This window comes from Quercus lobata, chromosome 2 (genome assembly GCF_001633185.2).
Source record: "Quercus lobata isolate SW786 chromosome 2, ValleyOak3.0 Primary Assembly, whole genome shotgun sequence".
NCBI classification, from domain to species: domain Eukaryota; kingdom Viridiplantae; phylum Streptophyta; class Magnoliopsida; order Fagales; family Fagaceae; genus Quercus; species Quercus lobata.
In genome coordinates, this window is record NC_044905.1 from 78,470,065 (window position 1) to 78,542,153 (window position 72,089).

The window sequence follows — 72,089 nt, forward strand, 5'->3', positions numbered from 1 at the left end:
AGCGGCTCTGACTTGACCATCCTCGTCATTTACAAAAACTATCGCTTGAAGAACAGTCTCCAAGTCCACCCGGTTAACTAGGTGAAAGTGTCGGTGAAAGTGTCGGTGAAAGGCGTTTGGATCTGCAAGAAAAAGACATGCACATGGTTAGTAACCGAACCACATCAAATTAAAATGGCGCAAAGGATCGGCACCCTTCCACACTTTATACTCCACCTGGTTCTCCCTCCACCATTGGGCATGGAATGCTACCATGCCATTCACCGGATACGATAAGGAAGTCCTTATTTAACCCCTTGTTGGAATCGGGGAGGCATTGGATTAGTCAAACCCTCTCGTCTCTCGTTTTCATGTAATAGGATTTTCCCTTCAAATTTTGGAGACTATAGCACCAATTCACATCATGGTGGGTCAATCTTAGCCCCATCTTTTCTTTTAAGGCATCCACACAACCCAAAATCCTAAACATGTTAGCGGCGCGCTGGGTGGGGGCTAATCAGAAATGCCTAAGGTAACCCTTCATTATCGGCCCCATGGGGATTCTCATACCCCCCTCTACGAAGGCGAGAATAGGAATTACCACCTTGCCCGTCCTTCTCAGAAGGTGCCACTCCCCCATCTTACAGTGCCTCAAACTCACGTTGGGGGGAATCCTATAATCGGCGATGAACTTTTCCATTGCCTCTTCAGTATCAACCAATTTTCTCAGTCTCAATTTAACCATCTCTAAGAGTTACTAAACAAACTCAACCAATGACTGGAGAAGGAGAGGAACAAGAGAAAAATAAACCCGGAAAAGAAAAAGCACAAGTTAGTGAAGGCAGAAAACTTACAGAAAAGAGGAAAGGTGCCTCGGACAGGCTTTTTATGCTGGAGATAAACTTGAGTTTGGATGAGAGTTTGGAGGAACCCAGGGTATATGCGCTAGAACTCTTAAGTGCAAAAGTGAAGAGACAAATCAGTTCCAAATATCATTTATACCTCCCATCGAAAGTAACTGTACGACTTTTCCCGCCAATAAAGGCAAGGAGATCTCCACCGTTAGATCACCATTGAGCCGTTGAACGTGGGAAGCACAAAGCCGCCCGCATTTAATGAGGACACGTTTCGCCTCCCAAAGGTTCCAGGAACGCGTCTCGGGCAGACGAAGAGTCTCGAGAACCGATAGGTGACAAGGATTGACAAGCTTTAACAAAGGCCTGATGTCATCAAAACCCTCCTATCTGGCCGAGGATCCGGAAAGTAGGATTTTGAGGGGCTATTGTGGGGCTAGAGAACTTATGATCCGGCCCACTTTCCACTAGGGCGTAGGGCCCGTGCCGAGGAGAGTAGTTGCCGAGGACAAGTGGTGAAAGACCAAATAGCCTAGAGACGCAACCGAGGATGACCCTGTCCTTGGCATCTCAAGACTTCAAAAGGAAGAGCGACATTTCATCAAAGGTTGTCTCCAAAATGCCCCTAGAAGAAGAGGCGAGTAGAATGGGACCCATATGGGGGTACGGAGTGGGGGGGTGGTTCAAGGTAAATACGTCACCTTCGCATTGAATGCGCCCACAAACGTCCTAGCCATATTGATGAGAAAAGACGCCTGAACAGTGTGGCTTCGGTTAGCGCAACTAACAAAAAGTAAGGGGAAGCGGCTGATGGGACAGGTATTTGAATAGGTACCTGCTTGATAAACAGGTGGAGGGTCAGGATCAACCGAGAATGGCTATATAATGTGAAGACTTATGCGCCAAAAAAGGGAGGGCTCCCAGACCATGAAGTCTTAAGAAAGGGAGAATAATAAGGACATGAAACTCCTTGGACGAGGTCTAAGGACCGGAGCCACTCATAACGTACCAGAATAGATTATTATTAAACACGTCAGGTTCATCCTTGTGCAAATCGCTATGGAAACCCTGATTAACTACTATCTAGTGATCAAGGCCTAGCCTTTCAAGCCCACGCTCTACAAATTATATTGTTTGGGCCCTTAATATACGAACCCAATATTATTTTGGGGCCGTTACGAATTGAGTCCTTACAGCTAATATTACCAAATACAGAAAAATGTAAAAAAAAAAAAAAAAAGTATATATATATATATATATATATATCTTCACATAAAGTTCCCATCGAAACAAGCCAGTATAATATTTTATAATAATAAAAAAATACTAGATTGCATTTTATATATCATCTACTTCTCAATTATTATTATTATTATTATTATTATTATTATTACTAAATTGATATTATAATATTGATAAATTTTACTATGTAATCCTTACAAACTGTATGCCAATTTTTATATATAAAACAAAATTTTAGTAATTCATTTGTTATATTGTTAATGTGAGACGACTTATATTCATTATCAGTTTATAAGTATTTTGTAGTAAAATTAGTATTGACTTTAGTATTTTTAAGAAATTTAAAATATTAAATTGTTGACAAATTTTACTATATAATTCTTACAAACTGATGTGTCTATTTTTAAATATAAAACACAAATTTAAAAATTTATTTATTCTGTTATTAACATGTACAAGTTATATTTATCGTCAATTTGCAAGTAGTTTATAGTATAGTTGTTTTAACTTCAGGATTTTCCAAAAATTTAAAATAATAATTAAATAATAAATGTTTGAAATTTTAAAATTTCTATATTAAAGTTGTTCTTGAAATTTAAGACATCTTGTTTCTTGTTGATAATAGATATGGTCTAGTTTGTTTAGAGAGGTAGATAGTTGGGAGGGAAATGTGGTTCAAATTATAAAGAATATCATTACCTTATGAGCGATCACTTGAAGTTAAACCCCTCCAATATTATTAAAGACTTGATAAAATATTTAGTTAATATAACTTTCATTAATTAAGTTATTTGACTTAAAAAATAAATTGGACCACCTCCTTTTTGGCTTTTTCCCCTCTCCCATTATTTTCCTATCGAAATAAATAAATAATAGATTCATTATTTTCTCCCTATAGGATTAGGGTTTAGAAAGAACTTGGTGGTCTCCACTACACTGAACTGCAGTTAGTAAAACGGAAAGCAACTAGAGAAGGGACACTGGTCCTTGTTTTGAGGGTCACACAACTCGCACTTGCTCCAATTCACCGGCATGGGTAGTGGCAATTCTAGGAATTTTTTTAGGGTGTTTCTCAACAAGCATAAATTACACAATCTAATAAAAAGAAAATTTTGTATATTGACAACAACAACAATTAAAAAAAAACACGTAAATACATAAAGTTTACAATTGCCTTCTATGTGGTTTTCTTATCAAATATTTGTCCATAATTCTAGCAAAAGAATAAACAATAAACTATAAGTTCATTTGAAATATTAATAAAATTATTAATTATTGTTGTTTAGTTGTTTCATTAATATGTTTGTCTTTTATAAATTATAATTTGTTATATTATTGTTTCATTAATTATAAAATTATTAATTGTTGTTTAGCCTAACATAATTTAATTTGTTTGTCTTTTATAATGTATTTGTTAATTAAATTATTAATTATTTTTTATTAGTTGCTTCCTCCAATTAAAATTATTAATTATTGTTTAGCCTAACATAGTAACATAATTTAACAAATGATTGTTTATTAATTAAATAATTGTCTTTTAGTGTTGCAGTACTGCACTAGCACACAGCCACTGGGCCACACACCCCATCCCCATGTGCATTTACCCCAGCCCCATGCCTCCATCCACCCCCCAATTCAACAAACAAGCCCCAATGCCACATGGCTCCCAATCACAAGACTAGAGCCAATCAGATAAAGCCAATTAATTGTATCTCACCAAAAAAACACCAACACCAACACTAAAAGACAATTAATTTATCTCACCAACACCAACACCAACGGATAACTCCTAAAACAAGGCAAATATTAATAAAAATTTATAAAGCTAAGCAAAAACAAAAGGCAAAAATAGACAATCACAGCAAAAGGCAAAAATTTCACTTTCATTCTTCACTCTTCAGATAAAGAGCAGAGAGACTGAGACTGAGATGAAAATGAAATACCTTGAGGTTGAGGGAGGGCAGCATGTCGAGGCTGAGGGGCGGTGCCATCTGCCGGTCCCGTTCTAGAGCTCGAGTAATTCGATCTGGCAATCTCCTTCTCCATCGAGTCGAGTCGAGTTTGAGGCCCGATCTGTCGATCTCCTTCTCCTTCTATTGGTTGTTGTCGTCCATTCAGTGGCGGCAATCTCCTTCTTCGTCCGTTGGGTTAGGTTTCTTTCTTTAGGTTAGGTTTCTTTCTTTCTTTAACATCTATTAGTGTTTGGCCATTTGTTGGTTTCTGATTTCAGTATATTGGGTTTTTTTTTTTTTTTTTTTTTTTTTTTTTTTTTTTTTTGAGAATATGTGGGTTTGCTACCTCTGTAATCTGTTGGGCTTGTCGTCCATTGTTTTTTTTTTTTTTTAGAATTTGTGGGCTTGCCACTTGGTCTGTTACAATTTTTTTTTTTTTTTTTTTTTTTTTTTTTTTTTTTTCAGATTTTAGTTCAAAAATTTTTTTTGGGTTTTTTTTTTTAATTGGAGGGTGTTCCTAATTTTTTTTTAAGGGTAAACAAATAAAAAAAATTTAATTATTATATATATATATATATATATTTTTTTTTTTAAGGCCAGGGTGTTCCTGGGAACACCCTGAGCCTAATGTGGCGTTGCCACTGAGTATGGGTTTCCTTTGCACTTATTTGTTGGTATAGTATCAGTCATCACTTTAATCAGCAGTTCTCCTGTGACTATCTTTTCGTGTTCACGTGTACCTTCTTCAAGTTTGTACCATAATTGCCTCATGGGATAAGAACAAAATAGGAAAATGTATAGCATGTGTCAAAAAAAAAAAAAAAAAAAAAAAGGAAAAATGTATTGCACCGTGCGGTGCAGTGATCCTAAAGCTTATAAAGCTGACAAAATACTAACATAAAATTGAGAGGTTTAGATCCTCTAGGCTTTTTATAGTACTCTAATAGTAGATTTCTTTAAATCTGAACCATTCTTTTATGATTTAAAGGTCTAGATTTTTGTCATGTCAGCATTCCACTAACGGTTATTATTAGTAGAATGATGACATGGCAAAATCCAGACCATTAAATCATTAAATAATGGTTAAGATTGAAAATTTATTTGATAGAGTACCCTAGGAAATCTAGAAGATCTAAATCCAAAATTGAGGGGCTTATAAAAATTCTGACATAAAGTTAGGTGTTAACGGGCATCTTACGGTGCTCTTGTGTTTGTGTTATGGTAGGTCGTAAAATGGACACCATTGATTGAAATTATATTGTTAGATTCATATTTTTATGTAATTGGCATATCCTATGACAAAATGCACTTTGTTTGTTTATTATCTATCATTGTTTTCCACATAGTGCGCATAACATGTTTGTTAAGTGCTTTCAAAAAAGACAGGTATGAAGCCAACCAAAACAGTCAATCCTAGTTTGTGCTATGGTTTCTCAGGACTAGTTGTTTTTAGATAGGCTAGTTTATTTGAGTATGGGTTCATTCATTGTATTCGACTTATTAATGATTGAACTTACTCTTGTACTTGAGGTTTTGTCATTGACTAACAAAGAGGGAGATTGTTAGGGTCATGTGTTTTGGTATTATCAAACCATGCCAAATTATGTGTCTTTTATTGAGTTTTGATGTGTCTTAAAGTTGTAATTGAAGACCAAGTTGAAGAAACAAAATTTGCTTAAGAAAATGTCAAGAAAAACACATTTTTGGCATTTTTTCAGCATATACTTTGATAGCATCTCAATAGAAGCTCAATACCTCTCAATAGAAGCTTGAAACTTATTGTCTCATTGATAGAAGTCTCGACACAAGCTCAATCAATCATGTGTCGTGGGTCAGCAAAATTTAACAATGTGAAAAAGTCCAAAACTTATTCGTTTAAAAATCGAATTGAGATCCATTTGAAACGGTATTTAAAGGATATTATAAGCCATCTATTAGGAGGCTTTTTAGAGAGAGAAACATTGTAACCAAGTTTCTCTATTTCACCAAACCAAAGAGTTTCAAAGTAGATCTGAAAATTCCATTGGTGAAGAAGCTGAAGTCATAGCAACCACCATAAACTTACTACTGTGAGGAAAACCTGCAAGAGATTCTTGAAATCAGTTGGAGGTTTCCAATTGTGATTGTGGGTGAAGCGTTCATATATTGAAGAGTTTAGAGGTTCTGAAGCGGTAGAAGGTTTCTACTGTAAGTTCATCTACTGAGATTAAATCTGAAACTTTTCTTTATTATAGTGGATTACTTTTTTGGGAAGGTTTCCCCCCCCCCCCCAGGTTTTTTATTATGAAACTAGCTTATTTCATTGGTTTTCTTAGGTCATCATATCTCATCTTATTTATTATTCCTCTGTGCATGATATTAACATGATATTGATGTTGTATCAAAAAATAATTCATTGGTTTTTTCACATCCTCTCTAGTGTTTATGCTATAGTGGGTCTAATAGAAACTTTTTTTTTTTAGAGAGTTTTAATCTATTGCATCTGTTCCTGATGATAGCTCTTTTTATTATCAAACTAAGACACTAATCGGTTTTTGGTGTAGGTGGGAATTGAACCCTAAATCTCTTATTTAACTATCAAAAAATTTATCAATTGAGCTAACTGGAACTCATGGATCTAATAGAAACCTTTTCAGATGAAGGTGCGTAAGATGTGAAAAAGTTGGTAAAAAAATTTGAAACCCTTGAAAAACAGAAAATGAAAATGCTAAGAGCATTCAAAATGGGCCTAGGATATGGCAAATGTAAGGAAAATTTAGCATGTGAGGCCCAAAGTAGCTCAACAGCCAGACATGGAAACATGTAAAAATGCAAATTTTTTTGCCATAGTGCTACAGTACCATCCTAAAGGTAGGACGACACTGTAGCATAATGGTAATGCAAAATATTGTTTTTTAATGTTTGGTTCTTCTCTCCCCTCTCTCATTATTTCATTATCTTTCTCTCTCTTCATTTTCTCTATTTCTTTTTACTCTCTCTTCTTCTTGCTCTCTCTTCTTCAAACTCAAAAACTCTGTCTTCCTTTCTCTGAGATCGGCATGGAGGCAACAACATTGGAGGCTCGATCAGCTTTTGTGGTGGAGGCGTGGAGGTTGTGAGTCATGGTAGAGTCGTGGTGGAACTGTGGAGATTGTGGCTAGGTAACTGAGGTGGTGGTGTTGGGTTCTAATGATGGGTAACGGTGGCCACCACCAACACAGGCCGCCGCCGCATGCAAGCCTTTCTCTCATCCTCTCTCTCTCCATAGCTCATCTCAGACCAAGCCTTTCTCTTCCTTCTCTCTCATGTTGCTCTCTCTTCTCTTCAAACCCATGGCTGGACCCACTAAGTAGTGTTTATGTTTGGATTGATGGTAGTGGTAGTGATTATTTTTGGGTGGTTTGGTGGATTTGCTGCTTTGTTCTTGGCTGGGTTTTTTCTTTTTTTATTTATTTTTTCTTTTCTTTTGAGAAAAATCTTGGCTGGGTTGTTGGTGGTTAAATAATGGGTTTTGGTGTGGTGGTGTCTGTTGTTGGTGGCAGTGTGGCTGAAAGAGAGAAAGGCATTGAGGAAAAGTGATAGAAATTAGGGATAAAGGAAAGAGGGAGATAATTTTATATAATTTATTTATTGTATAATTTATATTATTTTAATGTGTAATATGGTAAAATAAAAGTTGGGATGTTGGGAGTATTGTAAAATGGTATGGTATAATTGATAAAGTAGCTTTTTGAGATGGTAAAATAGAATAGGATAGCATTTTCCATTGTGAATGCTCTAACCCCATCATTTTATAGAACCATTGTATAAAATGATGCTTCTCTAACTAGTGTCGCTAAAAAACTAAAGAGTTCTCTTTTATGACGACAACTTAGGCCTTGTTTGGATGGAAAAATATCATCACTCATTACTCAAATATCATCACTCATCACCCTATTACTCATTTCCTATCACTTAAACATCCCCAAATATCACCTAAACCTGATTTGGCACCTAAACCTGGTTATGTTTTCAAATCCAAAAACTCAAAAATGTGTGACCCACACTCTAACCTAGGCTACCAGTGCTCTCAGAACCCCTACCCGCCCCCTCCTCACCCCACTTACCCCAAAACCCAACTTTACCAAACCTTCCTTCTCACTTCCCTTCTGTGCCTCAACACAAACTGTCCTTTACTCAATCCTCACCCAACTGCGCCGATGCCATTGATGATGGATGGGCTTTCTTCCTCCCTCATTGTCCCTGAAACTGAACCCACAACCTATGTTTGTACCTCCTTCCTCTGTCCTCAGTGTCGAAACCAAACCCAACATTAACCCAGACAAGGTGGGATTTATGTGAAGATGGAGCTGTGCTGAGGAAGTGAAGAAAGATGGGAGTGTAGTGATGTGGTTGTGCAGATGGGGTTGTAGTTATGGAAGCAAATGCTCATTAGAGCCATTGGTAGGGAGTACGAAAAGGAGCTACAAATTTGACTCTGCTTTGACCGTAGGGCCCAATGATGTGAGGGTATTTATGAAATTGCTACCCGTTACTTTGTTTTTGTAACTCAAAAACACCTAAAACTTGTTTTTGTTTTCAGTAACTCATTATCCGATTTGGTGAGAATTGAGTGATGGAAACAAAACCCCCAAACCCATCCAAACAAGCACCTTCTCCATGGGAACCACTTATTTTAGGTGATGAGTAATGAAAATAGGGTGATGAGTGATGGAAACCCACAAATCTAAACAACCCCTCATTGTCTTTTATTATGTTATCAGATGATAAGTTGACACCGAATTGAAAGATATGTCAACAGTAAACACAACTGTCTCAACTTATGGCACGTTTCACATTGAATAAAATGCACAAACTATTTGGAGAGTATCTAGTGAAAGCTACAAATATCCAGTGAAACTACTAAATTAATTTTTAATATCTCAAAATGTATATGTTTATTTACTCTAATTTAGTTTACTTTTTTTTTTTTATAATATATGTACAACATTATCCAAAACCATCTTCCATAAAATATCTAAATGCATATATTAATTATCTATAGTTGTGTATTAATTATATATATTAAATGAATTTATATGATTATTTTTTATAAACTTTATATAATAGATAATTATTAGTTGGAATAATAATAATAAATTTAGAATATGACATTCTTATCATGTTTAGTTGCTAATCCTTTAAACTTCCTAACTCCTTTCACACACACACACACACACATATATATATATATATATATATATAAGTGTGTTTGTAATAGAATAAATATTTATTTTGTTATAGCATAATGAAATTTTAATACTCCCTCTCTCCTAATTTGTTTGTCCTATTTGAAAAGTCAAATTTTTTGAGGGAATATTATTTATTTTCTTGTGTTTCCAAAACTATCCTTAAATAAATTTATTAGTTTTTTTTAAAGAGTTATTCTTAAGGAGGCAAGTAAAAAGGTGTCCCATTAGATTGATTTTTTAAATATTTGTTAGTTTTCTTTTCAAATAATATTGAAAATAAAGTAGGGGTATAATAGGAACTTTAGTACATTAACGACTTTTATTTTTAGAAATTGGACAATATTTTGGGACATCTTAAAATAGAATAGAGGACAAACAAACTGAGATGAAGGAAGTATCATTTTTTCTTAGAATCATATGAGAAACATTTTTTTTTTTTTTTTTAATATGAGTAACAATTGAAACACTGTATTATGCAACAATTGATGCAATGCCCAACAAAATGGGAGAAAATTAGTAACACACAATCAAGAATGTTACAAAAAAAAAAAAGTATATATGCATTTTTTTTATTAGGCATGAATCATGCTTATCTATATTAACCATTATATCTTGCAATTTTCAATTAGTGAACACATATATATAGTGTGATCAAATCACTACACTACTCTTAGTGTCTTTCTATTTTGTCTATAAAATAACTAAAGATTATAATTTTTACAAGGAAATTTATTGAAATTTTTTTTTACACATCAATAGTTGAGGGATCTAAATTATAAATGTCTCTATTGGAAATTGAGTGCCAACCAGTTAAGTTACAATATTCTTTATAAAAATTATTGAAATATTGGAAAAAACTAATAATAAGTTGTACCGCACAACGTGCGGGAATTCAGCTAGTCTCATTTAAATGATGAGTATCAATGTGTAAGTCCTCTTAACTTCTTTTAGAAATATCTTGTATTAGAATCCATATCATATGTTAATTAATGTTGTAATATTTCATTTTTATTTCAATGACTTTTTGCATTTATGTTTATATATATATATATATATATGTACAAAATAGAAATTCTACTCTATTTTAAAACAAAATATTACAATATTGATGTAACACCCCAAATAAAAAAAAGGGTTTTGGCAATAGAATTTTAGGTGAGGGTAATTCTGTAAATCTGTTCCTAACAAAACCTCCACACGTTATCTCACCCTCCCTTTCTCAGCCCCTGTCTCTCTCTTTCTATTGGTTGGCCAAACTACCTCCCTCTCTCTCTCTCATCTCTCATTACTCATAGATACCTATTGCCCATTACTTCCATTGTGCTTTCATTTTTCATTTTGTGGTGGAAGCTTTTGGGTTAAGGATTTTGGTAAGAAACTTATTCACTGTTCTACTTATTACTCCTCCTAAGATTTAGTCTTCCATTGTACAAGTCTAAGTAAGAGGGAATTTAGTTCGTTTGTTTTTGGTTGTGCTAAGTTACACCGGTAATTCTTAATCTATCTATATGACAATCCTTTGAGTGGCATATAATAAAATTTAAACTTATAAGAACCTAGATTATGTGAATGTCTCATTAGATGTATTCAATACTCACTGTGCCTTGAGCTTGCATTGTGTTTGCATACCATGTTTTTGATAAAATGCACCAATGAACATATTGTTGTTCTTTGAAAATTGTGGCATGAACCCTTCACTAAAATTGTCTCCTTTCATAAGGAAAGCTTTACTCCAAAATCTAGATCATTCTTAGTCATGTTAAGGTTTTAAGGTTTTAAATTCCATTTTGAATGTCTTGTCTTTGTATAGACACCTTTGTTATACAAGCTTGTTATGAACTAGTTTGCACATCTTTTGGAATTCTAGATAGTTGCTTTGTCTCGCTTGGGTTTTGTTGTTTAGTATCAAATGAAATACATATGCCTTGCTACCTCTATATTAAAGAGATGTGTTTTATGTTATGCTATAAATCTACATTGTTTACAGCAGGCAATTAAAATTGTTTTGAGGTTTTATTTTGGTCAAATGGATTTCTTGTGTGCTTGTTTGGTTCCTGTTAGGGAAGGGGTACTTGTCTTAGGATGGTTAAGTAAGGTTTTGGTACCCTTGGTTCAATTTTAGGGGATCCTTTTCGATCTTGGAGACAAGTGTGACGGTAAACTTTGTGATAGGCCTTGTTATTGATAGGCTTGATCCTAATGTTTATAGGTTCCGATATTCTTGGTTATGGGCCTAGTGATTGGGTTGCTTGATTTGGTGGTGCTTGGTTGAGGTAAAATTGGTTGGCCTTTTGAGGTAAGTGGCTTCTTAATGGGATTTTTGAAAAAAGAATCATTATTGCAATCAATTATTTTATGGTTAAACCCATTTCGGAACATTATTCATGATTTTCCTAAAATGTACTATGTGTATTATTGTTAGCTATCATTTATGGAAAATGCATGAAGAATTGAAAGTGCATCATATTTGTCAATGCATTTGTTAGCATGGAAAAGATAGGCGTCTTTGATTTAATTCTTAGGAATGGATTATATGGATTTATTGCATTATTTGCAAATTCTAAAGATGCTTTATCTTGACTTGTGATATTTGAAAAATTGATAGAAAAATCTTATTGACAATGAATGATTTCAAAATTTACTATTAGCTAACTTATTCATGAGAATTTTGTACAAAAAAGATGTTTGTTTGTCATAGCGTTTATTTATCTTATTTAATTGACTTTCTTGAATATATGAACTTCTTATTGTAATTTTTTGAGAGATTTATTGTAAGCTTATCATGTCTCTTTTTACTATTATGATTTCTTTTATTGAAATTAAAATGTTCTATTATTGATTTTGTATGTAAGTTTGAATATATATTTGAATTTTTTTACAGAAAACCCTTGAGGAGGTGGAGGAGGACCTAAATACGTTTTTCCCAAACATGCTCCTTGATCTTATGCATTTTTTATGGATAAGGGGATCAACGTTTATCATAAAGAAAAGTAAGTGGAAATTAATGAAATATTCTTTAGTAGAAAACATTTATTGTTTGTGCTTACTAATTGAGAATTTTATTTAAAAATATTAGTGAGAAATATGGAGAAGACGTCCTTAGCCGTTTGCACTCTATCCTAAAGCGTAGCATGCTCAAAAATGGCAATTGGGATACAAAGTATTTATGTGAGATTTGTCGATCGATTCTCTCCTTAATTGGAAAAATTCACCTCTTTATCATAGTGTGTAATTGTCATAATTTCATTCTTCTAAGTGAGAAATATGCTTAAGCAAATCATTACTAACTATTGTTTCATAAACATATTCTATCAAATGTTAAAGATTTACCTAAACATTGTTGAAAATTATGAATTATGATGGCTGTAATTCTTTTCAATTGCTAGTATAGATAGAAAACTGTTAAAAATACTAACCCTGTTTTTCCCAAATAGCCCCCTAGAATTGGGAAAAATGTAAAATTAGGATGAGCAAAGAAATATAAGGTTTTTAGAAAACAAATTTGACTAAACTTGTTATGATTTGTTTGAGTAATCTCCACCTTACTGGTAGTTTGAAATTATTCGATGGATAGTAGAAGGAAAAGTAGACTCTATTAATATCCATAATTTTTTTTTTTTCATATTAATTCTTTGGATACTGGTTAAAAGATTTGCATGGTATATGATGCTAGAGATCTGTTCTTATATGATACCTGAAGCTTCTAAGAGTCAAGGCCTATCAAGCGTTCTAACCAATTTTAAAGAAAAAATTCAAGTTTGTTCATCCCATTTAACTACAGAAAGTCTAAAACTCAAATGTAGGTCTTGATTTGAGCCAAAATCAATAATGTGATGTTATACCATTTGAACTTAGTTGAGTGTTTCTAAAAAAAAAAAAAAACTTAGTTGAGTGTTAATTTTCTTCTTCTCTATTGCAGGGCTTGGAATCACATTTTCTAAAAAAATCAATTTAGATTTCGAAACTTGAGGTTGATGAGCCAAGATCCAACGGTGGTTAATAGCAAAGCATTATTCTCTTTTTTCCAAAGATAACTATGATTGATTATGAACTTGTTGCTTATATACATTGATATATAATTAACAATATTTTGTAAATATTTCAGTTATATAGCGTTCATAAGAGACTTTATAGAGGAATATGTCTGTAATCCTGAAGTTGATGTAAGCAAATTGGTTGGAGCAATCATTGATGTAGATGTATGCTTCCATCTATCTCGAGACTTTTTCTTTGTTGATGTAGATGTCTAGCATTTATCCTACTTATAATTTGTTGGCTTGGCAGTATCTATTTAAATATGTTCCCAGTAGCTACCAGCTCAAGGAACTGCTAGCAAATCCTAAAGATATCAGGTGTGGATCAAGTATAGCAGGTTTCTTATTTCAATTGGCAAGTCATTTAGGTCAATTAGCGGTAAGTTTGTTTTTATGCTTTAGAAACATTTTTTGTGTAATGTCTTGTGCTTCCTAAATAGATGCCAATTTATTCTTTTGTTCATAAAATGAAAATTAGTTGGACGCTTTAACATTGAGTTGTAATGTTTTACTTTTGCTATAAATAAACTTGGGACAGAAAGTAAGAGACTCCTAAATCTAAGCCAAACAAACATATTATGGCATACTATGAATTACCAATTGAAAAATACAAATGAAAAATAGAAAAGAGCAATTAGGTGTGGATCAAGAGCTCTGGGCTCCTCTTAGTGAAATATATCATATTGTACAAATTTTTATCCAAGTTGTTAAAAGAGTAATACAAGTCCTAAAACCCTTAGCAAAAATTAAATAATTCACAAATTTTATGGGGTATAGTTTGATACCCGGAGATTTTTTGGTCGCTGCCTTAATTATATACACTGAAAATGATGTTCTTACCTATTTTCTTTTCATTATATATAGCAATAGTTTGGCCAATCACTACTGGTATAATGGTAGACTTTCGGGTTCTTTCATTTTTTTTTAAAAAATTTTATTTACCTTGCATATATCTAAGATCATTTAATTTCAAGAAAAGGGTTACTCATCCATAACTGTTTGAGGAATCTTTTATTAGTAGTTATGAATGATCAATTTTCCTCAATCTTAAGATTGAGAAATACAACCGCCAAATTTGATTCATTCTTGATAGCCATTAGATCATCATAGGGTAATCCGTTTGTTTATAGATGCTCTATTACACTCATAGTCTTTAAAGGGTGCAAACCAACTATGTTGGATCTATGTTGACATATCTAGTATTGCGCATGTCATTAGTATGCCAGGAACCATATTTAAACTAGTGACATGAGGATTTCAGTCCTTTGCTCTACTAGCTGAGTTATCCTGACCATTACAGTGCATCATCCTTACTTTTGATGCATACCATTGTTAATCATTCAAATTTGAAGTGCATCTATGCCTTACTATATGAACAAGTTCAATAATACATTGTGATTATTACAGAGTAATTTCTTAGGCCTCTATTGGTACGGTACAAGAAGAGAAATGAGTTGATAAAGTTATGAAATGCTATTTATGTAGTATTTGGATCAAGTTATGAGAAAGACCTAAGTTAAAAGGCACTAGTCTCCGAAGAGAAATCTTTTGAAGAAACAAAAAAAAAAAAAAAAATTTGTGGTGTATGACAATCTTTCACACAATAAAATTTTTGGTGTATATATTTTTTGCATATCATATCTCGCCTTTTAATCTAACTCTATTGATATTGCAATTTCTTTTTTTTTGATAAGTTATTGATATTGCAATTTCTATTTCTACCTTACATTTGTATACTTGGTATTTGGCATATACAAATTAAATAGACTACAATTTCATTTTTGCACTCTAGTTAGTTCATTGGTGTGAGGAGATTACCTGGGTTATAGTTAATTCTTCCTAAAGTGCTTCATTTAGAATACAAATTGCTGCTAGGATTAAAAGTATACGAGTTGCTACCTAAATGGGTTATGAGTTGCGGAGGAAGGTATGTGAACTTCCATGAGCATTGGCTACTATGGCAAAAAGAAACCAATAATTATTTGAGTTGCAATCTTCTAAATAGAGGCAGCCTACTCAGGGTACTATGAGCCCGTTTGGATAGGCTGTTCACAAAGGTTTGATGCCTGTTTTACATAAAACGTAATTTTGTAAACCGTTTGGCTCCACAAAATTAGCACATTTGCGTTTTCAAAATCCAGAATTTTCACATTTACAAAACATTGTAAAGCTCTGCTTTTTCAAAAATGCAGATTGGGTTACTGCTATTTTTTTTCTTCAAAAAATCAAAATAGTGCCAATACGATAGGAAATACCATCTTTATCCCTTCCCATGTATATCTCCTCCTCTATTTTCTCAGTCAATCTATACTCCTCCATGTATATTTGCTACTCTATTCTCTCAGTCTCCACGGGCTCTTTATTCACTGTTCCGACTTCTGCTTTGTTTGTGGTCTTTGTTCTTCATCTCACTTGCCAAGTAACAATTCTCCGTTCCTCTTCTGCTAAATTTATGTTATAGATTTGGGCTTTTTGCATGGTGGGTTACATGATTGTTTGAATTTGAAATCAAAATTTTGGAACTTATTTTGGTTGTGGGATTTGTTGCTGCTGCTGTTTTTGTTTCTTCATGGGTTGTGGATTTATTTGGGTTTATGGCTATTTTTGAGACTTGCCTATTTTGGGTTATAATTATTGCTTTATATTTGTAGACACATAGATATCATTGGAATCATAACCTTGGTTTTTTTTTTTGGTGGGTTGGGAATAATTGGATACAAGATTTTTCTTTATTATGTTTCTCATTCAAGAATCTTTATTGTATTTATGGGCTTTTGATAAAAATTCAATTTTTAACATTCTTTAGTGATAAAAAGCTTAATGGGTATTGTAAATGCACTTCCAATATAGCGTTTGTGTGTCCTCTCTATGCGAGGTGCCCTTTTGAGTTTGACAAATTTTGGAATCTATTTAATGTGCTGCTGGGGAGTTGAGGGTTTGATATGTCTATCTATGTGTGCTTGTAGTGGGCATAGTTCTAATAACAAAGGGGAAAAGAGCAAGAATACTATTTATTGAAACAAACAATTTGCTAGAAATTCTGGATTGTGGTTGTTTATAAGTGGTGGGTAGAGAAAGTATGTTGGGCTTTGTCTTGTAAGCGTAGTTTTTCATGCCTCTTGGTCATATTATTATTAATATGTTTCAATCTTGGTTTTTTGCTATAAAAAAGAGGCTTATAGACGTCTGTCAGAATGAGGTCAAGTCTTGCCTTCCTCTCTTGAATAGCCTCTAATGCTTCAGTTGGCCTATCATAATGAATAATTGATATAGACACAAAGAAAAACGTCATGACCATGGGATATATATATATATATATATATATATTGGCCCCTCAATTATCAATATGGGGATCTTGTTTGATTTTGGTTTCCATAATGACATCATATACAATGTTTATAACATTACAAGTATCTTTCATTGATATTGTATATAAGTTTTTTAGGACTACATCCTCAATGAAGGGGTTTTGCCCCAAAATGCTATAAGAAACAAACAGAATAATGTTTTTACAGGGGATGACAGGATGTAACGATCAAGACTTCCTAATTTATGTGGTTAAGTTAAATGGCAAGATTGCTACCATAGTGTTTTGTTTAAGCTAGCATCTGATGATGGCATGTGTTAGTGTCTCATTTTGCCAAACTCAATGTAGCTCAGCTCAACTCAACTAAGGCTTCGTCCCAATTAAATTGGGTATTTCATGCAACAAAAGCAAAAATAATAAATTTACTTGTCATTATGATTTTTTCAGGTAAATATACCTCTCAATACAAATGGCTTGAAGAAGACCTACCAAAAGTTAACCGGACTGAGACACCTTGGTTGATTGTTCTATTGAATTCCCCTTACTACAAAAAAATAGGGCTATCCCAGCATTTGCAAAACCGTTGGCATAGCCCTAGAAAACGCCAGAATAGGGTCAAAATTCCTATGCCGGCATTTTTTTTCCAGGCGCTTTAAACTACCAGGCAATGACAGTCGGTATAGGGTCGCCAAAGCTATACCGACATTTTTCAAAAGCACCGATATAGGTCCCGACACTTTTTAGACCCTGTTCTGACGTTTTTACTTGTGTCGGGACAGCCCTTACCAATAGCTTTGAAGACTTGTACCGACGGATTTCAGGGCCTATACCGGTGCTTTTTGTTTATTAAAAAGTGTCGATATAGGTCTATCTATACCAGCGGTTTTATAACTGCCCCTATAGGGTATTCACGAAAATATGAATACAACCTATACTGGCGCTTTTGAAAGCCCTGGTATAGGCAGTACTTATTCCAGCGTTCTCGAAAGTGCTGGTATAGGTCTTCAATGAATATAATTAAAAATGCCTATACTAGCGCTTTTGAAAGAGCTGGCATAGGCGGTACCTATTCCAGCGTTCTCAAAAGTGTTGGTATAGGTCTTTAATGAATATAATTAAAAAGGCCTATAACAGCACTTTTGAAAGTGCTGGTATAGGGCATATGCCTGTACCCTATTCCAGCAGTTTTTAAAGCGCCAGAATAGGTCATTTTTAAAAAATATTTTTTAATTCTTTTTAAATTTTTTTAGCACTTGTTATGTACCTACAATACATATTTTCCAATACATATTTTATAGCAACTGTAATTAACCACAATTCATATTTTCCAATAGCAAATACAATATCACATTAAACCAAGAAACTAAATATATTTGATTACACCATATCAATAATTACAACCCAAATGTCTAGAATGTTATACACAAAATAATACATCCCAAGTGTCTAGAATGTTATGAACAAAATAATACATTCTACACAACTATGTAGAATGTCCTGCACAAAAGAATACATTCCAATTGTCTAGAATGTTATAATAAAGTTTCCAACTATGATGTGTATATATATATATCAAAGTTTGAAACTTTATTATAAATATCAAAATATCACAGTAACTACTCCAAAATACGGTCCAAAGTATCGCCTGCGTATCATCAAATGATAAGCGCTGAGCACCGGGAGATTGCATATCCACTGCAGAATCACCATCACCATCCAACGAATTAAGAAACACACAATGGATTAGTGTACTAAACAACAGAGTATCGCCTACTGCGTATCATCAAATGATAAGCGCTGAGCATTGGAAGATTTGATATCCACTGCAAAATCACCATCACCATCCAACGAATTAAGAAACACACAATGGATTAGTGTACTAAACAACAAAGTTAGTAGCTAAATGACACAATATCACTAGAACTCCACTTGATAGATGCAAAATTAGAACTCTACTTGGCAGGACTTCATGCACTCTCGCTTGAGGTCTCTGCTTTTATATATATGTATATATTGATTTCAATGATGTGACAGTTTTTTGTAAATTTTTTATTTATTTTTTAATTTTGGAATAGTGCAGCAAAAAGAATTAATATATTATAAATATTTGAAGTAGTTTGCAATTGTGTGTATATATATATATATATATATAGTAGTTATAGTGAGATAAATATATTATAAATATTTGGAGAGTATGTAGTTAATGTGAGTGCCTTTAACTTTGGGATAGAAAGATTTGTTTTTGTTTCACATTTTGCACATCAAAATGATCATGCTTGTGGTTTGATATTCCTTTCACAAAGTATGCACAAAATGTAATACCAACCCATTGTTGTATCAATGTTACTTATTGTTGCAATACCCTAGAAGTTCACATCTTGCAATGAACTTTGAAATTAATATGTATTATTTTTTTTTAATGTAAATAATATGATGTATTATTATTATTTTTACATAAATGATGAGTATAATTTGAAATGGTTGACAAATCTGTCTCATAGGATCTCATTCAATATATTTTATCTTTACTATTGTCTTCATATTATTTAAAGATATATCCACCTATGAAAATTGTTTTGCATGTATTTTTGGTATTTTTTGTATAGGATCATGTTTTTTACCATTCATATTATTGAATTTTTTAAGAAAATATTAAGTTAATGGCATTTTGTGAGATAGTATATGTTATTTATTATAGTATATGTTATTTATTAGATTTTTTATTATTATAAATTTTAGAAATATGGACTTGTCAATTATTTCAACAACCTCAAGGATCTCAAGATTTAAATATATTTTTGTTGCATTGGTCGATGACAAAGAATTTATTTGCATAAATTGCATAGAACATTATTACTAGACAAAAGCATATTGAATTGAAATTGGGGAAAAATGGAGACATGATTTCATGAGAATGAGATTTTCTAGAAGTATCATCTATACGTGGGGGAGGAAGAAGAGTGTTTGTAAGAGGGTAAGAGTTTTGCTTTGATTTACACGTGTGAATGGTCAAACTTTCATCATAATATGTAAGGTAATAATTGGGCTTAAGTTTTTTATAAGGTTTGGTCTACTTTTAAAAGGAAGTCCATTTTGTAGTGACTAACTTTTGGTCTAATTGGTCTAATTGTCTAGAGTAGCTCATATTTGATATAATAGTAAAAAGAAGTTACTATGATCTATTGGGTAACAGTAAAAAATACTTAATAAAAAGAAATAAAAAATGCTAAATTTATGTAATAGTAAAAAGAAGTTTCTATGATCTATTGGGTAACAGTAAAAAAAACTTAATAAAAAGAAGTAAAAAATGCTAAATTTATGTAATAGTAAAAATAAGTTACTATGATCTATTAGGTAATAGTAAAAAAAACTTAATGAAATGAGGTAAAAAAGGCTAAATGCAACATTAGAGTACCACGTGACAGGACTCGTGCACTCTCACATGATATCTCTGCTTTTATACATATATTGATTGATATGTCAACAGTAAACACAACTGTCTCAACTTATGCTTCACATTGAATAAAATGCACAAACTATTTGGATTCCAAATTCAACCAATGTTTATGAATGTTTATTGTTTAGAATACAATGAAAAACAATAAAGGTTCTCCGTTCCTGCGATTTAAATGCTTATATCAACAACATATTGTCTTATATTTTGTTATCAAACGATGGGTTGACACACTTGACACACAATTGTGAGAATATGTAAACAATTGACACAACGGTCTCAATTTACACACTTCACATTGAATCCAGTGAACAATCAAATAAGAAAATTGGGAATTATATATTATGAACCATTCACAAAACGATGGGGATATTTAATAGTAAAGAAATTACATTTTTTTTTTCCAGTATTTTTCCCCTGATCAAGGGAATCATAATTCTAGCACTCATTTTTTGGGATGCAGGTACTGATCTAGTGTGAGAGAATTTGGACCACCAGCCCCATCAATCAAAAATATATGCTCAATTGTCAACTTGTAGAACCTGAAGTTGTGATTTTTAGGCCAATCTGTCAACCATTTGAAACACAAAGTGTAAGGTTGGGTACATTTAGTAGTAAAAAATATAGAAAAATTAAAAAGTAACACTTGCAACATGTCAAGTGTCTCAGGTAATAAAAAAAAGAAAAAGAAAAGTGACCATTGAAAGAAGAATTACAATTAATGTATCAAATTTGTGCAATTACGTACCCTTCATTTCCTTATGCTTTGAGAACAAGGCGATTTTAGCCAATCCTGCTTCCTTAGAGTTTTTATCAACTAGCTTCAACTGAAATGCCATTACAGGAAGATTTTAATCCATGTTTGTCAAAATCAAAAGCACTAGTTACTAGCAAAGACAACTCTACGAAGGCTTTCTCTTTTATTTTTCTTTATGTTTTTCTTTTTGGTGGGGGTTGGGAGTGGGGTTGTTGAACAACAACACAAAAATAAACAAATGTCACTTTTCTCACATTTGGTTAAAATTTGAGAAAATTGGAAAATTTAAATGGGAGGAAATCTTCATCCATTATGGTGGATTTATTTTATTTTATTTTATTTATAGAGATAGTTTCAAACTATAACGTTCACTTCTAATAATTGTTTTTATCATCAAACCAAGATACCAATTGATTTTTTTGGTGTAGGTGAGGATCTAACCTTAAATCTCTTATTTCATGACAAAAAATTTTACCAGTCTAATTAAATGGAACCCACCATTGTCGCAGAAACTTATATAAACTAATTATGGTTGATGCTTTGGTTTCTTTAGGACATTTCTTCAAAGTTAATAGTGCTCTTCTAGGATTATGAGCTCTCCATTTGCTTTGAAATGGATAGGTTTCATTTTTAGTTGAATATTTAATTTTAATATTGTGGGGCACAAGAATTTAGGTAAGGTACCTATGCCACGTGTCGTGTCCATGGTCGAGGAGGCCACACACTCAGACAGTAGGCCACGTCAGTGGCACATTGCTAGAGGAGGTCTTGCTGTTGAGAAAAAGTTTCAGAGAGGGGGTTAGCCCTAACATGACTGGAGGGATGGTGGCTGCCTCCACATTCAATGCATCCCACCAAACCCTCTGACTACATTTATATGGAGAAAACCCCTGAACTGTGCTGCCTTGACTGTTGCAACTCACAAGAGGTTTGGGAAGATGCCTGATAGGAAAAGCACTCAAGTGATGGATTGGACAATCAACAAATAGAGGGCTAAGATCGCCTGAAGGGAGCTATATAATGTAAGAGACCCTCTAAAAGGAAAGGGGGAAGAAATCTGTAAAGAAAACACTGTAGTATTAAGAAAAGGAACTATAATAAAATCCCAAAGAAATATATTCAAGGGCTACTTTCCTTGGACATTGCTGAGGAAGAATTTATGTGCATCATACTTGTCTATTCATTACTTTTCCTTACCATCTTTGGCCCATTAAGGGTGTCGTCACTTCATTAAAGCTTATCTTTTCAGCCCACTCTCTACAAATTTATTGTGTTAGGCTCTTTAGGTCTTAATTCATTCATCTTTTGGACCAAAAAACTAAAGCCAACCCTTACAAATATATATGATCAGATTTACATTAATGGAAAAAAAGAAAAAAAAGAAAAGAAAGAAAAGAGGATTATTTTTTATGGGTAAGGTGCCTAGTTATAATATTGTTATTATATGCGAGATAATTTATGATTTACTTAATAAATTATATATATATAAAAAAATAAAAATAAAAACTATGATTTATATAGTTTAGGACAATTTCTATTTTGTCATCTATGATTAAAAAAAATTACATTTAGAACTTTTTAAAAATTTCTTAGCATTATTAATTACTATATTTCTTTTATATTACATTTTAAATGTGATGAAAAATAAAAGTGGTATTTATTATTTAATTTATTCAAAATTAATTTTTTATATATTTTTTCTATCTTTAAAACTATTATCATTATCTAATGGGTAATCCTTAATTTATCTAATAAAAAAACTATGATTTAAAATATTTAAATATTATGACTTCAGTTGTCATCTTACTGTAGTGTGCACATATATATATATATATATATATACACACAAATTTATTGACATCACTAATTAATCCCGTAATGTTGATAATTTAGCTCTAGCATCTTATACGCACATATATTATCCAATTAATGACATTAACATTGATCTTTGGCACCTGATGTAGATTTCTAAAACTTGTCTCTACAAATATACTTTAATTAGTTGGATAACATATTCAAGCATAAGAATGGAAGAAATATGTGCAAATTGGAAACTAGAAAGACAGACAAAATAGTCACTCATAGTGTTGACACTCGTATATATGTACAGACATACAATTCTTTTTATTTATTTTTCTTCAACCTATGTGACAATACAAATATTACAATTAGATAAACTGATTTTGTAACTCACCTTTCCTGTGAGTGTAATTTTTGCACAACTGGAGTTCTCAGGGTCTATCTTTCCACAAGTTCCAAGAGGATACTCGCTGATAGTGAATGAACTTCTCTCATCTTTCATTGCATCTTTGGCAGATGGATCAAAAGTTGCCAAGTAGAAATATGGGATGCCACTACCTTTGTGAGGTAGTCCATCACTGAATGAAACCACATTCCTTCATTGTATTTGAACAATAATGTAAAATTAATATTCATCTCAAAGTGAACAGAGAACATTTTCATTCATTTGGAAAAACTAACATATTTCAGGCAATATTATATTATGCTACAATAACTTAATTAACTTCTATATATGCAGCTCGTACATGAGAAGTAACTCTCTAAGGCATAGGAATGGGAAAACCTTACCCAAATGTTGCTCCTCCCAAGTCAATTGAAACAGTACTGCAACATTAAAAAGAACAATAAGCTTCAAGTTCAACAAAGCATCCCTATACAACACAGCTATACCCATTTTGAGCTAACAAGCTAGAGAGTAGAGAGGGAGATCGAGCATACTTTAAGACTCCCCAAAAATTCTGAGAGACCAACCAACGATCTCTGGCAGCAATATCTTTTGGGTTAGGTTTCTTTTCTGTGAGTAACCATCCCTGTACGAAACCATGGAAGCCCACAAATATTAAGACCAAGTATATAAAACATTGAAATAGTGAAAAAATCCATTGATGCTCATTTTCCTTTCTTTTTTTTTTTTTTGTTCTTTTTTTTTTCTCTGGTATATGTTCAGACTCTAGGCCTAGAGTGAATACCAAGGAGAAGATGAAGAGAGAGTGCAAAAAGTCTTAGTATTTATAAACAAAATAGGTTGGATAATCATCATGTACCCTTTTGTGCATTCTAGTGTATAGCATATATAAGAAATTAAGCCATTTTGTGGTTGCCAAAAGACACTAGTGTAGTGTTTGTGTTAGGGGTTTTAGTACAAAGAATATGCAATGCTATATTTTGGAGGGTTTAATGCCGTTTCAAAATTTGTAAGGTCGGCCAAAAAGTTGAGATAAAGTCTGTGTGGAAGCTTGGCAGTGACTAGGCAATAACATGCAAGTCCAAAGAGGTTAGGTTGATTTTTATAAGCCCGTAGATTGTTGGAAAAAGGGGGGAAAAATAAGTATCCTTAGCCTTGACAAAATATATTGAATAATTATTTCCAAACTCTATATACCACTTTTTTGGGGGAGCAAGACTTAGGTATAGTATTTAGGTGCTGTTCCTTAGGTTCCCTTATTAAAATTTTGCCATGTGAATTTTTTCTCATGAGATGGAAGTGTATATTTTAATTAAGTAGTCACATGACTGAATCTTAAGAGAAGAACCTAAAGAACAATACTTAAAGTATTGTACCTAAATTTTGTCCTTTTTTGGGGGTGTTTATATATGTATAGTTGCATTTAAGTTGTATATGCCTGGTGTAACTTTAAACAATAATATATACAACTTATAACTGGTGTAATTTAAACAGTGATATATACCGTTCAACATTTTTTTATTGAATGTGAAATTAATAACAATCTCATAGGTAAAATGTTGAAATTTTAAGTTTTTATATTTTAAAATTACATAAAATATAATTTTATAGATTGAATAAAAAATATTTGATTAATGAATTTTTTATATATATATTTGAATTATTAATCCAATGAAAGTTATTAGATGGTGTTACCACCCATTTATTTATATCATATTGTTTGGAATTTACAAGGGACACTTGATTATATATGCTTAAGCGACCATATATTTACAAGGGCCACTTCCTAAAATAAAAAATAAAAACCGCATGTTACTTTTCTCTTCATTTCACTTAAAATTGAGAACTACCCTCAAATGATGCATTTGTGTTTTGAATGAGTAATTCTTAGGTCCCGAGAACAAAGAATAATGTTTCATTCTTTCATATTCATGGTGAGATCTACTCATTAAACTCAAGGTAGACTTCACCATGAATGTGAAAGAAAAAAGCACTTGTTTCCGTGCTCTAAAAATATCTAAGAATTTTCCGTCTTCAATGAAGTTTTTGTTAAGCGTGTGGTTTTGTTTCTTCAACCATGGTCCTTTAAGAGCATTCACATCAGCTCTTGGATAATAGTGTATAAATGTGTAAAATACACATTTTGACCATTTTTACACATTTTGAAGCAAAAAACACACTACATCAGTCCATCTAAAATCATGCATAATCATCTAAAATTTTCAACGAGCTACAGTACCCGTGTAAATTTACACGGGCACTGTAGCATCTGTATTTAGTTTTTTATTAATTTCCGTTCGCACCAATTTTTCTCTCTCTTCTCCATGCACAACGACCTCAACTCCTCATCTTCTTTTCCTCAGATGCACACAAACACATCCTCACAGAAAAATCAACACAGAAATATACTTGCTAAAAAAAAAAATCTTTTCCTCAGATGCACACAAACACATCCTCACAGAAAAATCAACACAGAAATATACTTGCTAAAAAAAAATATATTTTCCTCAGATGCACACAAACACATCCTCACAGAAAAACCAACACAGAGATATACTTGCTAAAAAAAAAAAAAAAAAACCCAAACGGAAAAACAAAAAAGAGACAGATCGGTGCTTAAAAACCAACATAGAGATATACTTGCTAAAAAAAAAAAAAAAAAAAACCCAAACGGAAAAACAAACAAACCCAAACAGAAAAACAAAAAAGAGACAGATCGGTGCTTATCGGAATGATCGGAGCTCGTGGGTATGGGTCTTGATCGGAGCTCGGAGCTATGGATTGGTGTAGCTGTGGATCGGTGTTGCTGTGGATCGATGCTTGTGATCGGAGCTGTGGATCGATGCTTGTGATCAGAGCTGTGGATCGGTGATCGGAGCTGTGGATTGGTGATCAGAGCTATGATCGGAGCTGTGATGATGTGGATTGGTTTGTGACCGAGAGGGAGAGAGATGAGACAGAGAGATAGATCGAGAGGGAGAGACCAAGTATGGAGAGATAGAAGAGAGAGAGAGAGAGAAATCAGAAAATATGATAGAGAGAGAGAGAGAGAGCGTGCGTATAAAAACGGGTGAGGTGAGAGAAATAATAAAATAATTAAGAAAATTGATTATTTAAATAAGAGGGGTGATAAAATAGATGAACTGATGTGGGTGTTTTGTAAAAGTGATAGTGTAAAATAGAAAAAGTAGGTTTTTGGTGTAAAATAGACGGAATCTTTTAGACGAGCTGATGTGAATGCTTTAAGGCACACAATTCCCATCATCCCATGTAGGAGACGCGTAGTAGGGGCTGTTTTGTATTCCTATTTCTATGGGCCGGATTAGGTAGAATTGTATGAGTCCGAATGTTTAGTTAATGGAATGGTGGAGTCATGGAGAAGTCCTTTGTTTTAGCTTGAGTTAGTATTTGAGTCCTTGAATTTAGCATTTGAACATTGCTTTTGTTGTACAAAAACGGATGGAGTTAGTTTCATACAATTTATTATTCACTTAAAATTATTATTTCTTCTGTTTTTGGAAAATCACGTTTTTAACTTTAAAAAAAAAAAAAGGGGTTTGAGGTTAGGTGTGGGTATTTGTGGGTAAAATTTCGGGTAGGAATAGGCAATGAGTGCTTAACGGGTATTGAAATTTGGATATCAACTTGAGGATAACTATGCTTATTGCAGTTTCTTTTTTTTTTTTCATCGGTAACTTTCCTAAACTCAAACAAGATAAAACATCTATTACAATAGGACTTACAATTTACCTAGAACAAAGTTTAGATCTTCAACCCATAAGTTGATCATTTATAAGATATTTATGTGTATTATTTAAACAAATAACATGACTCATTGAAAATCTTTTAATTGCTTCATTATCGGTTGGAGGAAGATTCCTCCAAACAAATTTTGACCTAAATATTTCATCATTTTTCTTTCCCAATTGGATTGGTTGATTTTGTGGTTCTAAGTTGAGGTAAATTTAGTTTAACCATAAAATCATTTATGAAAAGTGAATGAAGCATAGAAAGTGGATCATATTTGATAATCAATATTGCATATGGAAAAATTAATGCATAATTTGTTAACATGGAAAAGACAAGCTTCATTGATTTAATCATTAGCAACAGATTTCATGAATTTATTGCATTATTTGAAAATTTTAAAGATGCTTTATCTTGGCTTATATTATTTGAAAAATTGATAGAAAATCTTATTAACAAGAATGATTATACAAGGTAGCACAAATCTTATAAAAATACGAATGATTATGCACTGAATATTTCATCAATTTTCTTTCCAACATACATATATTTCATCATGAAATGAGTCCCTTTTTCCTTAAAGAAATTCATCCACCCTCCTTTCAGGAACTCTCACACAGTCACCACATGAGGATTCCACCGGTTTTGTGACTGTTCCAAATACTAGATATTATCCCCTCCTTCACACATGCTTAGAAACAAAGGAAAAATGTTATGAAAAACTTATATTCACGAGTCATGTCAGAAGTCTTGCCACAATTTAATCAACCTATTATTTGATAAACAACCGAACTCGATCTGGCAATGTGTGTAAATGTTAAAAATTGTCGAGACTCTTTGTTGGCTTTTCTTATACAATAACATAAGTTTTTGGAAGCATATATCTTTTTCACATCAACTCAACATTTTACAATATATTTTTCTAATACAATTTTTAAAATTTTATAATTATAATAATTACTAAATTATTATGCTTTAGTTGAAATCAATTAAGACTCACTATTCCTTTAGGTTCTAATAATAAGTGAAAAGATATTTTAGGACAAAATGGGCTTCTGCCCTTTTCAGGAAAATTAATTAGCCTTTTGCCCTTCTTCCCAAACTAAATAGGGAAATGCCCCTCTTTTGAAACTCGACTTTCTCAAAATCGAGTTAAAAAAAAAAAAAATCTGGAGCCCTATAGTGACGTTTTTAAGGACCTATAGTGACGTTTTAAGAACCTATAGTAACGTTTTATAACTTGATATCCATGAAATCGAGTTATAGGCAATAAAATTGCTTATAACTCGATTTCATGGATATAAAGTTACAAAACGCCACTATAGGTCCTTAAAAACGTCACTATAGATCCTTGAAAACGTCACTATAGGGCTTAACTCGATTTTGAAAAAGTCGAGTTTCAAAAGAGGGGGATTTCCCTATTTAGTTTGGGAAGAAGGGCAAAAGACTAATTAATTTTCCTGAAAAGGGCAAAAGCCCATTTTGTCCAGATATTTTATGAGACGGTCTTATGAGACCTCTCTCACAATATGTGAGATCTATATGTGTGAGACCTACACATGTTGTAAGAGAGATATCTTATAAAACTGTCCCATAAGATAGTATTTTCTAGCAACATAATACTATCTGAATTTTGATTCTATTTATGAAGAGAAAATTCCATTTTTTTTTTTTTTAATAAAGGGTTAGAAAAAGGAGAAAATACAGTAGTTACCCTTAGGTTTGAGCTAACGACAATCAATTCCATTTTAAAATTGACCAATTTGATCCTAAACACAAACAAACAGTTAAAAAAGTTGACCATATTAGCTGTAATAGTTTGACTGACTTTCATATAAGTTAGTTGTAACACCGTTTATCCGTCAAACGATTAAGACAAAGGGTTAGAATACTAACGGCATTACACTTAATGTGCATTTAGAGACTAAATTGATCAATTCAAAAATTTTGGGACTTGATTATCATTAGGCCAAAGCTCAAGAATAATTAATTAATTACTGTATTTTAGCCTAAAATAAATTATTAAAAAAAAAAAAATCAAATTGTCATGCCCCCTAGGTGCCCATTTCTCAGAACCAGCCCGGTGAAAGACAAAAAAAATAAAAAAATAAAAAATAAAAGTCCTATTCCAACCGTTGAAATCAAACACAAATCCCAGTCTGACTTTGCAACAATCCCACAAAGGCACAAACATCTCAGAAAACCCAAAAATCCTCAAGATCAAGATCAAGATCTCCATTGATACAGATATTGAAAAAGCAGAGAACTTCAACAATGGGTCTCTTCACATACACCATGGCAGGCGGTGGATTCATCCTGATGGGTACATGGGAAGCCCTTATCTCCACAAACCCAAATCACAATTCTATCCAATCTTCACCTCTCTCAACAATTCACCCACCACAACAAGCTTCGTCGTCGAAAACCAAAACAAACCCATCTTCCTCTTCTTCTTTAACCTTCGTTTTCTTCTCTGTCCTCTCTTCCTTGTTCCTCCTAAACTCCTTGGTCTCCTTCTTTGACGCCCTCAATTCCAATGACAAAACGGGCTCGGCGCTCCAACTACAAGTGCTCGCTATTGCCTCGCTCTTCTTGCTCTATTCCCTTACGGGTTTCGTGGTAAATTTCAAGAATTTCATTCCTATGCCTTGTTCTTTTCTTAGTTTGATTGGTCTTTTCGCTTTCGTGGAAGAGTTTTTGTTGTTTTACTTGCAGAGAAAAGACCCAAGTGGGATTGAAAATCAGTATTATGATTTGTTGCTTGTACCTATAGCTGTTTGTTTATTTGCCACAATGATGGAAGTGAAATCCCCAAAATCGAATTACCCAAAAATGGCTCGTGGGGTTGGGTTAATTCTACAGGGGACATGGTTTGTGCAAATGGGTATTTCTTTTTACACCAATTTTATTGCTCATGGATGTGCTTTGCATGAAAAGAGTAGAGGGAATTATACGATTAGGTGTAAGGGACACCCTGAGTATCACCGGGCAAGAGCGGTCGCCACGCTACAGTTTAATTGTCATCTCGCACTTATGGTGATTTTGGTCGTGGCGATTTACTCGGTTTTTGTCAGGAAGTATGGAGTTCCCGGTGATTTTATTCAGTATAGGCCGCTCAGCGCAGAAATGCAGCAAATTGAGAATGCACAATTCACTTTGGATTCTGATGATGATGTTGGTGAAGAGATTAAGGAAGTGGAGAATATGGGAAAGCAGAATGTGGGTATGTTGGAATTGGGTGTGAATGGTCATGGATCTCATTAGTGAGGTAAAAAATCTAGTCGAATTTTGAGCTGGTGAATGTAATGTTTCACTTTATTATTTTTATTTTTTGTGATTGTTGTGAAGAATGTGGTTCACTTCGTGTACATGAATTGAGATAGCGTTTTAACTGGATTTCAGTTTTGTAGATTTTGTTCTAGATTTCTAGTTATATGTTATACATCGTGTGCTTCAGTTTGATATTGTAATGAAACTCCAAACTTCATTCCTTTTCTCATTTTATGTGATTTTGATACTGATATTGAGTGGTCTGTTGTGATTCATTTGATTTAGTATTGTTTGAAGTTTTTTATTTTTTTATTTTTTTGAACAAGCTTATCAGTTCCATGGATTTTCAATTAATCTATTTTATATAGTGTTTCTCTGTACTTGGTATTATCAGCCCAATATTTCTTAGATAAAATAGAATATGGTCTTCTGATGGATTTATGAATTGCCATCGGTTAAAGTAATCTTAAGAAACGTAAATTTTTTCCAAAGACTAGTTCTTTATCCCAGTAAAGTATATCATCCTTATTCAATTCTATGCGACTTTCAAAAGCCTTACAAGTGTTTGAAGTAAAATTTCTTTAATTTTGTATAACATCTGGTGTTGTTAGTCTTTATGTGGCCATTATCTATGACTACGTTGTTTGTTCGCATTGTTACTCATCATCTACAAACATGTTTTAGCATCAGAAAAGATGAAACTTAATCAGGTAAGAGCTGCCACTAAAACCCTATCTTAAAGACATTAACCAACCATGTTAATAACTCCAAAGCATAATGTATTTGGATCACAAAGCAAACTTTTTGTTAATATTATGGGCAGCAATTAGATTAGGAACCTAAGATAGCTGTATATATGGTTAAAAAAGGTTTGGCAGAATATTCCTGCAATGTGGCTTGCATTTTTATAAGAATGGAAAAAAGTGTTTGTATGGATTTTAAGTAAAGAAGAAAAGTGATGTTCTCTCTTATTTTCCATTTTCTTGAAGAGATCCGCAACCACCCCCCCCGCGCGGGTGCCCGTGTGTGGTGGTGAAGCCTTTTATTGAAAAGTCAATAAATTTCTTTTTTTGTTTATTTATTCTATAAAAATCTTATTTCTCCAAGCTCTTCATTCACAAACTTGTGAGGCCAGTCGTTCTCCAAGTAAATTTTCCAGGAGCACTTGGATACTTAATGAGAACATCGATATTGGAAAGGAGTGCAATTTATGTTCTCAGTAGATTTCATTGTGTTTGAGTTTCACATATGGTTTTATTTATAAAAAAAAAGGTTTAACATATGGTTCCTTTGTTGTGCATTTTCTACATTTGGTATGTATTTAATTTTGGGTTGGAAGCCATTGTGCTTACTTTTTGTCAATTATTTAAATGTTTATATGTTTTTGTCAAATACACATGGTGTCTATTAGAATTTTTGGTCTGACATAACTGAATGGTGTGGATTTACTTCAAAAGTAGGTAGAGATGGATGCCAGATTTCAAAAGGATGGTTTGTTAGGTTGCTTACTTGTGTATGTATTGGTTATTTGTATAAAATTGAGACTAAAGCAATCAAATATGCTCTAAGCTTTTTTTTTTTTTTTATTCTTGCCAAAAAAAAAAGTGGAATATTGTTGGATGCATTGTAATTTTTTTCCCCCTGTTTTTCAAGCTTTCCAATTTTAATGTAAGTTTGGAAATCTGGTAAACTTATATTTAGTTTTTATTATTGAAAGTGATTTTCAAGCTTATTGTTTTAATGAAAAACATAATTAGAGAAGCCAGTCTTTTAGTATTTGTCTTTATTTTTTCTTTGAGCCTGCACTAATAGGTATGGGTCACACACACGCGCTCATGCATTTTTGAATCCCTTCCAATATTCTGTTCTCAACTTGTTTGTGATTGAGATGGCCTGGATCAAAATTAAGGGTCTATTTGGATTGAGGGCGGAAGGAGGGGAGTGGAGGGAAGCAAGGTAGAGTTAGCTGAAAATAGGCTAATTTTGGGTTAAATTTACTCTACTCTACTTTACACCTCTTCCCTTCCCCTCAATTCAAACAGACCATAAGATCTGTGATAGATGCTGTGAATAACCTTAGTGTGAGATGCCAATTCATATCTTAGATTTCAATGGAAATTGCAGGATGTGGAGCTCCTTATTCACATTGATTAATGCATGAAGAAATCAATTCTAACATTTTGGATGACTTATTTACTCCTATATGATTTGCACTTAGTTGAGCTCTACAATGATCCATAAAAGAATGCTTTATCGAGCACATGTGGACATGGTAAGCTTTTAATCAATTTTTTGTAAAAAGTCGTACCTGTTGACTGTGGTGTGCCACCAATATCTTAGAATCAAATTCTCGTCCCAATGCAGAGAATATGAATAAGCTCTGTACAGTTCAGCACACAGAACGAGATTTTTGTTCAACGGAAGAGAATATAATCCTTGTTGAATTGAAACTACTTGAGAGTCCCCTCTCCAGGAGGATCTGCTTGGTTTTTCTTCTTTTTTTTTTTTTTTTTTTTTTTTTTTTCAAACTTGGATGGCTAGGATTTTTGCAAATTAAGATTCTAGAAGATAAGTTCCCACTTTGCACTCAGGCTCAAAGAAAATAGGAAATGACCTAGAACCAGCAGCAACCTGACTGTGTTGAGGACACTTTTTGCACATCTTTGGAACAATGAAAATACTTATCTAAAAAAAATCTCCAAAATCCATTACTTTTAACTACAAAATTATGTACACCCAAGAGTTAGACACCTCAACTCTTGGATTTCTTTAGAAGGATTTCCATCTATAAAGCCAAGACTTTCATGCATAAAAGTGGTGGAAAACATTCCATAGAAGGGGGACAGTAAAAGAAGGAACTCATGTCCTTCACTTGTCTTGGAGGAAAACCCCATCCGCTTTTATTTAGAAAATTCCAATACTCATACCCTCTAATTCAGCAAGTCCCCTAAATTTACCCTATCTTATTTATTAGAACTAATTAGTAATTACTAAGTGCCATTCCTCTGTCTTCCTCATCAATCAAAACTAGAATACCATGCAAATCACTCAAGAAACAAAAACACTATCTTTGAGACTTGGCTTGTACCAACTCGAGTACATCTCCTCCCCCATCACTAACTCATATTCTTCTTTACTATTATGCTTTTGTATTGATTATCATATCCTTCTTGCTTTGCTTTGTGTTTATAAACATGGTTGGTTTTATCTTGAAAATGCAAAAATTGATGAAGTTGCAAGTCTAGCCATAAAGGGGATATTAGATCTTGTCGGTACTCAACAAAGTGAAGCCCTAGATGTCCATTCAATCCAAGAACTCCATTATCATTTAACGGCAATGATCCAATGACTATTTTGACACACAATACCAAAAACTTAGGGATTAAACTAATTCATGACACATTGTATAGTATAAATGTGGGGACCAAAATAGTAATTTTTTAAGTATTTTAATTATGCAAAATATTTTTTTTCATAAGTAATTCTACAAAATAATTCAAATAAATGTAAATATTTTATTTTATTTTATATTTCTTGAAATTTTTGTGATAGAATTTCTATAGAGTAGAATTTTAAATTTCTTAAAACTTTTTTTGACTGAATTTCTTAAAACTTAGATATTAGAGTTTTACATATATTAAACTAACGTAACAATAAGGAAAATAGGGAATGACCTTGAAGCTACAGCTTGACTGCCACTTCAAACAACATGGATTATAACTAGTTTCGTTTGATGAGTTTAACCAAAATCCTCCTTAAAAGATCTTGCAATTCTATATTTGTGAATTAAAACTAGTGACTTTTGTGGCTTGGATTTATGTGGTTAAAGATTCTTCCAAGACTTGTTCCACTATCACACACACACACACACAAAAAAAGGCCCTTCTAAGACCAATATACAAATTAATCAATATCATATATGAATTCAGTCTGAACTGAAGAGCAGTTTTACTTTGACAAATTGAAAGAAGTGGTTTTTTTTTTTTATATAAACATGAGAAATTCTAAAACAGGATCCCATTGCCTTTGACATAGTCAAAGAAGGCATGAGCAAGCCTCAACCATAAGAAAATCGACTAAAATTTTCCAAGCAAATAATCTGACATATGACAATGTCACTAAACATACATATTTCATGATCTTGTTAAAAACGGAAATATTTTTCAGATTATCTTTCGTATACTAATTAGAGACTAGAGACATAGCTATTCAAATATAATGTTCAAACAAGAAATAAAACATTGAGACAATAACATTTAACATTTCACAGTGCATATAGGCAAAGAAGACTTGAACTTGAAAAGAGGCTATTTGGGAATTGATTAATGCAAAAGAACACAATTTGATTCACACTAATTTTAATAACTTGCAGAAGTGTGGCAAGTTGAGATTGATACAAAATCACTTTCACATACCCTCACTACTGCACAATTTTTATTATCACCACTCGCAACATATGTCAATTTGTTTTGAAAAATCAGATTGTGTGACTATACTTCTTGTTTGAGAATTGGGGTAAGCCTAGCAGGTAGCACGTAAGAGAGTGTCTCAGACCATCAAGCATGGCATGAGAAGCTGGCTTCTCCAACCTTCTAGTTCGAAGATTATATGGTACAACAGCTTCATCACAACTAATATATATGATATCCAAATCAAAAGGGTGGCAAGCAAATGGATACCCAGAACCTGAAATCGACTTCTTCAACAAACCATCATCGCATCCCATATCAATAACTCTAATACTATGCTCCAAACACCACTTCCCAGCATCACAATTCTTCATTCTCCACACGTTCAAAGTCCTAGCAAGCCTTTTCCCACTTATCTCTACATACCGTAGCTCTCCTTGACACAAATCACACATACTTGCTTTGTGATCAAGTCCTCCATTTACACTATCCAAGTCACTATCACTCGGCAAATTGATCACATTACAACAATCTGTAGGACCATCATAGAGGTTATAGGCTTTAATGCCACCACCTCTAGGGCTAAGCCAATACACAATCCCATTGCAAGCAACAGCTTTAGCAGTGGAATGGTAACTGGGTCTATCCCAATTCACTTGAAACGCACTGCTCCATTCACCAGTCTCAGAAGAGTAAATCTCTGCAGTGACAAACTCATTTTCTCCCGGCTCTCTATCTATGAAAAGACTGATATCTTTAAGATGAAATAAATTCAATACATTCTAAGTCAAAGTCGACTCAATGACTATTGAATCCTCCTTACCCAAGTTAAAAAACTACTAATGCCTTTAGCATTTTGAGCTAAAATATCCACGGGTTTATTACTGCCACGCCTAAAATGGGAAACAAGCATAGATCTAAAAACTTGCAGTCCATGACAAATCCTAGTGACATATTAGAGATGAGTGAGTCGCTCTCAAAGTGCGCATCTCAAATACCAATATCCCAGGCAAACTCCACGTACACCTTCCTCCATTACTTTCGCTTCAGTTTTTGAAGGCTCCATAGGGTAACGAAGCTTCTTCTTCTTCTCTCTTTTTCTTCATTTTTTTTTTTTTTTTTAAAATTTAACAATATATATATATATATATATAATGTAATAAAAAGATTTAAATTACATAATTATAATATTGTGAGAAGATGTTATTAAAATGAATTCTTTTAAAAAAAATTACCATAATTGGTTGACTAATTGGAAAATATCCAAGAATATTTATAAAAAAAAAAAATGTACTCCTCCATTACCTTGTAACATGTTTTATTAAGAGAGTGTATTATGTGTAATATAACTTGCCCCACCCTCCTTAAAAGTTACCATGGTTTTTGAGTAGAGTTGTGGTGTGTTTTGTGTTAGAACCCCTTTCTCTCTCCCTTGTGTGTGTGTATTTGTTTCTTAGAAAAAAAAAATTATAAATTATTATAATGTTTCTAAAAAAAGTTTAAATTATTATATAATTTTAGAATTGTAGCACTTTTTTTTTTTTTTTTCAAATATAAGTGTAGGGATATTGGGCCCGAGAGTTCATTATCTATGTATATATTGGGTCTAAGGCCCAAGCCAAGGACTAAAGGTCTTTCGAGGATGAATAAATATTGTCAAGGGAGTCCGTGTTAGTAGATGAAGAAGGTAGTTGTGATCATAATGGCCCTAGGGGGTAGTCTAAGGATGAATGCCTCTTCGACTAACCCAAGCCGAGGTCTATGGAGGTGGTCTGCCATTCGGGGAGATGTTCCGTGAAATTCTGCTAGCGTGGATAAGCATTACAGAAACAAAGAACAGAGGGGAGTCCTAAAATATCTAAGGAGAAAGATGTTACCAATGCATTAAATGCTCTGCAGCTAACTCTCTGGCCGTATTAATGTGGAGGTGATACCTGAACAGTAACCTTTAGCCTTACAGCTACTATCTAAAGATTTTGGGAAGGGACTAATGGGACAAGTATCAAGATCAACCAATCTGGCCCGCATGTGGAGGGTAGAGATGAAAAGGGAAAAGAGTATAAAAGAAGGGAGAGCAATCAAAATAGGGGGATCAGAAAAATCAAGAGAAACACTGTAGCAATCAGGAACCAAATCTGTAATTAAACTTGTGCGAAATATATAAGAACTGATCTCCTCGAATTGTGTTGAGGATGATTTTCTCTAGAAAATTCAATCTATTTCCCTGTTCTTGTCATTTTATTTTACTGTCCAACTCATTTTAGTCCAATTTAGTCCTTACAATTGGCACTGTCTGTGGGAATTACTGGGGTGATAATGAGTCTAACGTTCAACGATACTAGGTTCAAGTTCAAATCAAGCAGAATTCAGGGGGTCTCAATATCAAGATCACTTCCGTGATCTTGAGCAGAGGAGAGACTGGGAAGGGAGTGTGCACACTACCCATACGAGTAGAAGTCATTCTAAGGGTGGTAGCCACCTCTCTCATGAGAAAAATACTAAAGCCATATAGTTGGAGATTGATCACTTGAAAAGAAGCTTACGTCATGAACGGCGAAAGAGAGCTCCATCCACTTCTAACTTCTACTCTGATGGTGAAAAGGATGATAGTTGTAGACGCAGATCAAGGACTCCTCCTAGTGAGTCTTTCTTGTATGATAAAGATTACCATCATAAGCGTAGAAACATAAATTCTTCCTCGAGAGGCCTAGGAAATGATGCTATGAGTAAGGCACTCAACCAAATTTCTAGATCACCTTTCACACGCAAGATTGAGGGAGGAAGACTTCCTCGGCGATTCACTCAACCCACGTTCACCATGTATAATGGTTGAATAGAGCCTGTAGAGCATGTTAACCATTTCAACCTGAGAATGGTTGTGCACTCTAAGAACGAGGCCTTGATGTGCAAGGTATTCCCATCTAACTTGAGGCCTGTCGCAATGAGGTGGTTCGATGGTTTAGGTGCAGGTTCCATTGATTCCTTTAAAGAGCTCACTCAAGCATTTGGATCCCGCTTTATCACGTGTAGCAGGGTTCCTCGGCCTTTAGATTCCTTGTTGTCCCTATCCATAAGAGAAGGGGAGACCTTGAAAACATATTCGGATAGATACTGGGAGATATTAAATGAGATAGATGGTGATTTTGACGACGTGGCCATCGGGACTTTCAAGGTCGGCCTACCTCCTGAACACGGCCTGAGGAAGTCTTTGACCGGGAAGCCTGTTACCAGCGTATGCCAGCTTATGGATCAGATTGATAAGTATAAGAAGGTTGAGGAGGACCAACAGCAGGGCAAAGGAAAGGGTAAAGTTATCTCTCAGAAGAGGAGGGATTTCAAGTCGGACCGCTACAATAATAACAGACCTTAGAGGGATTTTGCTGGGTAGTCAGGGCCCACAGCTCCTCAAAGGGTTAACACCGTGTTCTGAGAACCAGTGCACCAAGTTTTGGAGAAGATCAAGAACGAGCCATACTTCAAATGACCGAACAAGATAAGTAGGGACCCCTCGAGGTGTAATTAGAGCCTTCATTACTAATACCACTAGGAGCGGGGGCATACCACTAAGGATTATAGAACTCTATGAAATCATCTGGATCAGCTGGTCAGAGAGGGAAGACTACAACAGTTTTTGTACCAACCCAACGGGCAAGGAGACCAGTCAAGGTCAGGGGCGTAAGGGAACGCTTCCTCAAGGCCCTCGTTAGGTACAAACAATGTCATTTTTGCTGCACCTGGGAGAACTAGTTCCCAACCATCCAGGATAATGTCCATAACTCGAATAGTAGCTGATGACTCTAATTCGGAGCCAAAGAAGGCTAGAATGGAGATCCGATCGGCGCTGAGTTTTTCAGACGAGGATAAGGTGGGAACCATCCAACCACACGATGATGCTTTGGTGGTCAACCTCAGAATAGGGGGTATGATGTGAAGAGGGTGATGGTAGACCAGGGCAGTGGTATAGAGATTATGTACCCTAACTTGTATAGTGGGCTGAACTTTAAATCTGAAGATCTGACATCCTATGATTCACCTTTGGTGAGCTTCGATGGGAAGGTTGTCATCCCGAAGGGCCAAATTAGGTTACCCGTGCAGGCAGGTTCAAAAGTGGTTGAAGTGGATTTCATTGTAGTGGATGCATACTCTCCTTATACGGCCATTATGGCAAGGCTCTGGCTTTATGCCCTAGGGGCCATTTCTTCAACTCTGCATTTGAAAGTAAAATATCCATCAGGGGACTGGGTTGAGGAGCTGGTAAGGAGCCAGTCCATGGCTAAACAATTCCTTGTGGTTGCAATCATGCATCGGCCTGCAGCTGAGTCCTCGGCCTCTGCTGAAATGGGCTTATAGTAGTCAAAGTCTTCGGCATTACCTGTAGACGGGCAAGCCAATGAGGCGAAGTGTGAGGATTTAGAGAAATTTGCCATAGGTAATGATCCAGAGAAGTTTTTCCAAGTTGGGGCTCAGCTACCGCCTCAGGAGAAGGTAGAGCTGGTGGAATTTCTCAAGACAAACGTTGATGTGTTTGCTTGGAATGCCTACGAAGCTCCTGGGGTGGATCCGAGCTTCATCTGCCATCATTTAAACGTCAATCCATCTGTCACCCCTAGGAAACAACCACCTCGGCACTCATCTAAGGATCATTCTGATGCTGTCAGGGACGAGGTGATGAAGTTTAAGCAGGCTAGGGCTATTAAAGAGGTGTTCTACCTTGAATGGCTGGCTAATACAGTGGTGGTAAAAAAGAAAACTGGGAAGTGGCGTGTATGTGTAGATTTTACGGACTTGAATAAAGCCTGCCCAAAGGACCCCTTCCCCATACCTCGGATTGATCAGCTGGTAGGCACAACAGTAGGCCATCCTCGGATGAGCTTTTTGGACGCTTTTCAAGGCTACCATCAGATATCTTTGGCTCTAGATGATCAAGAGAGGACAACCTTTGTTACTCCTATCGGGAATTGCCATTACAAGGTGATGCCCTTTGGTTTAAAAAATGCGGGCGGCCTTTTCAGCTTGAGCCTTGGTCTTTTCGACCTCCTCTAGTTTTTTCTTCAGGGAAATGATTTGCTCTTTAGGGGCTGCCAGTTGGTCCTAGGCATTTCGGAGAAGTATCCTCTGGCCCTCAGCTTGCCTTTCCACGTTATCCAAAGCAGCGGCGGCACTTTTTCTTTCTTTCTCCTCCTCTAGCAGCTTGCTCTTCAGCTCCTGGTTGTTTTTTTCAGCCATGTGGAAGGCATCCATGGTTGTTATCCTCCTCCCTTCTTCCTCTTTCATTTTTCGATGGGAATAGTTCACCATCTCCTCGGCCCTAAAAGTAGCTTGGATGGCCTGGAAAGGAAGAGGAGTACAGTTAAATAAAAAAAATAAAAAAAACTTAACTTAAAAACTTACTTACCATGGCCAAGTCCCTCTTCAGTCCGAGGAAGACTTCATACTGCTTCATAGATCTGAGGTCAGCCATATCCTTGGGCAATAGTAGGGATTGTTCCACCGCATCTGCCACTACCCAGCTGTGCCTAGTTGCAAATCTCGAATGAAGGCATCATTAAGAAGGGGAGCTCCATCTAGCTCCATGCGTGGGGCCCAAACAAGGGCTGCAGCTCCATGGTCAACCCTTTTTTCTCTCTCAGTGGCTGACCTCGTCCGGTCACCTTGGGCTGCTTAGCCCCCCTTTGAGGCTCTATCTCCTGGGGAAGTTGGCTCTTCCCAACCTCTACCACCTCTTTCCCTTTCTCCTCCCTTTTCCTTTTGTGGTCGGCTAGATCAGCTCGGAAGGGTTGAGCGGGTGAAAGAGTGGGAGCCTGGTCTGAGGAGCTTTCCCAAGAGCATCTCTTCTCGGCTGGGACTCCAACTCTTGAAGGGTTGACCTCTGCCTGCGCTAGATGCCTATATCAACAGATGTATCGGCAGGTTCTTGGAGAGGATTAGGTTGTGTTGAGGAAGGAGAGCTGAGATCACCAGGAAAGGTTTCTAGGGACAATTTTTCGTTGAAGACGTCAAATTCGTCTTCAAAATCAAATACTTCCACTACTTTTTCCTCTTCTTCTTCTTCCTTTATGAAGGCTGGATGAAAAGAAGTTCCCTCCTCGACTGTATGTTATGGTGGTTGGGTGACCTTAGGATGCCCTCTTGTATCGGACCAGTGGCAAGTGTGCCTTGTGGTACTAGACCGGTAATGAGAAACCCTGGAGCGGCTACATTGATCCTTTGTAAACGCGGGTCCCTTGCCTTGATTACGCACTTCAGCACTTGGAAGGCGTTGGAAATTGGAATATAATCCAAGATCAGGTGAGCAACCCTTAGTTGTTCATTTGTGTGGACGAACACTTCAGCCTTCAAGATCTTATCCAAGCTTGCCTAATTCACAAGGTTGAAGTTGGGAATGTCAGCATTTTTGTCTACAAAACCATTGGGAAAGACAAAGGAAAGTTATCATCAGTAAAGAGAGGCACAAATTAAAGAAGATTTCAAGTACAAATACAACAAAAAAAGAGGAGCACAGAAGGTGTAACTTTAAAATAACCGTCCTAAAATCTAAGACCCCACTTGGCTGCCCCTCTCTCGTCGGGCAGGTGAGGCCATTGTGCCAGTTCCCAGACACGATCAGGAAGTCCTTTTTTAGGGTAGGCACTAAATGAGCCTAACTTCTGGGTACCTAGATTTCAAGTAATACCCCTGCCCCTTTAAGTGGTGGAGATTGTAGACCCAATTAATATCATGGTGGGTAATTCCTAACCTCATCCTATCATTAAGGGCATCTACAGAATCTAAAATCCTAAACATATTTGGGGCACACTGTGTAGGAGCAAACCTATGGGCCCTAAGATAATCCCTGGTTACGGTTCCCATGGGGATTCTCATCCCGCCCTCTATGAAGGCAATCATCAGGATTACTACCTCTCCCTCTTGCTTGTTTTCGTGCCATTGTCCCTCTTTACAGTACCTCATGCTTACTCTTGGAGGGATCCTATACTGAGCCCTAAAGTTCTCTATCCCCTCCTCGAAGTCTACCAAACTCTTAAATCTACCCATTTCTAGAAGGGTTTGGAGAGAACTAAAAAGATTAAGGGGAGAAAATAGAGCCAAGGAGAGGAAATGTACGAAGAATAAAAAAATATATGGAAAAATAGAGTGTAAAGATTTGTGAAGACTTATAGAAATAAGGAGGGTGTCCTCGGACAGACTTTTGGTATTTGTAGAGGCACGAGTAAATTAAGAAAGTTGACAGGTTCAATGTATGTGTGCTAGAGCTAAGTGAATACTAAAGTGAGATAAGAAATTGATTTGAGTGGTATTTATATCAAAGAGAAAGCTACAGAGATGGAAAATTCCTCCCCAAGCCCTAGTAGAATCCTCAGTCGTTGGATATACATCGTGCCGTAGAACGTGGGGGATAGGGAGCTACAAAAATTTAATGAAGACGCATCTCGAATGCCAAAGCACCAGGAGCATGTCTTGGGTAGTTAAAAAGGCGTCTTCACAAGTAGAGGTGGGATGCGACGGGCTTAGGGCAACTACAGTGATATCGAAATCCTCCTTTCTTCCTGAGGAGTCAAAAAGAAGAATCTTGAGGGGCTATCGTAGGGATATTGGGCCCAGGAGTTCATTATCTATGTATATATTGGGCCTAAGGCCCAAGCTGAGAACTAGAGGTCTTCCGAGGATGAGTAAACATTGTCAAGGGAGTCCATGTTAGTAGATGAAAAAGGTAGTTTTGATCATAATGGCCCTGGGGGGATAGTCCAAGGATGAATGCCTCCTCAACTAATCCAAGCCAAGGTCTATGGAGGTGGTCTGCCGTCCGAGGAGACGTTTCGTGAAATTCTGCTAGTGCGGATAAGCATTGTAGAAACAAAGGACAAAGGGGAGTCCTAAAATATATAAGGAAAAAGTTGTTACCACTGCATTAATTGCTCTGCAGCTAACTCTTTGGCCGCATTAATGTGGAGGTGATACCTGAACAATAGCCTTCAACCTTATAGCTACTACCTAAAGATTTTGGGAAGGGGCTGATGGGATAAGTATCAAGATCAACCAATCTAGCCTACATGTGGAGGGCAGAGATGAAAAGGGAAAAGAGTATAAAAGAAAGGAGAACAATTAGAATAGGGGGATCAGAAAAATTAAGAGAAACACTGTACCAATCAAGAACCAAATCTGTAATCAAACTTATGCGAAATATATAAGAACTGATCTCCTCGGATTGTGTTGAGGATGATTTTCTCTAGAAAATTCAATCTATTTCCCTGTTCTTGTCATTTTATTTTACTGTCCAACTCATTTTAGTCCAATTTTCTAACCCACTCTCTACAAATTCATTGTTTTGGGCTTTTTGGGCCTAAGTCCATCCATCTTGGGCCAAGGACTCAAATATGGTCCTTACAATAAGTATAATGCCTATATTATTGAAATATGAATGTTAAGGAAAGCTTTTAAATATTTACCATTTTTATAGTTTTTTTAAGGCACAAAACTGTAATTTCTAATTCCTATTTTACTTGTATTTTTTAGCCCAAGACTAAAGAGTTTGTTCCAAATAGAATTAAATTTCATGTTTTTCAACCAAAAAATTAAGAAAAAAAATATGAAATTTTGAGCCCAAAACTACAAAGACAGCCTACCAGAAGAATCAATTTAAGGCTTAATTAGTAAAAAAATGGACTAAAGTGGACCGGATTAGACCAAAAGGACCAAAATAGACATAATGCACCTAATTGGACAAAAGTGGACCAAATAGAACCAAAGTGAAAAAAAAAAAAAAAAGGATCAAAGGGACCTAGTGGGACCAAATGAACCGAAATACCACCTTTGATATGTCCCAACAGATGCGTAACGACAATAAATACGAAATTTCAACTTTTAAATGGTATATAAATGACTTGTTATTGGACAATTGCATGAAATTACATGTTAACAATTTTTGAAGGAGATATGAGGCTTTTATTCTCTCACATCCACTTTTTTACTTCCAATTTCACAAATCCATTTATATGTTTTTATTTTTAAAAGCAGACAATACCTTTTCCTATTTTAAAATATGTATATCAGCATCAATTGTGAATGTTGTGTAAAACAGCATATGTAAAATAAGTGTAGAAGTTTCTCTTCCATTTTTACAGCCGCCTTATGAATGACCAAATATTTTGAACATGAAATGAGTCTCAACTAGTAAAAAACTGAAAATTGGAAAAGACTACAACAATGCACGGATATTCCATTTGCACAACCAGTGTGCATGGACATCTCATAGAAATGTGATAATAGGCTGGACTACCTAATATTTGTTGTTGGGGTCCATGTAACCGGTCATTCTTGTAGATTTTGTCATCAAATCTCCACTGTGTCTTGTAGCTCTGAATAGAGGGGAAAAGTGCCAAATATTTGATATGACAACAACACAATGGATGTGACCAAGATTACAAACTACATGACTTCAACTTTATTTTTCAAATCTGTTTTCTGCTTGGCTAACAAACAATAAAATTTTGTTGAATATCATCCAATGTCCACAATATCCCCAACAACTTCCTGAATTTGAAACCATTCTGTGGCCAAACATTTCTCAAGTATATACAAATGAACAGGAATTAAGACCGGTGAGTCTTTTGTTTCCACTCTTTAAGATTCTGCTGGCATAAAAAATTACTTGCTTACTTGTTTTCCTTCAGGTTTTTTAAAGAAAATTGTTGCCACATTGAGCCAAGTTATCGACAGGGTTTAAATCAAATTGCGGAAACTGTATAGAAGTCAAAACTAATTAAAAGGTCATTTTCAGTTTTCATTCTCCAATTCAGCCCTACTTATGTAACACTTACACAAAATCATGTAAAATAGAAAGCTCATTGTACTTAACAAGGCTAGAAGCCAGTAGAATTTGTCTAGGCAAGCTTCATTCATGTTGTCAGAGAACCAGCCATGCCCTCCTTTTGAGCTGGTAAAGATTTCGACAAGGGAAATTGATAAGGCACTCAAGTAGCTTCCCACACCAAAAACACTAGTGTATAGAGCAAATCCCATGGTTCTCATTCTAACTGGAACTTCATTGTAAAAGAACTCTTGCATCCCAACAACAGTGAAAATGTCTGAAATGCCCAAGAGAACGTATTGAGGCAGCAACCAGAAGATGCTTAGGGGTACCGTTTCTGATTGTGATTCAAGTTTTCCCATATTTCTGCTAATCTCCAGCCTCTTTGTTTCAACAATTGCTGCAATGATCATGGCTATGATAGAGAGAAACATTCCTATCCCCATTCTTTTTATAACACTAATACCTTTTTCATCACGAGTTATCAGTTGTGTAATCGGAATCAAAATCTTGTCATATAAAGGCATTAGAAGAATTATAGACAATGTAATAGCACTCTGTAGTGTAGCCGGTGGAATCTTGAAGCTTCCAATGTTCCTCTTCATTGTCATACCTTGTTTAGTAAAGAATGTCGCTGGTTGTTGAAAAATTACTGCAAACATTAGAAGCATTGTCCAAATGGGCAAAAGCCGCAGCACTACTTTCACGTTGTCAAACATGTGTACACCATTTCTTGGGTTCGCTTCCAAGTCGTTTATGCTGTCAAACTCTTCGCGACAAAGAGGTTTCTCTTGAAGCCTACAAACAAGCAAGATTTTTCATTGAAAAGTTCTGTCTTGAAGCACAAACAAGTAAGAATTGTCATTATAAAATGAAGATACCTTGAAATTGATACAAAAAAACTTACTCTAGCTCAACCTTATCAGCTTTGTAATTTGATAACTTGACTTCACAGTGCATAAATTTTGATTTGGCTGCTTTGAAAGCTTGAACTATGCTCTCAAAGGGGTTATTACAGATAGCATCATTTTGTTTATAAATAAACATCCGTCTTCCACAACAGAAAAATGCAACCGATGTTACCATTGCTGTCATGGGAATGGCAAATCCCAGTACCCAACCAAAGGTATCTTGGATGTAGGACATAACTGTGACACCCAACAGGCTTCCACTACAAACACCAAAATACCACCATTGGAAGAATGAACTCTTTTTATGAGACTTATTCTCGTTTTTGCTACAGGGCAATTCCTCATCATCATCGAGTTGATCTGCTCCAAAGGCTTGCAATGATGGGTTATATGCACCTTGGCCTATTGAAACCAAGTATAGTGACAAAAAAAGAAATGAAGAAGACATTGTTTTGTTTGTAGAAGAAGACCATGCCCATGCCAATGCTGTTGATGATGTCAATGCCACAAGCCCCTAAAAATGAAAAACATTGTAAGAACAAACTAAATAATATCATCTTGATTATATTGCAAAAGCATTCATAGACAGGCAATATATACATTATTTAATTGTAATATATATACACAGAGAGAGAGAGAGAGAGAGACTATATTATCCACAATACTTAATGCTCTCTTTCTCTTGCCTGTGTACTGCCGCGGCGGCTTTTGCTGCTACTCCTTATTTTCAAAAATAAAAATAAAAATGTGACTTCTCTATTGCTAGTGACCTTAAGGCCTAGCAGCACCTGCTCCCTCGTGGGACTTAGTCCCAGGAATAAAATCATTTCACTTACAAATAGCAAAGAAGTGACTTTCCTATTCTTGGTAAATATTGTGTTGTTGATTTTTTTCAATTTATACAGAGGAAATTGATACCATTATTTCCAATTGAGTTTGTAAGTTATTATCAGTATTTGAGGCTGGTCTATCCTTAATGAACTCTTTTCTCTTGTTTTGAGAATCACAAGTGATTCTTCATTATTAAGTAACAAAACAAGGTAATAAAAGTGGTGTAAGCTTTTTGTAAAGATTAGTCCTTTAATTGATTAATTTTCTGCTCACAGTACTGCAACCTTTTTATTCTGCTACCATTACCAATAAATCTCCTTGACAAAACTACAATCCATGGTATTCATTAGTGACAAAAACACAATGCTTGGTGGTGAAATTTCACTAAAGAGAAGACATCTTTTCCATAGGGTCCCAGTTAAATATAAGTTAATTTCCTACCAAAGTGGAAGTTTTGTGCGCTAGGCCCGAATGTCACCCACAATTGTAACAAATTTTCTTGATTCAAAATCCAATCTATCACGTATCACCAGCCATGAGGTCATAATTTCCTCATACTCAAAAGGAAGCAAAGTAGCAGACTTTAAAGTTCTGGCTCTGTAGTTGTCTGGCCCTCATGACACACACACGCACACACAAGGTCATTGGGTAATGAACTCTTAAAGGAGTTAAAAGCAATTCTTGAAAAGCAGTAAAGACTTTTGACCATTAAAAATAAAAATAGCAATAAAATGGTCTAATCAAACCATTATTATGGTAATTAGGGATGTTCAAGATGCTGTGCGATTTTGGGTTATTTTTAACATTGTATTTTGTGGTGCGGTTTAGTTAAAACCATAGCTGCACCGTACTTTATTTTTGCGGTCACATGTGCAGTACGGTGCGGTGTGGTGCGGTTTAGAGTTTAGCGAAAACCATAACCGCACCGCACTTCATTTTTGCGGTCATATATGCCGTGTTATGTATGAGATACGGTTTGAACGGTATAAAATCAATATATTTTTCAAATTTTGGGCTTTTCCTACCCCGCCCAAAACTAATTTTTTTCCTTCTATTTTTGGTCAAGTTTTAAATTATTGAGCTAGTTTTGCTTTATTTTGGACTAGCTTTCCTAGTCAACACTTGATAGGATTATCAAACTTTTTTTTTTTTTGAAAACTAGAGTTATTAAACTATTAATAATATATTTAATATTAAAAATAAATAAATATATTAATATATAGAGAGGATGGGGTGCGGTATGGTGCGGTTTGTGTAGTTTTCTTATCCGCAAACTGCATTGTATCATGCAATGCGATGCGGTGCGGTGCACTATTACTTGCGGTGCGGTGCGGTATGGTTATGCCATTTTGCAGGTGGTTTTGGTGCAGTTTATGCGGTTTGGTAAACACCCCTAATGGTAATCAGCAATCACTCAAGAGAACAAGAACTATTGAAATTAACTTATTTAATCTTAGCAAGATTAAACATTCATTTCACTCAAGGGCTATCAGATAGTGGGCACTAATCTTGGAAGTAGCTTGGCTTGCACTTGTTGATATAGGGTTCGTTTGGATACAACTTATTTTGCTGAAAATTAAAAACACTGTAGCAAAATAATTTTTAAATGTGTGAAAAAGTACTGTTCACTATTTTTTTTATTCTTCATATGCCTTGGTGCGCTGGTCTTAAAAAAAAAAAAGGCAAACGTGGGTTTGGAAACGCGGATCCAAACCCACACATAGTGATATTCAATTGGTGACAAAGTCTTAGGCAAATAAATGGCTCTTCTTATTCCTTAATCATCACAAAAATTAATAAATTCTAATGGACCCCAAAGTAGGGGTGTTTGCGGTGCGGTTTTAGGTCATTTTTAGCACCGCACTTTGCGGTGCGGGTTAGCTAAAACCATAATTGCACCGCACCGTATTTTTGCGGTCACATGTGCGGCGCGGTGTGATTTAAAATTTAGCTAAAACCATAACCGCACTACACCTTATTTTTGCAGTCACATATGCGGTACAGTGTATAAGATACGATTTGAATAATTTGAAATTGGTATATATTTCAAATTTTGGGCTTTTTCTATCTAGCCCAAAACTAATTTTTCCCTTTATTTTGGTCCAAGTTTTAAACTATTGAGCTAGTTTTTCTTTATTTTGGGCTGGCTTCTTAATCAACACTTGCTAGGGTTATCAAACTTTTTTTTTTTTGAAAACTAGGGTTATTAAACTATTAATAATATATTTAATATTAAAAATAATTAAATATATTAATATATAAAAAGGGTGCGGTGCTGTTTGTGCAGTTTTCTTATTATAAAACCGCAAACCACACTGCACCATGCGGTGTGGTATGGTGCGATGCACTATTACTTGCGGTGCGGTGCTGTTATGCTATTTTGCGGGCGGTTTTGGTGCGGTTTGTGCGGTTTATGCGATTTGGTGAACACCCCTCCCCAAAAGTTTACCAGCTAGTCTTCTAAATTTTAAGGATATTAATTTTATAATTCAATTGGGTGGTGAATAGTGATGAATGATGACTAAGTCTCCATAATCACAATGGACTATCTAATCATCTTTTAAAGCCTTAAATAATTAGCCATCTTTTAAAGCCTTAAATAATTAGCCACACCTTGATAAGTAAACTTCTAGAAACAAGCTATGCAATATTAGTAAGTTGCAATCTCCATTCACTCGTGGGAATCACGGCCAAGTATTGTGATAATAACACTAACATTAATAACAATTAACAATAACAACAAATCAAAGAACTGTACTATGCACTCAGAATCAAATTAAATAAATTAATAAAATAAGAGAGAACTAAGAAGGAGAGGAATGACTCACAGCAGCATAGAGGAAAGAAGAGTTCAATATGGTGGAATATCTATCCCAATAAGAGTCAGCAAGAGGTGCCACTAGCAGTGGCAACATAGAAGTAAACCCACACCAACTGTTAACCGCTTTGGCTGCAGAAGAGTTGCTCATCTTCACAACATCTGTGAGATAAGTCACTAAATTTGATGCCACCCCTTTGAATGCAAACCTCTCCATACCAGCTAGCACTGTTAATTCAGCCATAAACTGATCAAATGAGAACTCTATTACACACATACACATTAACTAAGACATTATGAGGAAACAAATTAAGTTCATTACAAATGCTCATCCAAAGCTACAGCTATAGAATGGAGCACTAGTATATACCAAGGTATAAAAATCCCCCATCTGGGTTTTAGAGAACTTACTAGACCCAAATAAGGGTGTTCAAGGTTGAGAAAAATCATGTTTTATGGTTGAAAAAAAAGAGAGAGAAATTAAGATGATGGTATATATACTTAATTATTACCTATTAGAAGAATGCATGACTTGCTTAGTCCCTTTGTTCTCTGACCTCCAGCCATGAGTGAAGAGAAGGAATCAACTATCTGGAATCAAAGAGCCAATAAATAAGAGGGAGGTGAAAATTGAAGCAAGAACAAGTGGCTATTTTGTCTTTTTTATAATCAACGTAAGTTGCTTTCTTTTTCTTTTTCTTTTTTTTTTTGGTTTAAAACGTAAGTTGCTTTCACCATCCAAAAACAGTTGCACCACTCATTATTGGCTCATATCTTGTTAATTACCCCTTATATGGGACACTAGACAATACACTAACGCTAAAGCTTTTCAAACATTGGTTGTATTTTTATATCAACAAAAGCTAATAATAAGTTTCCACTAAGATCAGCTTGGACATGGTGTCACGGCGACGTTATCCAGAAAAAAAAAAATAATAGGAGAAAAAATGTCGAAATACGATGCAAAACCAAACACACAGCCTCAAGTATGTGAGTTTGATTCATGGATAGCCACCTGGCATCAATGACACGTCAATGTACACACCTGTACAAATATTTCGAACGAAGATTTTCGAAGTTACAAGTATAGGATTCGATAAGATATTGTGAATGATGATATAAATTACACTTTTTTGTCTAGATGAAGTCATGTAATTAATATCACATGAAAACGAATATAACATAAACAATCAAAAAGCTTTTACTAGGAAGATCTTGTATTAGAATATATTCGCGCGAGTCATTTTTCGTGACGATGAAGAAGTTCAGATTGATATTTTTTTTCATGTAATACCACATGAAAACGAGTATAGCATAAACAGTCAAAAAGCTTTTACTATATATATTGGAGGATCTTGTTGGAATGTTCGAGTTATTTTTAGTCGTGTGGTTGATGAAGTTGTTCAAATTAATATTTAGTAGTGATAAAAAAAAAATGATTATAATATATTATATATTGTCAAGCCTAAACTTTTTGTGTTAAGATAAGGTGGCAGCAATATAACATATAAAATCCTCACAAAGAAACTCCAAAAATTAAAGTATTAAAAGCCCAACATGTGCTTAAGCTGATAAATTCTATCTAAACCTTATTAATTTTTCTTTACACATAAGAATGATAGCAAGCAATTCATCAAATCAAGAAAAAAAGGAAAAGAGAAAAAGAATGCAACCAAACATATAATATGACGTATACAATTGTAGATCATACACAAAATGCAGACTTGTTTGGGGAAAAAAAAAATACTTATATATGCAATCCAAGCAAGATTCCTTTTTGACTGAGTTTATCTCCACCTAACTCGTACCCTATTCGATCACGCCATTTTTACTGGTATTGTTTGCGCTGTCATGAGTCATAATTTTAACTTTACTACCTTTTGTCTAATGCAATCCTACACCAGAAAAAGCTAACAAACACAAACTGAAACACAAAATTGAATCAGTTTTATACTCTATTTTTTGCGTTACGTTCAGATCACGAGTACTGCATGACTGACACATCAGTATGCGTTACACAAATGCATGGAAAGGAAATGTCTACGGCACACACGCACACACACACAGCAAACACATGCAAACACACAGAAAACACAAACTTCACAGTGACAAACGAAGAGACACACATATATGTAGCTCTGTACCAGTGCTAGCCAATGACAGAATTGGCCACCAATGTCAATTACAAAACTAGCCACAAAATGGACAGATGGCAGTCTCACACAATGGGTATCAACATTTTCCATTGTTTGGGAGATCCACTATAACTTCGCCTCATTTCCCTACCTTAATGGTTAGTGAGAAGGATAACACTTCTGCTATCCAACACCTCCACTACAAAAAGAATGCTACAAGAAAAGATAGCCAGTGACCAAAACGTAACACAATGCCTAATGGGTCATCAACACGTATGCATTTCTCTATTTCTAGATTATATTGCTCTTCTTTGGAAATTTTTTTACACTTATCCCTATTGGGTTGTTATGAATCTCTTGTGATTAATTAGCAATTTCAACTTTGGTTAGCATTAATAGCTCAATGTTGAGTTGACACGTAAGGAAAGAACACCAACACAGAATTGAGTGCGTTTGCATGGCTTTTATACGTTGAATCCTTGTTTAATTCACTCACATGTCCTCGATCTACAATAATCTACGCAATTATTCTTATCCCAAACAAAAGATATAAAAAGCATACAATTATTGATTTTGATCTTACATGGCCCACTCTCAATTTCGGCATGCCTAGGTGGGAAGTTAATGGAATCGACATTTTAATGTGAAGCCACTGCATTATGTTGAGAAATTTTAAGCAGACACTAAATAATGATTGTTTTGTGGCCAGTGGCCACTATAAGTCGACAATATATTTGGTAGGCCAACTAGACTTCATTCTACTTGTAGCAATGTTACGTCCAAAAATTGATTTACCCTCTGTGGTACACCAGTTTTCAGCATCTTATTATAAGTTTTTATCTTTCTGTTGGTCATAATTACGTTCGAGGATACAAGGTTGTTCAGTAAAATAGAGTTGGGAACCATCAAGTGCCGATGGTGATAGGGAAAACATAGGATTAAGACTGTTGACTTCTAATTTTAATATTTTTTTTTTAAAAATCAGGTTGGGTCGAGTTTTTGTTTTCTATGTATATACGGCTATCATAAAAATATATATTTTTACACAACTTTGCATGACCTAATATATACACAGTTATCATAAAAATTATATATTTATACACAACTTTGCATGACTTGATGTGTATAAATTTTGGAGTTAAATTGGCTAAAATGTGATCATTTTTTTCTATTAACAAGCACTAATTCAAGTGCTCTAACAGAGTAGGGGACCATCAAGTAATGATGGTGATAAGGAAAAGATGGAACTAAGACTATTAAGTTCTAATTTTAATTTTTTTTAATTTAAAATGAGATTGGGTCGAGTTCCTCTGTGTGTGTATATATATATATATATATTTGTTAATTTCATTTATTTTGAATTTGAGACTTATTTTAAATTTTCTATTTTAATTTAATTTAGGTATTTAGAGACATGAAGAAGTTGACATATTAGTTCCAAGGTAAATTGCAATCATTTATTAAATAATTAAATAAAAATCCATTTTTTCTACAATTAAGGCTGGACAAAATGGCCCAACTCGAATCTCTAGGGGGTCAAGCTTTTATCATTTGGGGAAAAATACCCCAAACCCAACTTGAAAAAAATAACAAATTGTACCTAACCAAATAACCAAAATAAAATCAGATAAACAAAGTGAAGAATGTATTGGATTTCTAACAATTAGAAGAAATCAACAAAAAGTACAAACTTTTCATTTATATTATATAAATTGATTTTCTATATATAATAATATTATAGATAGAGATATGTATAAAGCATAAATGGAAATGTAATTGAGATTTTTTGGTAGGCGACTCCAAGTCTTTAAGATATTTAACTGAAACAATATTGACAAATTTGAAAGGTTATTTCAGACTAATTAAATTGGAATTTGGAAGAAGTTTTAAACTTGAAAGGTTGTTTCAGACTACTTAAATTGGTATTTGCTGGAAGTACTAGTATTCAAAAATTCGGAATCCTTTCTACGGACTTGATAGCTATAAGTTAATACTCCACAGACTTAAGGGGGAAAATTGAATATGATATCCATGTAGTTGACATAGTACAATCACATATAGTTTACTTAGATTCTCAAAAAAAAAAAAAAAAAAAAAAAAAAAAAAAAAAAAAAATTCAATTACTTTCAATAAGGTATTGGCGCGGCTCAATTTGATTGCACTCATATTACATTAGGTTTCTTGAGGTTTTGTTTTGTCTGTCACTAAATTTTCCATTAGTACGAAGATTTATACAAAAATAGATGGGTGAATATATTGGGAAAGATTCTTTTCTCTTGGTTGGCAAAGTTAGTAATGCTAATTTTATCGAGAAATCAAATTGGCCGTCAACTACCACGAAAGCAAATATGGGAATGAAGCAAAACAAGGAATACAAAGAAAATATGGAACCAATTTGTGTAAATAGAAAACAAGAACACATAACATCAAGGAAGAAACTTCAATTTGAATTGATTCCATTCTATTATCTATTTACGCATATTTCTACCAGGTTCAATGAAGCCATGTTGAATTATCAAGGATTTTTTTTTTTTTTTAAATTATCAAGGATTTAGGTTCCAATAATAATTTTATATCTAAAAATTGATTAAAGTTGTATATCATTTTGAAGAATTAAAATTAAAGGATCGGAAGAATAATTTCTAGTATACATTGTTTTGCGTGAATTTTAACAAGAAGTCCTACCAAAACATATTTGTTATGAATTTATAATAACACTTTACACCCCTAATCAATTAAAATCCATATGTTAAAAAGATTTATGATTTAGATTAAAAAAATATTTATGATTTTTATAAATATATATATTTATTTACTTTAATACTTTATTCAACCCATTTAAACCAATTTAATAGCAAATCACAATCATCATGCATTGTAGGTTCAAATATTATTATATGGAAATGCTAATAATGCTAATAATGTTCATTAATACAGAACAGAAGAAATTTATTAAATACAATTTTTAGAGAGAGAGAGAGAGAATCTTGTTACCTCCTTTTTTTCATTGATCACGACAAATTTGGAACCCAGAAAGTTATCTTTGATAGTGGATTAGGATGACAAACTTTGTGTCTTTGTCTCTTTGATCCTCGACTTGCATTGTTCAATATGGTTGCAGGCTTCAATGGCAGTACTGACTTTGATAGTTGCAATTCTAATTGTTAATAGACCAAAAACCTGAGATTTGTTGTGGAAGAAACCAAAGACAAATGAGATAAGTGGAGACAAGCAATCTAGCATAAGAGAGAGAGAGAGAGAGAGAGAGAGAGAATTGCTAATTAGAGAGCATATGAGTGTTTTTAGGGTGACCAATAACATGTTAAGAAATTTTCAAACTTCATTTTTGATGCACCAAAAGGTAGAACATGTGTACTTGGGAGTTCCTAGTTTTCTGTCAAATGGCAGGCATATCTTTTTAATTTGGTGTAATTGTATTACACTATTATGACAATATTTTGAAAGAAACAGAATCTCCCTTTTATATGCTTTCTGGTCTAACTGAACCCCGTTTTCAAAGCATATGTGAACTCTGTTGCTTTAGCACCACAGTTAGTGAAATATATAGCATATTAATTATAACAAGATCTAATTGAGGATCAAATCGATGACATTATAATTATTTTAATTATTAAATAAATATATAATAACTCATCATACTTACTAAAAGAATTAGACAATATTAATAATATTAATAAGTAGAAAAAATATATATAAACAATAAAATTAGTATTAAATAATAATAATAATAATAATAATATATTTTTTCTATATAATTTTTTATGACATAGTTAATGTTGGAGAATATGAGAAGTTATACACAAAAATAGTACTATACAATAAGCTACTGGGTGACAGATTGAGGGGCAATCTCTTGAGACGATTCACACTCTCTTAGTAGTATTACCGGTGCAAAGAGATTATTAGCTCATTGTCCTTAGGATACAATAAACTTAGCCACCCACTGTACATTTTACAAATCTACAAAAATTTGTAAAGTAAAAGCCTCATCAATTTTAACTCCTCCCATACCCATAAATAAGAAGGATTTTATTTTTGTTGGTTTAATGAATGGAATGTTGCAGGAGAGTAGGTGGCTATGGAAAGAGTTTAGGAAGAAGCTTGCTTTTTGAGTGGAGAGAAGAGATGATATGAGTCTGCTATAGTTGTAATTCCATGTCGACATTGACCGGTTCATGTCGACATTTGTCACAAGCATTTCTGTTGCCGCTATAGTTGTAAATCAACGCTGTCTAGATGAAGACTTCGCTTTCTATGGTAACAGGAACCATTTTCACCGCTCATGTACTTCCTAGTTTTGCCGATTGAGAATAATTGTATTTTTTTTTTTTTAAAACAATTATTCTCAATTTTTTTTTTTATGATTTTTCCTTTTTTTTTTTTACTTAGCTGGACCGGTTCATGATCAAACCAATTGTTACAAGTCATTAAAAGGAGTTAGAAAATTGTAAATCGTTAAGATTAACATGATTGAAATTTTGAATAAACTATTTTATTGAATTTATAAATATTTTATTATTTTGACTAATTTAAGCATAATAATTTTTTAGACTTTTTAGTGAATGTGTTTTTAAATTTTGCTTTTACCTTTTGATAGATTTCGTTTCAATTTTTAGAAATAATTTCATATTCCAAATTTTTTTTTTTTTGAATAATAAGTGTTCTAAATAGCCAACTTGACTTGTAATTCAACTAATACCTTTTAGTGTTTCTCATTTGAATGGCTAAGGTTCAAATTCTCCCACATCCATTGTTGTGACTATCAAAATTTCAAAAAGAAAAAATAATGAGTAATGCTATAGTCACAAACTATTTTATACAACATGTTTACAAATTGTTGATATGACCAACTTTTCATTGGTTTTCATTTAGGCCCACAATTAACTTCACTTTTTTCATTTACCAATAATCACTTATCATGTCAGCAGTTTATAAAAAAATTTGTTGAAGTTTTTTTTTTTTTTTGAGAGAGTTTTAACTTATGACGTCCACTCTTGATGATAGTTTTTTATCATCAAATTAAGACATCAATCAATTTTTGGTATAGGTAGGGATTGAACCTCAGATCTCTTATATAACCATCAGAGATTTTACCAGTTGAGTTAACTGAAATCCACAAATTTTTTGTAAAATTTTGTATGTGCATTACTCAAAAATAAGTATACTAAATAATTTCTTTTATACAAATTCTATAAACATAACCATATCGATTTATTTTATATAAATACTAATTATTGCACCATTTATAGCTAATTAATACATTGAAATAAATGCATAAACCTCATTAATACATAGCAAGCAATTAATACATTGACATAAACAAAACAAAAAAAAAAAATGATGAGGTGGAAGGATAAATAAAGAAAATTCTTTTTTCTTTTCAAAAAGTGTTTCAATTTTTACTTTATTTTATTTTTTTTCAGAACAAAGAATGAAGATTGAGATTTGTGATTTTATGTAAACTAACCAATGTCCCATGCAATGAGCAATGAATTTAGAAACATTGTTTAGAGAAATTATCTTGTAGCCTATGTATAATATTTATTATGTGTTATGATATTTAGGGATCAACTTCAATTTTATTACATGTAATAGTTTGAAAGAAAGTGCAAAGTGTTAGAATTAATTAAGAATACGAACCTATTGTTTGAGTGAATTGACAAATATTTAGTTTTTTTCCACCGATTTAAGTATAAAATTATATTTTATATTCTTGATTGTGTGTAGATAAATTTGTTGTTATCTCTTGGTAGACCGTGCATGTTTCAATTTTTGTCAAAACAACTCAATTTGAGAATGAATTTCATATTTCATATTTCAAATCAATTGTATTATGTAAATTTTAGAAATAACAATAAATTTTGTACCTAATGTTCAAAGCTCTCTTATATAAATCTTAGAAAAATAATCATAAAATTTCATTTCACATAAATTATCAGTCTACCATCTATAAATAACTAATACATGAAAATAAATATATTTACTCTTTTTTTTTTTTTTGGAGAAAAAAACTATTTTTAATTGCATAGCACAAATTTAAATTACTATGTTATTGGTTACACAAACATATACACATATATTACATGTCCTTAGAAGAACTTAGGATATAAATTGTTAAGATTAATATAATTAAAAATAGGAACATATTTATTTATTGAATTCATAAATATTTATATATGGACTCTAGTTAGCTTAACTGGTAAATTCGTTTGTTGTTGAATAGAAATTTAGGTTTCAACTCTGCCTATACCAAAACAATTTGGTCTATTAGCTTACTAATAAAAAACAATCATCATAGAGCAGAAACTATAGATTGATTCTATTATACTTATAAAAAAAAATTCATAAAAATTTTATTACTTCACTAATTTAAGCAAAATTAATTTTTTTAAATTTTTATTGCATATGTTTTTAAATTTTCTTTTACGTTTTGATTTTTGTCAAAGCAACTAAACATTAGGGAAAATGTCATATTTCAAACCCTCAATTAGTAAATATGTACATCTGTAATAATTAAAAATACTACTGTGGGGCCCAATAATTTGTGGCCCTGGCCCATTTTTACATTAGGGCCCAAGGCCCGAGCCGAGGAAGGGTATAGCCGAGGATGTGTAATAAAATCCAAATAGTCTTGAAACACAGCTGAGGATGATTCTGTCCTCGGCATATCCGAGGTTCCCCTGGAAGAAATGGTAAAAACGGTATAGGAACAGTTTGGGAAAAAATCTAAAATATCTATGTCAATAGAGAAAGAGACGCTGGATAGTATAACGACCAAGGACAAAGGGAAAGCTGCCATTATTGCCATTCAATACTCTGCACCTGACAGAGCCATGCTTTTCAGCTTTTACAACCACCTCCAACCACTCTAGATATGGGTTGACAGGACAAGTCTTAAGTCCTAGGAAATTGAGCTTATACATGGACGTTGGTGAGAGGATAAATACCTGTATAAAAGGATAAGAGAGGCAGTGTGAGAGGGGCGGGGGACAATCCGTCCTCCCAGCCATGGTGTCCTAGAAATAAGGAGAATAAGAAGAGCATAGAGCTCCCCAAACTCCTCGGACGAGATTCACTGACCGGAGCCAACCCGAACTACCGTCCGGTGACCCAGACCTAGCCTTTCAAGCCCACGCTCTACAAATTATATTGTTTAGGCCTATTTACGTGCGAACCAATTATCATTTTGGGTCGTTACAAATCGAGTCCTTACAATTGGCGCCGTCTATGGGAAAGGCTTGTGTCTTGGCACAGGTGGTGGGTTGATACAATCCCACACATTATTTCTAGCAGCCGGATGTAGTGTTTTAACGTAAAATTCCACTAGGGGCTACGTTTCTTCACTAGGGGCTGCGCTTCATAGCGTCAGCAGCACGGATGGTTCTAAGGGTTTGGCCGAGGAGCTAATCTCCCTAAACTAAGGTCCCATGCCATAGCCGAGGGGTTAACTCCCCCAACTACTTAAAAAACCAAGTTTTGGACAGAACCAAGGTATTGCATGGTCCTCAGACTCAAACCTATGGGGAAACCAACTACTTAAAAACTGAGTTTTAGACAGAATCAAGGTATTGCATGGTCCTCGAACTCAAACCTATGGGGAAACCAACTACTTAAAAAATCAAGTTTTGGACAGAACCAAGGTATTGCATGGTCCTCAGACTCAAACCTATGGGGAAACCAACTACTTAAAAACTGAGTTTTAGACAGAATCAAGGTATTGCATGGTCCTCGGACTCAAACCTACGGGGAAACCAACTACTTAAAAAATTAAGTTTTTGACAAAACCAAGGTATTGCATGGTCCTCAGACTCAAACCTATGGGGAAACCAACTACTTAAAAAATCAAGTTTTGGACAAAACCAAGGTATTGCATGGTCCTCGGACTCAAACCTATGGGGAAACCAACTACTTAAAAAATGAGTTTTGGACAGAACCAAGGTATTGCATGGTCCTCGGACTCAAACCTATGGGGAAACCAACTACCTAAAAAATCAAGTTTTGGACAGAACCAAGATATTGCATGGTCCTCGGACTCAAACCTATGGGGAAACCAACTACTTAAAAACTGAGTTTTGGACAGAACCAAGGTATCGCATGGTCCTTGGACTCAAACCTATGGGGAAACCAACTACTTAAAAAATCAAGTTTTGAATAGAACCAAGGTATTGAATGGTCCTCGGACTCAAACCTATGGGGAAACCAACTACTTAAAAAATCAAGTTTTGAACAGAACCAAGGTATTGCATGGTCCTCGGACTCAAACCTATGGGGAAACCAACTACTTAAAAACTGAGTCTTGGATAGAACCAAGGTATTGCATGGTCCTCGGACTCAAACCTATGGGGAAACCAACTACTTAAAAACTGAGTTTTAGACAGAACCAAGGTATTACATGGTCCTCGGACTCAAACCTATGGGGAAACCAACTACTTAAAAAATCAAGTTTTGGACAAAATCAAGGTATTGCATGGTCCTCGGACTCAAACCTATGAAGAAACCAACTACTTAAAAATCAAGTTTTGGACAGAACCAAGATATTGCATGGTCCTCGGACTCAAACCTATGGGGAAACCAACTACTTAAAAACTGAGTTTTGGACAAAACCAAGGTATTGCATGGTCCTCGGACTCAAACCTATGGGGAAACCAACTACTTAAAAATTGAGTTTTGGACAGAACCAAGGTATTGCATGGTCCTCGGACTCAAACCTATGGAAAAGTCAGCTACTTAAGAAGAATTCTAAGTCGCTCAGTCCTCGGACCAAATACCAAAAAAGGTTAAGGCTATGAAGGTCATTAGGAAGATGGCGAAACGCCTTATTTCTTGGCGACTTGCAGGGGCTGTTCATTTTGGGTTATATATCCTCGGATGATTACTTCCTACACGGCACCAAGCATTCGACCATCATCTCGTTCAAGTTTGGGGTATACAACCCATTTTCAGGTCGGTCTTATTGTACACGATAGCTTCAATAAGTTCATAATAACATCTTTTTTCTTGGTAAGGGATTTCGACCCTAAGTATTGTTTTCTCAGGTCGGCGTTATTATGCCAGACAGCTCTAATAAGCTCATCATGATATCTTTTTCTTTTTTCTTAGTAAGGCTTTCTGCCCTAAGTATCATTTGTTCAAATCAGTATTATTATGTCGGATAGTTTCAATAAGCACAGAGCATGGTCTTTTTATTAACTGGGATTTCGGCCCTAAGCATCGTTCAGAATGTAAAAAAAAAAAAAGGTCATATGGTAGTACGTCTATTCGCGGCATAACCATTTCAGAAAGAAGAGGTAGAATATACGAAATAAAGCAATGATGACTTTTATTAATATAAAGAGGTATTACAGCGTACAATGAAGGGCTTAAACAAGCCTATATAGAAAACGAATCACAAAAACATTAAAAAAAAAAAAAAAAAACAACAACAACAACAACAAAACAAACAAACAGCCAGAAGTCTTTTTAAGTTCTGCTCCGAGGTCTTTCCAGATTCTGCCCCAGTAGCACCCATATTGAGAGGAGGACCTCCCTTGGTGGAAGAGGAGAAGAAGAGGAAGAAGGAAAAGTACCAGGATGGATCTGGTGATGGGAAAGAAGAAGAAGGGGAGGCAAAAGAAAGCACCAGTGAAGGAAGAGAGGAAGAAGCAGGGATACTTTGTCCCTACGTCAGTCTTAACTCCTAACACGCTGGTGTCATGTTAGTTATGCTCATAAGAGAGCGGCTGGTACTGATAATGGGTGACCCCAACTCAGTCGCACCAAAAGTTTGACGCGACGAGCCCCTGCTTCGAATTTTGGCTAAAGGGAGGATGAGAGGTATCTTGAGTTTCTGTCATCCCTGTCCTGACCGAGCCATCTTAAGTTTCGGAGGGACAGAACGCTTTTGAGAAGGATGTGATCTTTTCATCCCCACTTCTACTTCAAATGTGTCACACTATAAGCTGTGGTTATACTGATAAGGAAGACTTTGAGCACAGCTTGAGGGTTGAGGCTTTAGGAAGGTTAAAGAGTCTTTACGCGAAGGGAATACCCTCTCGTTTGGCTTCTTATATGGAAGGTAAATTCAGTGGCATTTAATCCGTACATATCTCCAAGAAGATCTGCAAGTAAGGTAGCGTCTGTTCAACTCCCCAATGTCATCTGTAACTGTTAGATTTGATTGGCCTCGTAAAGGAAATTTATTAAAGACGGGCCTCGTACACTGAAACGACGGGAGTGCATCGTGTGTAAATCTAGAAGAATGTCTCGTAATCCGACGCATTTCCTAAGCAAATGAAGAGACGCCAATATTAATGAAAAGCAGAGCTAAATGAACCGTAATAAAGGCTTGGCATCATCAAAACCCTCCTCTCCGACCAAGAGGTCGGACAGCAGGATTTTGAGGGGCTATTGTGGGGCCCAATAATTTGTGGCCCTAGCCCATGTTTACATTGAGGCCCAAGGCCCGAGCCGAGGAAGGGTATAGCCGAGGATGTGTAATAAAATCCAAATAGTCTTGAAACATAGTCGAAGATGATTCTGTCCTTGGTATATCCGAAGTCCCCCTGGAAGAAAGGGTAAAAACGGTATAGGAACAGTTTGGGAAAAAATCTAAAATATCTATGTCAATAGAGAAAGAGACGCTGGATAATATAACGACCAAGGACAAAGGGAAAGCTGCCATTATTGTCATTCAATACTCTGCACCTGACAGAGCCATACTCTTCAACTTTTACAACTACCCCCAACCACTCTAGGTATGGGCTGACAGGACAAGTCTTAAGTCCTAGGAAATTGAGCTTATACGTGGACGTTGGTGAGAGGATAAATGCCCGTATAAAAGGATAAGAGAGGCAGTGTGAGAGGGGCGGGGGACAATCCATCCTCCCAGCCATGGTATCCTAGAAACAAGGAGAATAAGAAGAGCATAGAGCTCCCCAGACTCCTCGGACGAGATTCACTGACCGAAGCCAACCCGAACTACTGTCCGGTGACCCAGACCTAGCCTTTCAAGCCCACGCTCTACAAATTATATTATTTGGGCCTATTTACGTGCGAACCTAGTATCATTTTGGGTCGTTACAAATCGAGTCCTTACAACTACTATCTCACATTTTCATTTCAATAATATAGTATATGAATTATTTTATTAATAAACGTACAATATATGTATTTATCACAAAAGATGTAAAAGTCTTGCCATGTTAAATAGGGTAATTCTTACATGCTCCAGAAGCAATGCTCCCTCCTCTCACATAAGGGGTGGGCCCCATGGTGGGACCTACATGTGGAGCTCACCTCTAATGTGAGAGGAGGGAGCATTGCTCCTGGAGCACCTAAGTATTTCCCTGTTAAATACGGCTTGTTAAATCGTACATGTGGTCCAAGTGGTACCTCCCTAGGTACTGAAGGGAGGGAGGGGGTTGTAGTCGCAATAGCCGTAGGATCATTTCTAACTAATCAAATCAAATAAAAAAGAGGCCTGTTAAAAGATGTTAGGATACATTTTTTTTACACCTAATTTTATATAAGTACCACATATTTATTTTCAAACATCACTAATAAGTTATTGGGTTTTCACAAATATTTTTTGCCCTATTATTATGTTAACCACAAATATTTAATATCTTATTATCTCAATTAGGTCATAATACAAACTATCACAAAAAACTCATATCTTATCAAATTTTATTAATATTATTTATTTAAGCCCAAGCCCTATGAGCCCAATACACACATCTCATTCTATATAAAGCCTAAAAATACTTATGCTTGGCAATATTTGAAAAGTCCATGATTCAAGTCCATGGAAAAACAATTTTATCAATGGAATTCAAATCCATAATCAAAGCCCATGCTTTAAACCCATAGCAAAAACAATTTTTCAATGGAATTCAAATCCATAATCAAAGCCCATGCTTTAAACCCATGACAATTTATTTATTAAAAGCCCAATTTACATTGACAACATCAAAAGTCCAATTCTCATTAGCAATATTTAAAGCCCAATTTTTATTGGCAATATTAAAGCCCAGATCTCATTGGCAATATCAAAAACCCAATTTATGTTAGCATTATTAAAAACTCAAGCTAACTACTTGGCACTATTTTATCAAAAGCTCAAGGTTATTAATACTTGGCAAAATACTATATCATATTATTTCACTTAAAAGTCCAATAATGAACAATACTTTAAGTTCTTAAACCTACTACTATAATATTACAAGCCCATGAAATCTATGGCAATTATCTATTTTCAAAACCCATGACAATCATCTTATAAAAGCTCATGGAAAGTTATGATTATCTTAAACCCATAACATTTGTTTATTTATACCATATTATAAATTCATGGAATTTATATAAGAACCCATGGTCATTATTTATCTTATACATTCTTAATATCTATTTCCAAAACTCATGAGAATTATTCACCTTATTATGATTATCTATAGAAAAACTCATGAGAATATCACATTATTCCACTATATTGGTTGTTACCATATTTTATTTGAAACTCATGGATATTATCTCTATTTAAAACCCATGGTAAATATTATTCTCAAGAAATATTGGAGGTCATTATTTAAAATCCCCAAAGAAAATATCATTTACAAAATAATCCATGACAAAAGTTATGAGAAACTATTCAAATTATTATTTAAAACCTATGGAAATTAATACTCAAAACCTATCATAAATATTTATTAAAATTCATGAATACATTTCATTTTTACTAACAACTAAAGCCCATGTGGAATAAAAATCCATGGCAATATATAGTAATTTTGTCCATTTTGTAGAGCTCCCTCATGGCCAAACCCAACATAAAGTCTCAATTAAAACAACCTATTTGTGCAAACTGACCCAACTGGAGAACTCCATTTAGTTTTGCCTTTCGCTGGAGGTCACCTCAAGAAGCAACTAAGCTCTCAAACCAAATTAGGAGCCAGTCACTGTCCTAGCAGCCCCTCTGCCACTGCCAATCATGATCTGAACAGCACTAGAGGCTAGGCTGACACTTAAAAGCTAATGGGCAATAAATATCCTTCTTCTCCAAGTTTTGACCAAGATCTCCAAGCTCATGAAATCCTCAACTAAATAGTTTATTTTATTACTAAAAATGTATGTAATTGATTTATGAACCAAGCCCATGAATCCTAAAGGGGATATTTGGGAACATGTAATTTGGAGGGCATAAACGGATCTCCAGCAAAACCTTCTAAAGTGAGATTAAACTTTGACACCTTTGCTTTGGGGTGTTGAATCCTACTTCCTAGGGTCCAAATCTCAGTTGCCGTATTAGGATTCCTCCTTAATACCTACGTTAATCCTATTGGCTGAACACAATCTCAGAAATCTTAGCATTTAATGCAAGATTACCCCAAATACTTACCATGTGTCATATTACCTAAAGTAGCAAAGCAGCCCCAAAAGCAAATCTCCTATTTATGGTCAAATCCTAGGATAATTAAGTTTGCTATTCTGCCTCCTGATCAGTCCTACGTTTTTGAACTTTTGCTAATTAATACCTCCCTAAACTCCACTATAAAATGGTAAGCACATCAGCCCACAAAACACACACCAACCCCTCTAAAATTTCTAATTTTCTTGTCACTTTGCTTGTGGTTCAACTCTTCCCAAGCTCATAAATCATTCTCCTTAGCCCACACTCACTTAGCCTCAGACATTCCCTTTCCTTTTTTGCATATTCCAAGCCTATAAATGCTTTCTAATCAATCACAAAAAACCCTTTACTCATTAAAGCTTTAGCTTCAGCATTAACTCCATCACACCACCACAAGCTTACATACCCAATCACTCAAAATAGCCTACACTACCCCACTCATGCCACATATATATATATTCCAAGAACATTTGCTGCACCGAGCTAGAATCTTTCTCTCCCTTCATTCCATCCTAATTTTTCCTCTTTTACTTGTAATTATAAGGCCTTTAATCCTTGTTTATAGCTATTATAATGAAGGTCATTAAATCTTGGACATTATGGAAGTTTTCCCTTATGTTGTCTTAATAATAATGGGGAAAATATATAATTTTTATCATGTAAACACACTTATTAATCTGTCAGATGTCTACCACTGGAGGTTTGTCATATTCACTGCTGGACCATTTTTCCTCTTGTGTACTTGTTATAATGGGCCCAGTTTTATATTAACCAACTATGAAAGAAATGCATAATTTTTACTATGCAAATACATTTATTGATTTTCCAAACATTTACTGTTAGATGTTTTTCTTATTTACCGCTGGACTATTATTTAAACATTCATTATGGTAAGCCATCCTTTGTGCTAGCTTATCTTTGTAGAAGGTATTTTGGGGCCTTATTATAATATTTGTTGGATGCAACCCGGACTTTGAGCAAAATGGGCCTTTCACACTTCACCGATAGCCTTTGGGCCATATTCCAAGCCCAAAGTCGAGTCTCGGTCTTGACTTCCCAAACATCATGCGGGCAACAAAAAAATGCCCCCGACAAAAGATAAGATACCACTTTCTAATGAAATATTGGTTGTTAGTGTGAGACAAGGCATATAAAGGACAATGTTTGGTTATAGCCAACAATTAACAATAGGTAGTTGATATGTGTTATTGTTGTATGCAATGCACAAAATTTACTAAACTACTTAAGTGATTGAATAAAATAGTGATTACACATGATAGAGATATATATCATGATAGAGACATATATCATTCTCCCTTTTTTTTTTTTTGGGAATATCATTTTCCTATTGTTGGTTGTAGCCTAAGACTACAATCAAGTTTTAATGATATAATAAGATAATAACTATACAATAACTCATCATATTCACTAAAAAAATCCAAAATTTTTAACAAAATTAGTAAGTAAAAAAAAGTATAAAATAATCAAATTAATATTAAATAATAATACTAATAATTTTATAACAATTTTTATTAATTTTTATAACATAGTTAAATTAAAGTTGGAGAATATGATAAGTTATACCACAAAAATGGTATAAAATAAGTTCCTAAGAGAGAGATTGAGATGCAGAATAAGTCGCTCTCTTGAAATGATTCACACTCTCCCCCAATAGTATTACTATTATAAAGAGGTTGTTGGCATGCCGTTCTCAAGATACAACAAACCTAGTCATCCATTGTACAACTTACAAACCTGCACAAATTTGTAACTTAGAAGTTCCATCAATACTAAAAAATAAGAAGGGTTTTATTTTTGTTGGTTTAATGAATGGAAGGATGTAGGAGAGTAGGTAGTTCTGTAGTTATGGAAAGAGTTTAAGAAATAGCTTTTTTTTTAGTGCTTAAAAAAATGATGAGGAATGTTATGTCCTTAATATTTTTACAACATTTTCACAATAAATTCTAGATGATGGGTTATATTACTTACTATTAGTGGTGGGTAAGAAAATAAATTTGGTGTGGTTCAAATTAAAATCAATAACAAAATGTCATCTAGTAAGGATTTGTTATGAAAATGTTGTGGACATAACACTTCTAAAAAATTACATGGATTAGTTATTTATAAACTTTGGAAGAGAAATAAACCTAAAGTTTTTTTTTTTAGTGGAAAGAGAGGGTATTATTTAATAAACAAGGAGCTTAGTACAACGTTGTGTAGCTCGTATATGGTGTACCCCACATATATGCCAAGTACAACGTATAATTTTCAGTCCAGAAGTCATCAAAGACCAATGGCTATTAACGAAAGGGCCAGATTGCACCCCCTAGGGGTACGTATTTGCAACATGTCCCATATATATTGGCATTTGACAAAATTAAATAAATGAAACATAAGTTTAAGTCATAAATCAATGCTTACTTAAATAACTTAAGTAATAACTTGGGAAGAAATTCTTAGAAGGGAGACCCAATATATACCGAGAGAAATTATATGGTTCTTATGATGGGCCACGTTACTTGTTCACTATTCCATTAAAAAACTCATACCTGTTTAAAATTGTCAAGTCAATTTATAAAAATATATATATTTAAACATAAACTAATTTTCTTGTTATATTGATTCAGCAATTTTAAAAAAGTGAGAGTCTTTTAGTGGAATGGTGGACAAGTGACGTTGTCCACTATGAAAAAAAAAAAAAAAAAAAAAAAAAAAAAAAAAAACTCCCCCAACATATATATTGATTATAATAGAAGTGACTGCACTTATCTTGATTATACTTTTTTTTTCCATGTAAATCCCATATTTTACACAAAATAATAATAAAAAATAGAGAGAATTTTCTTTCATTCTCAAGGAATACCCACTTTTTCTTTCTTTTTTTTCCCAAACAAAGAATGCATCTCTGGAAGAAACTTACAGCACTACAACTGAGGTTCATGATTTGATATTATTAACTGATGTCCCACCCAATGTGCAATATAATTTGAAATATTTTATAAGAAATTATCTTATAAGCTTATAGCTTATATATAATATTCAAGGATCAAATTCAATTATATTACATATGATAACGAGAGAGAAAGTGCAAATTGTTAGAAGTCTAAAATTGTAGAAAAAAATCTAAAAAAATACTTAGAAAAACTGAATGAGGTAAAGCATAAAAAAGATGTACTAGTAGTAAAGTTAAAAAAGACCATAATAAGTTGGCTGAAAATTATACATGTTATAAGAATGATTCTCTTGTGGGCAAGATTAATGGCTCGAGAGTGGACTAAGCTAGCTTAGGTATTTGAGAGCATTTCCATTAGGTTAGTTAAATGTTAGTTTAGCTAGGAAATATAACTAAATTCCAGAAAAGGACCATACATCAGCCTCCATAAACTAGCTTTGAGAAATAACATATTTACAATACATCAATTGAGGTTACTATTCATCAACAATTGATTTTTATATTAATTTCTATCCCTCTTTGACATTAACGATTTTTATATTGATTTATACCTCTCTCTCTCTCTCTCTCTCTCTCTCTCTCTCTCTCTCTCTCTCTCTCTCTCTCTCTGCCTAGGATAGGTTTGACGAGTTTGATGTTTTGGAAAAAGAAAGACACAACTGATTTTTTTGACAAATTTTTATATTTTTCATGAAACGGGTATTAAAACTTGTCTAAAATAGTCTATTAATAAATACTATAAAAGTACCCATTAACTGGTCATTAATATATATATATAAAGTTCAAGTTACACTTGCTGTAACTCTAAATAATGTTACACTAATCAATATTTTTTAATTGTATGTAAATTTTGATAAATCGATTACATTATCTTTATATATTCTTTATGCTTGCGAAATTTCAAAGTAATGAAAGATCAATAATGATGTCATCTATCAACTATATAAATTCAAGTTCTTTTCGTTTAAAATAATGCATGAAAGATGAGTTTATGGATCGAATGGTAAATAACATCCGATTGGTATGAAAATTGGCATGCATATTTAGAATATATAGAACATATAATTCAACGGTGGAATTGAATTTTCAAAATATAAATTTATTAACTAGTTATTGGGTAGTGTATTATCGTTTAGAGTTACACTAGGTGTAATTTAAACTCATCCCTATATGTGTGTGTGTGTGTGTGGGGGGGGGAGAGGGGGGGGGGGGGGATTTTTTAATAGTATTTTGTAAGACTACATCTTTTTACCCAAATAAGCCATGGTCTAGATATGGGGGGAAATTGAGTTTTAACCACGGAAATCTGTTAGAAGGGTGCTTAAAATATGATGATAAATGCAGTGGGGCCGTGACTAGCTAAGGATTGGTGTTGATCAATGAGATACCAATCGAAATTGTGGGTTGACCTAGGGAAATAGTAATGTTATTTTTAGCTTCATCATATTCTTCAGTTTTATTCTAAGCATTCCATTTAAATTGAGGTAGAGTAGAGTAAAATTGCCATAAAATTAGTTAATTTTCAATCAACTCTACTCTACTCTACTCTCCTCCACTCCTCCTCTTCCCCCTTAATCCAAATAGGCAATGAAGATAGATGATTTTGCTATCTACTATCTAGGTAGATAATGATCTGTTGGTAGACTTCTGATTAGCTACCTTAGGATTTGATACAAAACCTTGATGAGCCTCCAACAAATATATATACTTGATTTTTTTTTTTAATACCAGTTACGGCTTGCATGTGCTTGCCGTGCAATAAGAGTAATGATTAAGGTCAATTCTAAATTTTATTTATATCACAAGATGAAGATATAAATCATTTGATTTTTAAAGTACATAAAGATTTACACTAATCAATAGAGACATTACTTTTAAGAATTTTGATAATTATGTTATAAAAAGTTAATCTCATTCGTACAAGAATTTTGATCACGCACAAAGTTAGGGAAGCTATTTAACATATAAATATCTATTTTACTATAATAGTTTTTTAGTATTTATTTGCTAAAGGCAATATATCCACTCAATAAAGACTTCTAAGAATAATAACGAATATCATCATCTTCTAACAAAAAGCAACTGAGTTTTACTAAGAAAAAAAAAGGATAATAAAAGGCATGTGTCATCGAATTTTCCATTAGATAATATATAAGTCTCAAAAATTTAAACTTAGAAAATCAATGTTCTTTAGATAACAAATAAAACACCTTATATTATCATTCCAACTTTACAAGCATTATTGCCATATCTAAAACTCAAAATACATGAAGAAATTTTTTGGGATATTAAAATTTAGTGGGAGTATTTTAGACATTATACAATAAAATATTTTAAGAATCATAAACTTTCATTAGGGTTTAACTAAGAGAATCACAATATAATATATTTGCTCTTTTTCAAAATATTAAGGGAAAATTTGCTTGATCTTAAAGTTAAAGGGAGAATTGTAAACTACCCCAAACATAAAAGATGAAAAGTTTTTTTATCATAAGTTTTATTTATTTATTTTTGTGTAAAACTATGTGTTTTTACTTAAAATGGTGCATAAAGGAAAAAAATACAAAAAGTCAACCCAAAAAAATTGTATGTAAAACAATGAATTTTGGCTTAACAACGTTGACTAAACCAATAAAAAATTTCTAGAAACACAACCAAATGGCACAATATTTTCATAATATCTTTATAATTTTGTAATATTTTGTTTTGACTTATAAAGAATTGATAGCTCAGCAGTTTTGAAAATATTTTGACAAAAACGAGATGTCTTAAGATTTTCACAAAAGAAATGTTATGTTCACGATATTTTCATAACAAATTATAAGTAATAAGTTGTTATTGGTGAGCAAAACAGTACTTTCATTAGCAAGTTTAAATTAAAATTAATAACAATTTACCACTTATGGTTTGTTATGAAAGTGTTGTGAAAAATGTTGTGAATGTAGTACTTTTTTTCCACAATAACTTTACTTTTAGTAATGGTTGGTTCCAATATGATATTTTATTATTTTATTTTGACCTATAAGAAATTAACACTTTTTTCTCAAAAAGAAAAAAAAAAGAAATTAACACCTCAACAATTGTGAAAATATTGTGCCAATTTGTTGTGTTAATATTTTATTATTTTGTGAAACATTGCGAATTGAACAAACCAAAGATAATGTAGCAAAACTATTGTAACTTTACACATTAAAAAAAAAAAAAAAAAAAAAAAGGTTGCCAATGAAACAAAGCAAGTTGAACAAACCAAAAATACTGTAGGTTCAAGTCATTCACTCTTTTTATATATAGAAAATATAATAAAATAAAATAAAAAACCAATTGGTGTACTTGAGAAGAAAAAAAATTCATCTCACCAGATTGACCAAATGCCATGAATAAGTATAAAAGGTTTTTTAATAGCATTAGAATGAGTTCAAGAACTTGACTAAACCAAAACACATAAGGAGCTACTGTCTCTTTTTATATAGTTAATCGAAATTTTTTGGAGAATCCATCCAAAGGAGTTCTATTGAATATAAATATAAAAACTAGCAAAGGAAACATCACGAAATACATATAAGGAGCTACATTGTCTGTAATTTCTTTCAGTCACACCTGCACCTGCAGTAGTTCATCCAAAATTTTTGCTTTTTTGGCTAAAGCACGGCGTTGCTATTGCCTTTCACATAAGGAGCTAACTCTTTTTTCCTTTTTCTTTTCAAGGGCATAAGGAGCTACTTGATGATAATGTTTTGGGGGAATATCTATAGCAGTTTGACTTTGAAGCATATTAATTACATTTAGGAGAAAGAATAGTTTGACTTTGGGACATTCTCATTACATTAAGGGAAAATAATAGTTTATGGAGGATTATAGTGTTATTTAAAGATGGAAAGTTACTAGATAATAAATCTTACTGTTGGTGCAAACACAATATTTGAGACAATTCATGTTAGCCCATTAATCATCACAATTAAAAAGAATAAAATAGTCTCTCTCATTTTCAATGTAGGATTAAACATTTTCACAATTTCTCATCTTCCGTATTCACTCCCACATCTTTACATTTATATTGTAACATTTATTCATTTTAATTATTTAATGTTAAAATGCCCCAACACTTACATCTCACTCAAAAAAAAAAAACTCTTACTTTTATTACTATTAATTAAGAGTAATGCTACAGACACAAACTATTTTACGACATTTTTACAAACTGCTGATGTGGTTTTAGTATTTTTCAAATAGTTATTATAAGTAAAATGTGATGTTAGTAATGGGTCCATATTAAAACTAGTAAGAATTTGCAACATCGGCAGTTTGTAAAAATATTATAAAATAGTTTGTGTCTGTAATATTATTCTTTAATTAATATTCGACTAAGGTATTTGATGTAAGTTACTATTTGTGAAGTACCTGTTTTGACATGATATATGTCAACGTCTTTTGGGCCAAGCATGCAACTTTTGTCAATGTTTCATTTATTCAGCAGTTTTCGCCCTCATATAAGTTGTATGATATGATATAACATATACGTTTTATGATTTTAGCAATACTCACATACTAAACTGTTTTTCATTTTGGAGTCCTACCTGGGTTATTCTGATTTTTGACTTGAATCATGACATTTTTCGAATTAGTTTGGTAACCTAGACTTGTTTTAAACACATGTGCTAGCAACACAATATATGTTTTGTTTTAGTTCAGAAATATTCATTTGTAGTTTAAACTTGGTTAGCTGTGAGATTGATGCTATTTGTGGCTATTCATGGGGTAATAATATATGATCACCTATTAGTCACCAGTGTAATTAGACCGTGCCAACAGG

At 34.0% G+C, this 72,089-nt stretch overlaps 5 protein-coding genes across 11 annotated transcripts; 3 read left to right on the forward strand and 2 right to left on the reverse strand.

The window, feature by feature from the left end:
• Positions 1-20,477: 20,477 nt before the first annotated feature.
• On the reverse strand, positions 20,478-28,981 carry LOC115971550 (protein CREG1-like). The gene is made up of 7 exons (XM_031091542.1): positions 28,935-28,981; positions 28,661-28,695; positions 23,529-23,667; positions 23,379-23,414; positions 22,984-23,185; positions 20,781-20,859; positions 20,478-20,599 (listed from the first exon to the last, which is right to left on the reverse strand). Exons 1-7 carry the CDS (start codon positions 28,979-28,981, stop codon positions 20,478-20,480), a joined length of 660 nt encoding a protein of 219 aa, XP_030947402.1.
• Positions 28,875-30,275, forward strand: LOC115978315. The gene has a single exon (XM_031100334.1). It carries the CDS (start codon positions 29,017-29,019, stop codon positions 30,004-30,006), a length of 990 nt encoding a protein of 329 aa, XP_030956194.1. The 5' UTR covers positions 28,875-29,016; the 3' UTR covers positions 30,007-30,275.
• A 7,018-nt stretch (positions 30,276-37,293) lies between these two features.
• On the forward strand, positions 37,294-37,791 carry LOC115971558. The gene has a single exon (XM_031091553.1). The coding sequence runs from the start codon at positions 37,294-37,296 to the stop codon at positions 37,789-37,791; it is 498 nt and encodes a 165-aa protein (XP_030947413.1).
• A 396-nt stretch (positions 37,792-38,187) lies between these two features.
• Positions 38,188-39,464, forward strand: LOC115971567. The gene is made up of 3 exons (XM_031091565.1): positions 38,188-38,341; positions 38,434-38,675; positions 38,775-39,464. Exons 1-3 carry the CDS (start codon positions 38,188-38,190, stop codon positions 39,462-39,464), a joined length of 1,086 nt encoding a protein of 361 aa, XP_030947425.1.
• A 4,673-nt stretch (positions 39,465-44,137) lies between these two features.
• On the reverse strand, positions 44,138-54,356 carry LOC115976740 (protein NRT1/ PTR FAMILY 5.8-like). 7 transcript variants are annotated; one of them, XM_031098203.1, is made up of 6 exons: positions 54,298-54,314; positions 53,916-54,101; positions 49,299-49,377; positions 48,797-49,014; positions 45,134-45,651; positions 44,138-45,024 (listed from the first exon to the last, which is right to left on the reverse strand). In XM_031098203.1, exons 3-6 carry the CDS (start codon positions 49,351-49,353, stop codon positions 44,193-44,195), a joined length of 1,623 nt encoding a protein of 540 aa, XP_030954063.1. In that variant the 5' UTR covers positions 49,354-49,377; positions 53,916-54,101; positions 54,298-54,314; the 3' UTR covers positions 44,138-44,192. The 7 variants fall into 7 exon arrangements, with proteins under 7 accessions (XP_030954063.1, XP_030954062.1, XP_030954064.1 ...); XM_031098202.1 differs by having other exon boundaries at positions 53,916-54,356; XM_031098204.1 differs by lacking the exons at positions 53,916-54,101; positions 54,298-54,314 and adding an exon at positions 50,534-50,701.
• Between the last annotated feature and the right edge of the window lie 17,733 nt (positions 54,357-72,089).

Coding starts and splice junctions, on each gene's coding strand:
- LOC115971550 (XM_031091542.1), bottom strand. CDS start 28,981: ATGGAGATCTTGATCTTGATCTTGAGGATTTTTGGGTTTTCTGAGAT. Junction 23,415..23,528: donor AATTTTTGGGGAGTCTTAAA/GTATGCTCGATC, acceptor TTAATGTTGCAG/TACTGTTTCAATTGACTTGG. Junction 23,186..23,378: donor TTGGGAGGAGCAACATTTGG/GTAAGGTTTTCC, acceptor AATACAATGAAG/GAATGTGGTTTCATTCAGTG.
- LOC115978315 (XM_031100334.1), top strand. CDS start 29,017: ATGGGTCTCTTCACATACACCATGGCAGGCGGTGGATTCATCCTGATG.
- LOC115976740 (XM_031098200.1), bottom strand. Junction 49,015..49,298: donor GTCATGCATTCTTCTAATAG/GTAATAATTAAG, acceptor CTGAATTAACAG/TGCTAGCTGGTATGGAGAGG. Junction 45,025..45,133: donor GCTGATAAGGTTGAGCTAGA/GTAAGTTTTTTT, acceptor GCTTGTTTGTAG/GCTTCAAGAGAAACCTCTTT.
- LOC115971567 (XM_031091565.1), top strand. CDS start 38,188: ATGTCCATAACTCGAATAGTAGCTGATGACTCTAATTCGGAGCCAAAG. Junction 38,342..38,433: donor GGTCAACCTCAGAATAGGGG/GTATGATGTGAA, acceptor TTAAATCTGAAG/ATCTGACATCCTATGATTCA. Junction 38,676..38,774: donor GGGACTGGGTTGAGGAGCTG/GTAAGGAGCCAG, acceptor GGCTTATAGTAG/TCAAAGTCTTCGGCATTACC.
- LOC115971558 (XM_031091553.1), top strand. CDS start 37,294: ATGGTTGTGCACTCTAAGAACGAGGCCTTGATGTGCAAGGTATTCCCA.